The 72,089-nt window shown below is 35.8% G+C and overlaps 1 protein-coding gene across 1 annotated transcript; it reads right to left on the reverse strand.

The window, feature by feature from the left end:
* Positions 1-6,337: 6,337 nt before the first annotated feature.
* LURAP1L (leucine rich adaptor protein 1 like) lies at positions 6,338-56,664 on the reverse strand. Its single transcript, XM_081281113.1, has 2 exons — positions 55,654-56,664; positions 6,338-7,111 (listed from the first exon to the last, which is right to left on the reverse strand). The coding sequence occupies exons 1-2, from the start codon at positions 55,954-55,956 to the stop codon at positions 6,737-6,739; spliced, it is 678 nt and encodes a 225-aa protein (XP_081137239.1). The 5' UTR covers positions 55,957-56,664; the 3' UTR covers positions 6,338-6,736.
* Between the last annotated feature and the right edge of the window lie 15,425 nt (positions 56,665-72,089).

Raw genomic sequence — 72,089 nt, forward strand, 5'->3', positions numbered from 1 at the left:
AATTTCAAATGGAATTAATTATTTTTGTTTGTTGATTTTGCATTAAGACACCTTGAACCATTCACTATGCTGCAAGTGTGGATCAGTTTAGAAAGATTATTTGGTCACACTGTCCATCACATGGTAACTAGTCGCCCCCAAATGTCTTATTCTCTTTATTTGCCAAAAGAGATACCATTTCGCATGTTCTCTCAGTCTTTGCAGATTCAACATCAAAAGATATCAAAATTCTTTAAAACCTCAGGGTTTTGAGGGTCTGACATATTGTGCACAATCAACTCTGTATATATTTTATGATAGAAAGATATTGAGGTTGTTTGAGGGAATCCTTGCTATAATTTTTCCTAAAATCTTCAATTAAAATCTCAAAGAGAATGCTTTGAGGAAAAGGGCAAGTGAAAAGCTGGAATGTATCAGCTACAAAGGAGTTAGGGATCTTCTGACTCCTTTGTGCTAGGGAAAAATGCAGAGTTGATAGTTATACGTGTGTTTGATTTATAGGTGGATTTGGCTTATGTAAAAATAATGATAGTAAATTGCTCTGAGAACAATCTAAAAACATTAAGAATGCATACAGTTCCCTATTGGTACAAGATCTCTTATTAGTAAAGAATGAAATAACACAGGCTCTGACAATTCTCCCTCCCACATTAGATAAACAGGTCCTGCACATGATGTTAAGACTTGAAGGAATGCCAACTTTGGGCAATGTTTGGAATTTAACTAGCAGTCAAATACAGGTAAATGGGATTCCAGTACTGGCTCTGGTTTAACTCACCCAGGCCATGGCTTAAACATGCTACACAATGATAGGTGAGAATATTTGAGTGTTGGTTAGTGTTTAATGGACACAATCAACTAAAAATTTAAACAATCATAACTGGAATTATATAGAAATAGTGTAAGATTTATACCCTAGTTAATAAAATCCATGCTTGGAAATAGAATTTGTACCCTGCTGTGCTTTCCTCGGTTCATGGCCTCTTCTGGCCTCACAGACAGCAGTATAGCATTTGTTATGGTTTAGATAGGAGGTGTCTCCCGTAAGCTCATGTGTGAGACAATGAGAGAAACTTTTGAGGTGAAATAAAATGATTGGGTTATGAGATCCTTAATCTAGTCAGTGCATTCATTCATTTGAATGGAATAACTGGGTGGTAACTATGAGCAGGAGGAGGTAGGTCACTTAGGTTGTGCCTTATATACAAATTATAAACAACAACAACAACTATATATATATATATATATATATATATATATATATGTAATATTTTTGTGAGCAGAGCTCTTTCTGATTTCTGATCATCATATCCTGAGTTGCTTTCCTTTGTCACATCATTCTGCTTTGATGTTCTGCCTCACCTTGGGCCCAGAGCAATGGTGTCAGCCATCTATGGACTGAGACCTCTGAAACTGTGAGCAACAAATTAACTATTCCTCCTTTAAAATGGATCTTATCAAGTCTTTTGGAGACAGTGGCAGAAGAGCTAACTAGAACATTTTCAACACATCCCTCCCTCTCCCTCCCTCCCTCCATCCCCCCCCCCGTCTCTCTCTCTCTCTCTCTCTCTCTCTCTGACAGTCTTTCCTCTCAGTTATAATCCTCACTCAGATAAACCAGGGTCTTTATTCCAAAATCATTAATCACATCTTCAAAGTCCCTTTTGCCATGCAGGGTAATATATTCACAGGGTCACTGATTAGGACATGGGCAGCTCCAGAGTGGAAGTGAGGAACATATTCTTCCTACCAGAGAGACCCACTGAACAAATGAGCTCCTTGAAGATGGGATTTATATCTTCCTCATCTCTGCATCACCACAACCTGGCATAGTCAAATGTGCCTAGAAGATACTCAGCAAATGTTCCAAAATTGCTACAGTTAAAAAATATTTATCTGGTACCTACTGTGTGACAGATGTTATTCTAGGCGATAAGACATGTGGAAGTGAGCAGAATTAACTTATTTTGACATTGCATCCTAGTGTAGAAAAGCAAAGAGCACACACAATATACCATAATGACAGTAAGGGTTATGAGGAAAAGTAAACCATAGTAAAGAGCACAGGAGTGTCAGCTTATTATGGAAGAAGTCTTCTCAGGCAAGCTGCCATTTGACTGCAGATCACAAAGGACTGTGAATCAAGGTTTACCAACAAGGAGCAGAAGAACATTTCAGAAAGAAGAAATGAGAAGTACAAACATTCTGAGGTTGGAATAGGCATTTTGAGGAGGCTTTTTGTTTGTATTACTGGGGATTTTGCCTAGGGGCACTTGACCACTGAGTTATATCCCTAGGCTTTTTTATTTATTTACTGATTTTTTTTTTTTTTTTGAGACTGGTCTTAAAAGTTTCCCAGGCTGCCCTCAGTTTTGTGATCCTACTGCCTCAGCACCCTGAAATTACAAGCATGAACTGCCATACTGGACAGGATTTTGAGATTTTTAAGAAATAACAGGGATGCAAATGAGGCTTCACAAAAAAGAGAGAGGGATGATACCAGATGAGACCAGATAGGCACAAGGATGCCAGAGGGCCCAGGATTTCGTAGTCCACAGTAAAAAATTGGATTAGACTCCAAGAGAGATGGAAATCCATTACAGGCTTGAGATAGAGGCTGGCAAATAAGCACTGACAGTGATCAGGATGAAAGCAAAGAAACAAGATAGGGCTATTGCAGTAGTCCCAGGGAGATGTGTTAGAGTGACAGTAGAGGTTGTGGTGAGAATTTGTTGTAATCCCAATCTACATCTGAAGTGGAGAAAATAGTGTTGGATATTGTTTGAAGGAAAGAGAATAAGAGCGACTTTAAGGATTTGGGTTGTGTTATGGTTTTGGTATGTGATGTCCCTCAAAAGCTCATGTGTGAGACAATGCAAGAACATTCAGAGATAAATTGATTAGATTATTAAAATTGTAACCCAATAAGTGGATTAATCCACTGATATGGCTTAACGGGCTGGGTAACTGTAGATAGGTAAGGTGTGGCTACAGGAAGAAGGTCACTGGGGGTATGCCTTTGGGGTTTATATTTTGTTCTTGGTGAGTGGAGCGCGCTCTCTCTCTCTGTCTCTCTCTGTCTCTCTCTCTCTCTCTCTCTCTCTCTCTCTCTCTCTCTCTCCTTCCTGATTGCCATGTCCTGAGCTGCTGCTTCTTTTTTTTTTTTTTTAACCATGCAATTCCACCATGATGTTCTGCCTCATCTTGGGCCCAGAGCTATGGAGTGAGCTGAGCACAGACTGAATCTGAAACCATGAGCTAAAATAAACTTTTCCTTCTCTATGTTTTTCTTGTCTGGTATTTTGGTCACAGCAACGAAAGCTGAATAAAACAGGCTGAGAACTTGATGAGAGTAATCATCACTTAACAAAACTGGGTAAGATTTCTCACAGTTTTGGAAATGTTTAGAGTGAGGTGCTTATCAGATATCAAGTAGAGATGCTCTGAAGAAAGGTAGACATGGGAGACTGAAGAAGGGAGACTGGACACAAGATAAACATTCAGAAATCTCAGCATATAGACATCATTTAGAACTCTGTAATTAGGTGAATTCCTTGGTTTTGGGGAAACAGTTTTGGAAGAGTATTTAGCTCTGGAACACTCTTGCTTTATGGAGGTTGGGAAAATGAAGAAGAGAAACAGAAAAGGAATCTGTGAGCAAGCAAGCAGTGAGCAATGAGGGAATCCAAGAGGAAATGATGTCACTGGAAGCCAAGTGAAGACATTCTTCCAAAAAGACACCATCCAATGTGCCAAACTGCTGCTGAGATGTTAGTAAGATGAGGATCTTGTTTTGGCATCATGCAGGTGGTTTGATTGTGTTTTGATGTGTTGGGGAAGCAAATGCCTAAAATTCTTCATGGTGACCCAAGTGCCTTTATCATGTATCCAATAGCCCTTGCTGACTCTTCATTGCATTTCTAAACTTGACTAATACTTAAAAATTTGTACTTTGTAATTTGAGTCTGACTGGTAGGATAAACAGGAGGATTTTCTTGAAGTGAAGGCTTCTAAGGTGGTTGGTGATCTAGAGCTCCTTAATTTGCAAAATGCCAAAGAGAAATGTATTAGCTTTAAGTTGTCTGAATTCCTTACATTCAATTATTTTCATTGCAATAGGAGACTAACAAGTCCATAAAATAGATTAATGTAACTCAGGCACATTTTCTATGGAAAGACATAACTCATTGCAGGCAGAAGAGTTTGCACAACACCTTTGCTTTAACTTTTTATCTTGTTTCCTGATAGGGCTGACAGAGATGAAACATGAAGTGCTTCAGGTACAAGATTAGTTGTAGGGATTCTTGAGTTTTAAACTTCAGTTTCAATTTTAATTGAGGCACTTCTTTGCATTCATTGTCTTCAGACCAATTAATATGTTAGTAATTAATCTTGTTTATTACCATATTCTCCTCCTCTTAGTGAAATCAACTATGAAAACATTATTGGTATATACAATCAATATTTGCTATCTCTTGTGAAACAAGTTGGAATAAATATAAAGCATATAAATGTTAAAACTCTTACTATTAATAGGCCAAAAATTATTCTCAGATATTCTGCCAATGTCCATTATAGTTTTCTTAAAATATAATTTCTAACTGAAAACTATTCTATACATTTCTTCTACATAATCCTCATAATTTTTTAAAGTTTCTATTCTATACAAGGTCAATTTATAGAAGGTATGGACACATATCAGGGAAGCTGGTTGGAAAAGAAAAATATATTTTAAAAAATCTTCATACTGATTTCACAGTCTGAATCTATGATCTGAGCAGAAATTGTCTTTTACATACATAGCTTCTTGTAGGCAAATGTTGAGCCTTAAAGAGGTTAGAATTCGCTCTTTTTTCCTCTTGCATTGCTGTCTGCTCACTTTCCTCTTGTGAAGGATTTTTTTTTTTTTGCTGTGCTGTATACATATGGTTACACATTTCACTACCTTCTGTTTGAAATTCATTGGTCTTGGTTCTGAGGTTGTTTTTTCTGTTGGGTCACAATGTGTGCTCTTGAATTTTAATATGATAAACAATCTGTGCTAAAAACTTCTTGGTTTGATTCCAGATTAAAATCAAACAAATAACCAGCCAACCACCCTTTACTGAGTTGAAAATAAAAGTACACAGAGAGAAAGGATTATATTAGAAACCATTGTTGTGTGGCTCCCTCTCTGAGTCATCACTAGGTATAACACTGATTTGATACATGTGATTTCAAGAAAGAGCTTGGTAGATTCAGTATGGGAAAACATGGATACTATCAGAAAATAGTTTGCTACACTTTTCTATCATGGGTTTAAATTTGCTTTCTCACATTTATTATTTTAAGTCAATAAGCAAAGAGGTTATTGAGTATGAGTGATAGGAATACAACAGAGCCAAGTTCAAATTCTATTTTGGACATTTAGTGGAAGATTTAATGCAGTGACTCACATTCTCTGTGCCACAGTTTCCTTAAACTTATAATAGTGACAATCCTGACATTATGGGATTATAGTGATGAGGATTATACCTAAGAATTTATGGAAAAAACTAATGAAAAATATGTGCACTGATAAGTTTTAAATGTAAATTGAATAATATATGTCTTGGAAACAAATGATAAGTTTCCAGGTGTGCAATGAGTATAGAATAAAAGGAAACTTCTCATTTACAAGTGAGAAAACTTTTTTGATTCATATTGTAAATCATAACAAAGAACAGTTTGAAATTTTAATTAAATTGTCTCACTAGGAATCATCTAGATAAAAATTTGTAGAGGAGTAAAAATATCAAAATTAAAAATTTCACTCACTGCATAAGTTATAATATTTCCAGTATCATTTCAGAAAATTAAAAGACTATTTATCCTTCCCAGGATGAAAAGATACCATAAGTGGACTTCATAAGTGGATAAAGATGCTGATTTCCTATGATATCTGTTACCTGTGTGGCTGTCTATCTATCCATCTGTAGTTACACATATATGTTTAGACATCCCAGTAGAATTGCAAAGTGCTTATAAGAAAACGCCAACAAAATCTCAAATTTAAATGTAGTGCATATTTGCCTTTAATCACCATCATACCTGATCTCAATATTCCTCAAAATTTGAAGTACTAATACATATTGTCAGACAGATATGTCTAATATATGAGTTAAAATGACTGATGACAAAATCCTAATGTGTAGTATCAACAAAAGGGTGAAGTGATCAGGTTGCATACACTTGGGGGCTTTCCAATGATGGCATGTAAAAGTGTGCCATAATTGGCACCCTTGATTTTGTTCAAGGAGTTTGTGCAACCTAATCTACGAACAGTAATAGATCTCAGTATCTTTTGGAAGATAAAATCTTGAATCATTTAAGGACACAGCAACAAAATTAACAGTTTTCATACTTTGGTTTATTGTAAAATTTAGCAAAGTTTTCCTTGTAATCCCTGACCCCTTGCTCTGAAAACAAAAGCAAAAACATAATTATTGCTTATTCTTTTCCCCCTACTTTGTTTGTGCTACTCTAAAAGAAGGGAGGAAAATCATTTTAATAAATAAAAATAGAGATGTAACAGAGAAAAATAAATCAGTCTAGATGAGAAATATTAGGAGCAACAGAAATGTCATTAAGCAGTTTAAAAATAAGCTTCTTTTAAAAGGTTGTCTTATTTTACAAAATCACACCAAAAATATAGCAGCGGAGAAGAAGGATACATACAAGTTAATTGCACACCAGTCCCATGCAAAAAACTGGGTCATTAGCCAAAGCAGTAGTAGTCAGAATCCAATTTAGGAGGCTTGTGCAGGGCTTGTGAGTCCTCTATGATGGAGCCGTCACTGAACTGGTCCAAGTCTGAAGGGGTCTGATGGCCTGGGACATCATCAGCCAAAGTGTCCAGGTAGCTTCCCACAGAGATGCCATCTAGCCCATCACTGCCATCCTGCAGGCTGTTGTAGCTGCCGCGTAAGGAGGTGCTCTGGCTCTCCAACAGGCTGCACAGACTGCCACTGAGACTGCTGCCTCGGCTAGTGATGGTGGCTTTCTCCTCCATCATCCACTTGATGGACTCGATGCTCTCATTGATGAGGAGCAACTGGCGCATAAGTCTGACATCTGTGGCTCTGAGGTTAACCTATGTGGAAGAGGGAGACAGGAAAGACATGCCAGTTATTCTACATTCTTAACAGGAAGAGGGAGACAGGAAAGACATGCCAGTTATTCTACATTCTTAACAAACTCCAAATTCATGTGGATACTGTCTGCTACAGTCTACGATTTTAAATCCACAGAATGAAATACAAGTAAACTTGATCTCAGGATCTCTTTGGAAATTGCTGACCATCGGCAGGAGTCACAATCAAAGAACTCGCTTCCTGCCAGATGCATCAGAGTCCAAAAGGGTCCATAAAATTCCCTCTGCATCCCTGACCCTAACCAAGCTACCAGAAAATAGTATATTGAATGTGAAAGTCTCTGCTGAGAGATATATTCTCTCTTGTCAGGTTAATAGTTTATCCAAGTTTACATGGGAATGTATATCCACACTAAAGGGTAGGGAAAGGGGGAAGATATAGAAATTAATACATCTCATCAGCATGATGGGACTTGTACTTATTGAGTTATACCATGCTAGGCATCATTATAAAAAATTCAACGTTAATTAGCAAAATCTAATAACACTGTACAACAGCCTTATTATTTTTATTCTTATTTTACAGATGAAGAAATTGAAATCTACAAAAAAGGGTTAAGAGTACAGGAAAGGCTATACTCCTCATGATTACATTGGCACAAACAATATGGACTGTTACTCTTACTATTAACAAGAACCAAATTGACCTAGTATTCTCTGAATTGAAAAGGGTGCTGCTGCACTAGAATGACACAACTTACAAGATGAAGGCTACAAATATGTTTGGAGATCTAAGTATTTGTTTTAGATATGTCAGGGACACTCTAATCAAAATTGGGATATAAAAACGTCCTGGGACTCCCCTAAGAGCCATTTAAGTGTGTAGTCCTTTTGCCAATTCTAAGATATATCAGAGAAATCTGTTTCCACAGCCATAAAGCAGGATGTTTTCGTATGCCCCAGAATTTAATGAGAACCTTTTATAACATCAACTACGTAGTAGCTTAGGGAAGAGAACTCTCATGATTGCCCCTGTTCCTGTTGGAACTGGATAGAAATGGATCCTCTAAAGATCTGTGTGCCTGGTCTTGGTTGGCCACTAGAAGTTCCACTCATATTCATTATGGTTTGAACATGGATTTTTTGTTATTTTACTTGTGGTATTAGCCCAAAAGGCTGGGCCAGGCCAATTCTCTCTTTACAATCCAAGACTAACTCAGATTTGTGGGTTTCTAGAATTATCAAAGGCACTCATTCTTGAATGACTCAAGCCAGAAGAGAAAAAGGAGTTCATTGTATTCCAAGATGTGTATTCATATAAAAATATTTCCTGGTGAAGAGTTAATCCATAACTGAAGGTGAACTTTGGCTTCTATGAACATGACAAACAAACCTCAGTAGAGATGCAACTTACACTCATGTCTTCAATAGATGTAAGGTTACAGGTTTTAGAAACACAAAAGTGCAAGTAGAAATTCAAGATGAAAAAAGTACACATTAAGAAAAAAAATAAATTTGCTGGGATATGAAATTGACTAATGAATTCTTCATCTTCTCTGAGAAAAGCATCAAGAATAAATTGACTAGATAGAGTACAGGGAAATTTATTTCTCTCTGAAATGTTAATGAAGTGAAGGTTGTGAATTTAGTAAATCTTGATGTTCCTCTGTTTTTGATGGTGTCTCAATGACCTTGCAATAACTTTATGTTGGAGAAGGAGGTTTTGGCAGTCTTTATGCTCAGATTCACTCACATACTCCATGAGTCATTGTGACATCATTCAAGTTAGAAATATTACAAATATTTACAAATGACCAACAATGTGCCTGGGTACATTGAGAAGTGCAGAAAGATCAATATCAGTTAAACTCTTACAAAATCCTTTAGCAGGCATCTGTACTTGATGCACCTTACTGTGCCCATCGTAGGCATGGTGCAATATCAATCTGACCATTTCCAAATAGCTCCCCAAATGGACCAAAGCTGCATATACTCACATCTCCACCCTGTTCATGGAAGTGTTTCAGCCCAAGTTCTGCTTTGGGGATGTGCCCTGATCTTCTCCTCACTTAAAGTACTTCACTTTCACTCTTTCAAATTCTTCACGTTCTAGTTCAATTTCTTCTGTCAAGCACTCCTTGCTGACTCTAGCCTATCCTGCTGGCCCATTTTATCTCTATAGTCTGTTTGGTTTATAACTTAAAATGAGCTTTATTTTATACAATCTTATAGTGGTAATAATTACTGTTCCTTTTAGACTTTCCCCAAAGAAAGAAGCCATGTCTTACATGAAACTCTGTATCATTATTATTATTATTATTATTAGTAGTAGTAGTAGTAGTACTGGAGATTGAACTCAGGGGTACTTTAGTACTGAACTACATCCCCGGCCCTTTTTATATTTTTCATTTTGAGACACCATCTCGCTAAGTTGCTAAGGATCTTGTTAAGTTGCTGAGGATGGCCTCAAACTTGTGATCCTTTTCCTTAGTTCTAGAGTCACTGGGTTACAGGCGTGAGTTACCATGCCCAGCCTGAAACTATATCTAAGGTCTCTTCAAAGCACTGATTGATTTTTGAGAAATAGTCAAAATTTTAGCATCTGTGAGAGTTCATCTCTTAATATAGTCACAAATATATGTTCCCAGAAACCATGTCACTGTTGGGGTTAATATGTACTTAGAATAAATTTTCTGTCAGCAATTTTTGTTTTACTTACACAGTGGCTGCATCAAATACTTTTTAAAACTTTTATCGAGCAATACGAATAAAAGGGGAGTAAGGCTATGAAGCAACAAAAGCTTCCTTTGACCATGAAATGATCTATTTAAATAAGAAAATCTTTTGCTTCTGAAGGCAAAACATTCACAGGCCGTTGAACTATTGTTGGGGAAAAATATGACGAAAGTAGGTCGGTTAGAACGAGTTGATCTGGCTGATAATGATTATGGATTTAACTGTGTCTAACCCTGTGTCCTCTGAGAAGAGTAAACAGCTTCCCTGTGTGGGAGCGCTGGGTGTGCTGGTTCACACGCCTGGCTGCTGGTCTGGTATTGGAGCTCCAGGCTCAGAGTGCCCTGGCTCACACTCTGCATTCTCCAAGAACTAAGGTGTGGTTATGCTACTGATGAAAGCATGAGCAATCCACCAAAGAACTAAATCACAATGTTGCTTCTGTCTCCAGTAGCTGCCCCACGTTTCCTCAGTGTTACTCATTTCAGTCTTTAAGAAGTCTGGCCATCAATTAAGAACAGGGTAGCCTTGCCCTGGCAGCACAAATCCTGGTGGTTCTTTCAGCTGGGGTCTCATGACTTTACTCTGAGAATATTGAGAGTTGGAGCCCTCTTCAGGATCTGAGCTTAAATGCTACCTCGTTGGAGAACCTGTTCTCCTGATCAATCATGGTATCCGGTCCTCATGCCTATTTTTGTATTTCTGTAGGTCTTTTGTTTCCTTCATAATGTTTATGACTAATTAAAATCATCCTGCTTTTCATGTGTTTTTTCTCTGCCCACCCTCACAAACATGGAGGAGTTGTGGAATACTTGGTCCATCCTTCTTGTAACTCTGAGCCAAGATTGAAAGAGTGCCTGACACATAGTAGGTACTTTATCAGGATCTGTACAGCCACCAAACAACCAGCTTTGATCCAGATTGGAACAACTGAGGGGATCCTGGAGTTTTGCTGTGGGTCAGTGATATGTGACTGAAGAGGAAGGAAAGTGGTAATTCAGAAAGAACATTTCAATATTGAAGTGTTCCCAGTATATGGTTTTATTTCTATTCATTTCAAATTTTAGGCATTGAGTAATTGCAGTAAGATTCTTCCTTGCTAAAATTTACAGAATACAAGATAATTTTTCTAAAAGGAAGTGGACTTCAAGGTGTGAGTCACACTCCAAACATTATTCTGTTTGCTTAGAGGTGATAACTGAGCACAGCACAGGTGTTCTGTAAACATCTGGTGAAATGAATGGAACAAAGGGAACATGCAAACAGGGCATGTACTCCCCCCCAAAAAAGTATTTGGATTCCCCTCCCCATCTCTAGTCCTTACAGTTTCTGCAGAGTGGTTCTTCTTTATCCTAAGTTTCTCATGCTTTAAGATTGTGGAATAATAGCTGTTTGTATTTTAGGGAGAATTCTAAAACTTCATGTAATTTTTGGATAAGTGGTGAACTGAGTCTATGGTAGAATTTGAAATAAAAGATCTTGAAAAATCAAATATTCCTATTAGTAAACTTCTCTAGATCTGTTTTCTTTCAAATTACCATTTTTAATACTGACAGAATGCAAAGGTTATGGATTGGCATAATGAAATCCAAGAAAGAATGTGGTCAAACTTTCAACTAATCAAGGAGCTGCTATTAAGTTCACTTCTTTTGTGGTATTGTATGAGAAATGTGGTACAGGACTCCAGTTCACCTCTGATGTGATCTACCTGTGACCTTTGGGCAAAGTGGCTCAGGGTAGAGAAGTTCAGTTTCCTAACACATGAGGAAAAATCATGGTTTTATTCTGAGCTCCAATGAGCCACGGGGTTCAATAAAAGGTGGATGGTAAGGCAGTTCTATGAGCAAAGACAAATTTTTCCCAATTAAGACTGAATTCAACTCAGGAGTTCTCTTATATTACTGTCTGCATTTCATACTGAGGTTGCATTTCAGCTGTTATTTGATAAAAAGGCTCTGCAGATGAGATAATCCCAGGATTTCCACCCATTCTGACATCTGATTCTTGTTTTTTCCTGGGGCTGTTTAATTACTAAATTGTTTCAGCTACAAAAGTTATGTAGACTATAGAAGAGACAGAAAAATCAATTTTGCTGGTCAAAAGATTCAACAAAAGATGCTGCTGATAAAAACTCTGCTGATAAAACACCAGAAGTTTGAGCTCTTTTTTGCATTTTATCGACCTTATCAGAAATATGTGGTAATTTTAATAATAGTATGTGCTCTTACCATTTAGGCTTCAGTAAAAGTCATGTTTGTGTTCCAAGACAAACATGCATATCATGTTTAATATGTCCATAAATTAACTGAAGTGTACACATGAGCTGCTGAGTGAATCTTCCATAGAGGGATGGTTTTCATTCTATCTTGTCATATGGGAAGCTTGGATAGCACTTTGTAATCACAACTCTCCTAAAGTCCTCCCCCACTATTTTTATCCTTTATTTATGAATGTCAACTAAACAGATAAAAGCAAGACATCTCCCAGTTATGCATTCCTACTGTAAAATTCACAATATCCAGATATAAATCTCCAGTGTCCTGATAGTTATAACGTGAATTAAAAGGAAGAAAGGCTTTTTCTTTTTTTCAAGCCTATAATCAAGTTCATGAAGAAAAGAAAAAAGATCAGACTTGCCTTTTAAATGTAACACTCTAACCCTAGATTCTAACTGGGAGAAACAAATCAGCATTTTTCTCTGATTTGTTTTGGGGAAAGAGTTTAATTCTGGAAATGCTTCTTTTCTAACTTGTCTAATCACTGTTACTTTATATACATTTAAAACTTAAAGTATCTGTATTGCTTGAAGAGCTCTTGTAAAAAGGAGCCTGGAATATTTTTCCAACAGCTTATCTCAGTTTATTTGCAAGTTCCCTTGCATAAACTCCTCCTCTCCAAATCTGCTCCTTCTCCAAATTTACCACATTCTCAATTTGATGATCATAGAAGATTTTTGGCATACCCATTCTTAAAATTTCTGGCAACTTTATTAATGGTAATAATAATATAAATATTAATTTATAAAGTACTCCTCTAGCTGTTTTCTCAGAGGACTCACAAGGATATTATTATCTTTTTGCATTTCGAAAAGCCACTATACAACGTTCATTTCTACCGAATGCTTTTCATCTGGAATCTTCAGGAGAAAAGCCTGCAGCCATATAGAAGTAATGGCTGTTACTTCAGCATTTTCTTTCCCTTTCTCAGTTAGTTCAAAATTTACAGCAAAATTTCTTTCTAATTGGACCATGGAGGCTTCCGTTTTTATACGCGTCAGCTTGTCTTCTTCCATTTGTGTTGTTTATGGGTGGAACTGAACAATAACTAAAGCAGTTCATTCATTTCCAGAAACCATATAGAAGAGTAATTTCCCGAAAGGCTGAATTGCACACATAAAAACACTGTCATCAACACAGCTGACTGATGGATGTTGTTTTGATCACACAGAAAGCTCTATCTGATTTATTTGAAAAAGGGCATGTGTTTCCTCTGAATCTTAAGCATAAATGCCTGCCAGCATGCCTGCTCATGAGGCCTGTACAACTCCTCCTGGTAAGTCTTCCGGTTACTAAAGGAGCACACACAGATTTTCAGTCTTATTCCATCAGGTTCTAGATCAGTTTGATACCTACAGTCCTGTGATGTTGATTCTTTTTTCTATATTGTAATAAAGGAAAAGTTTTTTCCCTGAGTGCTTTTAAAATACATGTGCAAAGTTTAATTGTGACTAAGGCAACAGACTGCAAATCACCTGAACTGAGATTACTCAGAAGATTTAACAAAAACACGGACTCCCCAGAGAAGCTAATACACACAGAACCAGAGAAGTGTGTCTCTAGAAAATTATAATAAATATTCTGCATATTTATTTTTTCCAATTTAAAACTTAAAGTAGTATTTTCATATAGAAGACTAGGACATGGTAATGTGCTCCTCTGTGATCTGTAGCAGCCATGTTTACATTGTAAGGGAAGGATATAGAATGGTGTGCTGGTAATTAATTGTTCAATAACCAGCTCCCTAGGAAAAATATATACATGTATGCATACACACTTACATACTGTCTTAGTCAGCTTTCTGTCACTGTGACAAAGTACCTGATATAATCAACTTATACAGGGTAAAGATTTATTTTGGTTTGTGCTTTCAGAGGTTGTAATCCATGGTTGCTTGGCCTCAGTCACTCTGGGCCTGTGGTAATGTAGTACCTAATAGCAGGAGAGTGTGGCAGAGAAACTGTGTTCATTTCCAGGGCACTGAGATGCAAAGAGGAAGAGAAGAAGGAGTCAAGGTTTCAATATTCCCTTCAAGGGCCACTCCAATGACCTAACTTCCTATTGCTAGGCTCACCTCTTAAGGGGTCTACCACATCTCAACAGAATCACAGGCTGGGGACCAAATTTTTAACACATGGTCCTCTGATGAACATTTAAGTTCCAAATTAACCATATTTATAAGTGTAATGTAAATTGTGCCTATATAAAAGGTATATAGCATACTTTATAAAAATAATAAAACATAAAATAACTTTTTATTATGAATTTTACATAACCAATTAATTCTCAGGGTATGCTTTTGTTCATTCTTACTAAACCCTTCAGAGCATAACAACCTCTGATTGCAGTGCAAATAGGATTTCACAAATAGTGGTGGTCACAATTTAACTCTTTTTTCAATAATTTTTTAATCATTAAATCTGATATGTGATTTACTGTTAAGCTATTTCTCACATAGTGCAAATTATATCCATTAAACCTGTTTTAGCCTCAGGATTAATTATATCAGAACTTTACCAGTTCATCAATGATATGAGAAACTTCTATACTGAATTGGATAACAGTTTCTGACTTCCTGGAGAATATTTCATTCCCCTACAATTAGCAGATCAACAACTAGGGACATGCCATACTTTTCAAGTTTAATTTACTCTAATATTAACATTTTCTCCATCACCTTATTAAGCTTAGAATCAACACAATAAAACTCAAGTACTAATTTATATCTTTTATAATTTCTGGGGTCTAAAAACTTCTATCATGGCCAATCTCAAGGGTCCTGATGTGATGCTACGAAACATGGAATTGATGTTTCAAAAGATGCTTACTAGTATTTTCACTCTTTAGATATAACAGGTACTTTACAAAACCTCAAGAAAATAATAAATAGTAAAAAGTAGTAAAATAATTAGGAACCTATTAATATTGAGTATGTACTGCTTTTGTTTTGAATGTAACATTTATTCATAGATTTATACGTGTACCTTAAGTTTTAATAATGACTGTAATTAACAACTAGTTCAGAAAATTCCTAAAAATGTAATAAACAGCTCACACATCTTGTGATACATCAGAGATGTTCAATTTATCCCTTAGTGTTTTTATTTTTCTGTATATAATTAGAACCAGAATATAATTTTATTTCTTCAACTGAATATAATTTGAGGTAAATACAAAATACAGTAAAATTATTAATATCTTTTATAAAAAATGTCAAGTACTGAATACAGATTAAATTATTTCTGCATCATTGAGACATGAAATATATTGGGAAATTAAATAATCAAGTTACAAAATCTGAAAATCACTTAGATGAGCATTTACATTTTGTGTTAATTTTTGATGGATATATTTCTAAAATAATGCTGTACACTTCTTTATGTTTGTAAACAGAACCATGATCCAGATAGTATGGGGTACCATGGTAAATAATAAGCTTTATAATGCAGAGTTATTCAACAATGCGTTTAAGGGAAATAAGGTAGTAATACCCCATTTTAGATGGTGCATCTTCTGTTTCCATAATTTTTTGATGCTGTCACTAGATGTTTGGCATAGTTTTTAGGTCCCCTATTTCTTATTCTCCCAATTCTATTTTGAATCTGTTATTCATAGCCAAGTTGTGCTTCAGTATCCTTATATTTTTTTTTTCTATTTCCCGAGTAGGGGAGAACTAAATTGCAAGGACAATAGATCTTTGACTTATTAAAAAGTTACCAATAAGTAGGTAAAATTAAGTGAGGAAGCAAACTCTTCAACACAGCCCTGCTCTTAGAGCAGGAATCTCCTCTAATCTTTGTTGTGTAGACAAATCACCTAGAAATCTGGCTAAAATTTCTATTTAGTTCAATAGTTTCATCATTTCGTATTTCTAACAAGTTCCCAATAGATACTGATCAGATAAGCAGACTTTAAAAATCTCTTCATTATCCCCTCGCCTGGTATTTGTATCCTCACACAGTTCCTTGCCTTTGTGTGTAGACTGAGCCTACTGACTGTTTCCAAAGAACAGAATAGGGCAAAAGTCACAGGTTATTACTTATGAAACACATTACTAGATTGTGGCTTCTGTCTGGGGTACAACAGTATCTGGCTTTTTCTGACAGAAGCCATCCTCCATGCTGTGTACTGGCCCATGGTGAGATTCACATGGTAAAGAACTGGGATCACTGATCAACAACTAGCAAGGAAAAGGACCTGGCATCTGCCACTGAGCACATAAGTGATCATGAAGTGGATCCTCCCTGAATTGGGCTTTCAGGCACCAACTGACACTTTGATGGCAGTCTTGTGAAAGACCCTGAGCCAGGGACACAAGTTAATCTGTGCACAGACTTCTGACTCACAGAGACTAGGGAATAATACATATGTGATTTTGGAGTTGCTAATTTTGAGGCTACTTATTACACAGCATGAATAACTAATATACCAATGCTGATATTATACAGGACATATTTTAAATTTTGTGAAGGTTTGGAGATTTTTCTACTGGTGGATAATTTGGAATGGTGGATGCTAAACCACTGTGTCAATGGAGTTCTAGTCTTCTGATACATTACTTTGCAGTTTGAAAAAAAGTCATGAATAGAGTAAGTAGTTAAATATTTACAGACAGAAACAATGAGTGTTCAGGGAAGTCAAGGTTCATCAAAGCGGCCAGGGCATCTCCCATGGGACAACCTTCCTTCTCCCTTAGAGAAGTTGGTTTCTTACACTGAAGGGAAAATGACAGATGATATGCTTGGTAATTGGTGCCACAGGTAATGCTTTCAATGGATTTCATTTACAAAACTCCTTATAATGTGAGGGTCATAAAAAGTAGCAAATATACTGAGAAACTAAGTTATGCTTAGATATTAATATTCAGATACAACTTGAAGAGTTTAGAAGACACAAAGAGATGAACATACTGACAACTTTATCAAACTGGAATCTTGTTTTTCAGAATTCCCCTTTTAATTTGAAAATGTATTCTAACTTGGCCTTCACTTGAGCCAAAAGGAGAAGAGATTAGGATGGGGATAAGAGTTATAAGTACTGAGCTGTCTCTTATGAGCCAGATATTTTTTCATATATTAATTAATTTTCTTTGGAAAGATTTATCTGTAGCATAGTTCTTTTACCTAGAAAATAAAACTGAAAAATTGCCATTTTATTGTACTTTTTACTTGATAACAATAATTTGTGAATATTTGAAATGCTTTACTTCATAAAGCTGAGGGTCAATTTTCTTTTATTTTTCATATGATACCTAAACACTGACTAAATATTTTCATTTGGCAATCTTGGGTGGGACTCTCCAGATGGGAGAGTCTCTATCGCTGGGAGCAGTAATCTAACTCTGACTAGCTGGAATCAGAGATCAGAAGGACAGCCAATAAAAAAATAAAAATAAACTTTTATATTTCAATACTTAACACATTGACTTTCTAGTCTAGTGATTTAGTCAGTCTCACCTTTTAAAAATGGCTTTGAAAATACTAATAAAAGTATCTGCCATTAGTCAAATGCTTCCTAGTAACCATGTACTTAACTTGATGCCTTAAATATTAATTTATGTAATAAATTTAATGTCATCATCACAAAAAACTATGATAAAGCTGATTATTATTTTCATTGTTATTCTAGTCTGACATGTAAAGAACTTAGAAGTTGTTATGCCCATCTTCCCAAGGAGAAGAAAGCTGAACAAACTGGAAATTCAATAACTATTCTAAGGATAATCAGAGTATTGAGGTCACAGGACAAATCGTATGGCCCTAGAATACTGGTCAATACACAGAATCATAGTTTACTGGAAACAGAAGCCCAGAAGCAGAAGGTCAGCTAGAATCAATGTCAGTAGGAACTTTAAACTGCAATTGATGAATTGCTGGAGACTTTGTGTGGACATGTGAGTTAGAAACTCTAAGCGGGCAGTCTCAGGTAGACCTCCTCACTTGCATGAGTTTTACCTCTTGGAGCCATATCAAGTTCTTATTATCCACCCTGTTTCTGATAGAGGGAAGGAAGCTTTGAAATACACACTGACCACTCTCTTCTCCTTACCTAGGCCTGTCCTTAAGGGAAATCATTTTACCAGATCTTAACATAATGGGGGATGGTCACTAAAGCCTAGACAACCTATGAGAAGGAAATACCCACCTCAGCTCACTGGAAGACTGGACTTACCCATGGATTATAGAGTATTTGTCCTTCTTCTACATTCTACTACCATATCAGCAAGGCTACTGGGGAGTTACAGCGAAAGAGCTTCAGGCCCCTATTTAAAGCATATTCAAAAGAACCCAATAAAAATAGAGTAGACAGAAACAAGAATACCAGAGGAAAATTTACTCACTGACACCCACCTCCCAGCAATAGCAAACAATGAACAGAACCTAATGTCCCCACACATAAACACAAAACATCACACTAATGGCCTATCTCAGCCCCTTCTACATATTCTAAACCCTATCTCAATTATATTCAAACTGTATAAAATCAAATAAGGGGTGGGGGAAATCTTGAAAAAAGCCAGGAAGGAAACACCTTACAAGGAACAAGGATAAGCAATAAACTGGACATTTCTTCAGAAACCAAGTGAGCAAGGACAGTGCAGAGAAAAATATTTAAGTCCTGAAGGAACAAAGAATCAGTGAGAATTCTGTATGTAACATAACTATAACTCAAAGTAAAGGAGAAGATAAAAAAGATTCTGGAGATGGACACTGGTGGTAGCTGCACAGCAATAGGACTCTCCATAGTGCACTGGACTGAATACTTAAAAGTGATTAAAATAGATTTTGTTTATATATGTTTATATTATTAAAAATACTAAAGGATAAATAAAGCTTTTCTCAAACAAAAATTGAAGTAATCTGTTACCAGCAGATCTGAAGTGCTTCAGAGAGAAGGAAAATGTATAGACCAATTTAGATCTACATAAGGAATGCAGGAGTACTAGGGGAGGAATAAATGAATATAAAATACATTATTTTTCATATTTAAATGATCTAACAGGTAACAGTTCAAGGTAACAGTCACCACCTTCACAATTTATTTAGTGGTATCTTATATACAAGTGAAATGGATGACAGTGATTTTATAAGGAACTCAAAGGAAGAATCAGGAATATTCGAGAACAAGTACTGAACTACCATGATGTGGCATGATATTTGAAAGTACACAGATTGATTGAAAATGTATATTGAAAATTCCAGGGCAGCCACTAAATTTTTTTTGTTGTATTTTAAAAAAGAAGTACAATAGATACTCTAGGCAAAGAGAAATGGAGGAGCTGGGATTGTGGCTCAGCGATAGCGCTCACCTAGCACGAGCAGGACCTGGGTTCGATCCTCAGCACCACATAAAAATAAAGGCATTGTGTTGTGTCCATCTACATCTAAAAAAATAAATATTTTTTAAAAAAAGAGAAAATGGAATCTCATAAAATGCCCATTTTAAACCACAGAATTGTAAGACAAGGGAAAAGGGGGGAGGGGAGGAGAAGGAAAGAAAAAATAAGAATGAACAAAGGAAACTATTAGAAAACAGTTACATATATGATATATATTAGTTCAACTATACCAAATGTTACATTAAATGTGAACATTCCAAAAACAGCAATTAACAGATGGAGATTGAAAAAACAAACAAAACCTAACTACATTGTCTACAAGAAACATACTATAGATATAAAGACACAGTGATCCATCCTTATGCAGCTGAAGGAAAAGGGCAATCAGAGAAGTAATGTATCCTTGTTCAAGTTCTTGTACCCTTAAAGTGGCAAAGGTAGAACTGCAGTGAAGTTAATTTAGCTACATATTCTTAGTCTCTCCAGTTGCACAGCCTAGAAATGGTCTTTATATTCCCAGGCTGAGAGAAACAGCCAGCCTCTTCCAAACCTAATTGATAATCCCTCAGTTTAGCATAACCAGTTATCCTTTTCAACCTCAATTCTGGGCATTAGTTGTTCATAGAAGTAGGAAAATATGGTTGAATAGTGGCCAAAGGACTAATTGAGGAACTGAGAAAGGCTGTTAGTACTTATTGAGTACACTCATGATATTCTTCTGGATGCTGGTAGAACACAGAGACAACATTAACTGTCACTCCAACTAAAGAACTTTACAATGTAGAAATGGAAATCATAGTACCTTATTTTTTTTCTTCTAGGCCTCCAACAAAAATTTAAAAAATAAATATAAGTACAATCCATTTACACCCCAAATTTCCTTGAGAATATCTATAGACTTCTAAAAGCCTAACAACATAAAATTGTTTTAAAAACATATCCCACATTTGGAAATGAAGTGAAGTTTGAATGTCTCCCCAGCAATGCTGGAGCACACCCTCAGAGGCCCATCAAAGTCTTATTTAATTGTCTGTAGGGATATGCTTTTGTGTGATCTGCTGTTTACTATTGACTTTCCTGAGACTTATAAAGTTATAAGTTGTAGATTTGTGTATCAAAGAAAGATAAATGACTTTGGTCTAGTGAAAACAGATAATCTCAAAAGTTAGTTTTATTGTGCAGTGACATTTGACACCTTTGTCCCTAAATTAAGAAACTGATTTCATATGACTTTCCTGCAATAACATGCACCCTGTTCCTCTAATTCTCTTTTTAACCAGCTGTAACTCATTACTGGTTTTCTCATCAAATGAGCTCAATCTTTTTTTTCTTTTTTTTTTATTGTTAATTGGCCTTTATTATATTTATATATTTATATGTGGTGCTGAGAATTGAATCTAGTGCCTCACACTTGCTAGGCAGGCGCTCTACCACTGAGCTACAGCCCCAGCCCATGTTCTGTCTATATTTGAATAAGAGTCAGGTTTGTGACTTTACATTTTGGCATATTTGCAGGTTGCTCTTAATAAGCACAGTGTGATCATATACTAGATCTGGCTCAATAGGTTTACCTAAGAAGCTTCTGGAATGAATCATGAACTGCAATAGAAATTTACCTTTCTGACTCTTAGTTTCTTTTTTTGGTTCAGTGTTCTGGTTTGTTTGTTTTGTTGTTTCAGATCGTGCCTTATATTTTCTTTTGTTTAACTCATTGGCTAGGAAATGTCCATATTTACAACTAGGTAGTGGATTGCTATGCTGGTCTCAATTATATAGTCAAAAGATTCCCCATGTATAAAACATTATGTGTAAAACAGTCAATTCCAGGGACTAGTGGGTACTGAGAATTGAGGCCAGTAAAGGTCACATAATCTTTAAATTATTTCCCATTTGGGGTGACTGTAGTTAGCCATCTGGTTTCATGATGTGATCACTTGCTGTTTCATATTGGATGATGGAAATTTATCCTCTGTTATGAGAGAAGTAACAAGCTTATTTTCTGTTTCTCTATTGTTTGCCTGTGTGTCCATTTGTCTGCTCAAATCTATGAAGAAAATATTTTGTTTCCATTGAATAGGAAAATAACCCATTGAGACTGTTCTTTCTAGTGCCCTGTACCTGAGGTTACAGAATTGAAATTGTAAGTCCTGAGGTGATTGTGTGTTTAATAGAGAAAAACCTTTTACCACTAGTTAATGGGAACATTAAACATTTTTCAACTTCTAAAAAATTAATTACAATATATCTTAAGTAAAAGTAAACTTTTCTAGTTATAGAGGCTAATAAAAACTTGCAAAAATTTAATATTCCCCAAATTATGAGAAAATAAACTGAACTCTTTCTGTGAAGAAATGTTCTGTCTTTCTATGGGGAAAAATTCTACCAAAATAATGATAGCTCAGAGGCATTTTCATATAAGAATCAAAGTGACTATGTAGACACATATCAGTTTAATAATTTTAGTTTATACATAGTTAACTGTTATTCCTTGTTTTGTTGATATGGAGAATAAATACATGAGATAATATTTTGATATTTGGATTTATTTTTTAATTAGATACTAGTTAATCTTCAAAACATTTCTTAAACTGGTTTACTGTTGAGATTAAACTAATCTTTCTTCCATTTATTAAGTTAAATGTGAGTTAAGAAAATATGCAATTATATATTCTATTGAATTACAGTTCTGAATCGTTTTCATTCAACTGCAATTATGTTGCAGAACATACTATTATATATAATTATAAGATATTTATTAATTTTAGACCTTAAAGTGATAGTAAATCAAGTGACTAAATAAAAATCTATGAATACTGCATAATTCCTAAAGAAGAGAGAATATTGAAACATTGGTCACAAACTATGATAGAGACCTTTGCTTTTTATTTTAACAGATAATAGATAATAAAGAGGGTAGACTTTATCATCTATTAAAATAAAAATTAAAGTCATTTTAGTGAACATATTCATTTTGTCACCTACAAAGTTATAAAAGCTACATTGTTGGCTGTGAGGATCTGAAGTGCTGGTGTGTGACCTGCAGAAATCACTTTCCCATTTATCTCTGAAAGATTAGTATATTTGATTGCAAATCATGGCTTATGTGAATGGTTGAGACTGGGCAGGACTAAACATTGCAAAGAATTATAACTAAAATGTATTTTTGCTAATCAAAGAGGAGAGTGTTTTTTTCTCAGTTAAAAATGTTTGTTGGTTCCAAAATGTGAGAGAAGATAATAACAAGTTGAACTGATATGGAAAACTGAGTAATACACAAAAACAACACAAGAACCCCTAAAAGCCAAATACCCTACTTTATTTGCTTTATACTGTAATATTTATAAGTAATGATTCTGAAAAGAAGTGCTTAACCTGTAAAATGTTGGTAAATTTTCTCAGTTTTGATGAATTAGTTCAAAAGATAAATTTTAAAGGTACTTGCAAATATATTACTTCAAACATATTAATGCAAAATGAGAACTATTTTTCCCGATGTTCAAATGAAAAATTGTTATAATTTAATTTTGCTTTTAACAAGGAAAAGAAAGGTTATTATTCTATATAATCTGGCCAGGTTGCAGAGATTTCTTATCTAACTCACTAAATAATTTTCTGAGCTTTGTGCTGACTTTGGCAGGTCCTTGGTTGTTTAAAAAAAGGGGGAGGGGCTGTAGCTAATATAACTTTTCATTGTTTTTAGGCAAATATGATAGCATTATAGTCAAATACCTAAATGTACTCAGATAATATTTTTAACTTTGCCTTCCAAGGTAGGACCCTAAATTCATGGGAAAATTTTTTAATGTATTTGCATACAAATTATCTTTGAGTTATCCTCTAAGGCCCCTGGGCAATTGCCTTAGATTTAAGATTGCTAGATAGCAGCCATATAGTAATTAAGTCAATGAGTGGGTGAGCTTGTGTTCCAATAAAAGTATTTAGAAAACAAACAAGCTGGATCTAGGTAGAGAGTTGTCCAGGTCCTAGCCTTGTTGGTATTAAACATGAAAAAATAAAACAGACACAACTCCCTGATGAATTGAACTCAGTGTGCTTTCCCTAATGGGCTATTTTTTTTTTTTTGACCTCTGCTGCTCTATTTCTTCCTTTAACCACCCTTCCCATCCTGATATCTATTGCAGTGAGTTAAATAAATCTTTAGCATAACCTTGTTTTATATTTGTATGTCATGCTTTTAACCTGTTTTTGTAAATCATACTTCCACATAATCATAAAACAGAACTGCAGACAAATCTTAGAATGGACACAAATGGAGATGTGCTTAGTACAGTATAGACAAGGCAGCTGATACCAAGGACCTCAAAAAGGTGACCCTGCTGTGATAAACATCTATCCCAAGGTCTTTAGCTCCTCCTTAACCTTCATTTATTCTTTTCTTATATTTTATTCATTAAAAAAGTCACCCTGATTGCCTAAGACAAAGAAATATAGTGAATTTAATACTTCAAGGATGACTCAATAAGTTTTGTCTTTTCAGTGGGAACCACGGTGAATTCCATGAGCAAAGAATGAACTGACTATTTCTGATGAATTTGTGTCTCTGATTATCTGTATCTGAGAATACAAAGAAAACCAAACCAAAATGCTTCTCTTACTCAACAACCATGACAGAATACTTCTGTGACTGGATGTGTGGGATGGGACTTTCTCCATACACCAAGCAAGTACTCTGCAGTCGACATTGGCTCAGATGTCTAATTCAATTCAATTCTGATATTATCTTCCTAAAGATAGCATCAGATCCTGCAGGTTAAAGGCTCAGTCACACAAGACTGTCCCTGGCTTCTTATGCCAATCTCCGGAGTGTATTATTTGTACTTCTGAACAATAAGCTATAAATCAAGATTCTTCCTACCCACTCTTGGATTTTGATTGATTTGCTAGAGCAGCTCAAAGAATTTAGGAAAACACTTCACTTATATTTACCAGTTATTATAAAGAATATTGCAAAGGATACACTAAGAAGCACGTGGGAAGGGCAAGAACTTCCATACCCTCTCTGGGTGTGCCACCCTCCAGGAACCTCCACAGATCCAGCTATAAGAACATTCTTTCATCCCTGTTCTTTGTGGTTTTCATGGAGATCATTATTACATAAGGATGGCTGGCTACATCACTGACCAACTTTACCTTTACCCCTCAACCTTCCCCAAAGTTTCATACATGGATAAATTTATGTTAAGGGGAATTGTTATGATTTGTTTTAAAGATAGGGTATGCGTGTAGAAAAGAACATGTATAAACATACACACACACATATATATATATACATATACATGTATAAATTTTTATATGAATTTTTATGTGAATTTTAAATGTATATCTCAAAATATATGACCATTTATGGTTTATATATAAAGAGGTTTCTATTTAGGGGTAGTAGTAAAGATTGGACTAAATTTAGAAATAGGTTTAGGGTTAGAGTTAGGGTTTGAACATATATATCCATATATGAATAAATATATAAATAAATATAAATTTATATAAATTTATTTATACAAATATATAAATCCCTGGTCTCTAATCATGCAATGCTATTTTCATAGTGACCTGTCCCAAAACTGAAGCCACCTACAGGCTGCTAACTTCAGTCAACTCACTAGCACATAAAAAAGCATTTGCTACTTTGGAGATTCCAAATATTTTAGGAGTCTTATGCCAGTAAGCCAGAAAAAGTATGTTATTTTACAACATCGTACTGTGACTCAGAACACACTAGGTACTAAGTATCACAATGAGTCAGTGCCAATAATTTTCCTTAACTGTTTATATTTTATTTCTACAAATAACTTAATGTATCTCTGGCCCCTCAGAATATCAATGACTATATACCTCTATCTTGTCTTTTAGAAATTAAAGTGTTTAAACTTTCCTTTTGTATGTGGTTGTTCTGAACAATTATTATGTTTGTTTTACATTAAGTTGCACTCATTGAAATAGCCATGATTACAATATTATATTCTTTTTTTTCAACTTAATATTCTAGAATTTCACTCTAATGAATGCAGATAATTTTATCAGGCCATGTGAGAGATGGCTCCCCTTTGAATTCAGTGCAATTTGTCATGTTTATATCTACATTTGGCCATTTGCAGCAGAAATAATATGCAAATACATTTAAAACAGGAATGATAAATTTGTAATTTAATTACTACTGTGATACCTCATGACTCAACTACCCATTTATGGGATAGTTAAGTGGGAATGGCAAGGAAACCTAAACTTTGATGTTAGTTTTGTTTGTACCAGTAACTTAACCTGTGACTTATGATAAGTTTCCTAATTTTCTCATGCTTCCATTTTTCTGTCATATGAGAATATTGGAGATAATCTTTAAAATTATTTTGAGCTCTACAATGCCTTTTGTTTCTAATTCAGCACATTAGAAGTGAATAAATATTGTATAGTTTTCCAAAAAAAAAAAAAGTGCAGGTTCGTTCATGTGCCCCAAAGGTCATTGATGGAATGATCTCAGAGTTTGAATTCTGGAAGATAACTCGATTGGTAGAAAGGGTTTATACATGGGCAATGGTTTTTCTAGATAGAGAAATTTTCAAGATATAACAGACATATTGGTGACAACCCAAAACCAAGGAACAAAGAGGTGGTAAGCATGAAGTCCAAGCCAGTGACTCTATCCTACCGAATACTCCTAATTTCCAGTGTGGTACATGGGAGAGCAATACATGTATGCTGAATTAAGAAATGGATGAAAGAAGAGAAGGAACACACAGTGCACAGCAATGCAGCAGAGAGTAAGTACAGATGCCTTTTGGGAAAAGAGGTCATGTGTTGTGAGATGGGTGCAGGGGGTCCATACCAAGAAGGGTATTATAATTTCAGCTTCAAATTAAGAAAAAGAGCAAAGCCCCAGAGATGTCAAAGTTCATTTTGTGTTTATAAGTTTGCAAGTCAACCAAAGGGGCCAGAGATTTAGTATGGGGTGAGAAGTGAAGGTGGAAAGGTAATTTGGAGGCATGTCATGAAAGAGCTGAATGTTGAGCAAGGACAACAACCCTGGGAAATGCTGTGACAGTTCTTTGCATGGGAAACTTCACCCCTTTATCCTGAACAGAAGCTTTTGATCAGAGCTTTAACTCATTGCTATGTTTCAGGCTACTGACAGAACTGTCCTCAAAAAAGTTCTGGGGTGTTTTATTAGCATCATAGGCTCTTTTGTGTAGTTAAAAATATACTACTACAAGAGCAAAGAATAATAGAGAAAAAATAATTTAGTCGTAGAGGGAAATTAGCTAAGGGGTAAAGCTTAGATTGACACAGGCCACCTTTATTATCAAAGTCTCTTTCTGAAATGTTGTTAAATTTTCTAGTAGGAAAAAAGAGGTGGTAAGTATGTTGTTAAATTTTCTAGTAGGGAGTTTGTTTAAATTGTATTATTTCATCTCTTTGAATCCAGAGTGAGAGATTCACACTTAGAAGAAATTGGGCTGGAAATTAAAGAAAAAAAATTTTTAAAAAAGCTATTTTGTATATGTGAATCAAGGCTCTTTTCCATTTCTAATCAGAGGCAAAAATGAGGGCAAAATGCTTTTCAAGTATATGACACAGAAAGGCCCAGTGGGCCTGACTCCAAATTCTTATTCTGATCTCCCATTTCCTCCCCATAAACTCAGTCTTACTGTTCTTAAAATTCTCATGGTAAATATGTTCTTCCTTTTGGATTTTGAGCTGCTTTCCCTGTTTGGAGACATTCTGAAGTTTTTCTGAAGTCTGTTTATGTCCCCTCCTCCTTTTTTAAATGAACACAAGAGAAGTTTGTCACCTGATTTTCAAATGCAATAGAACTCATTGATTCCAGTTTTAATTGCTAAACATACTTTATGTTTTAAATTATTTTAACATGTTCTTAAATTGAGATTTCCTCTTTAAATCATAGCCTTATAGCAGTTTAATGAAATTGATCTAGGAAAAACTTTTTTAAAAAATGATAGATTATTTTAGAAACATGATTTCTGTTAGAAAAAAAATATAGACCAGAACTCCAATAAAAAAAAAAAAATTGTGGTACAGATTCATAAGATATACCACCAGTAACTGCTAATTCACAAATCCCTATGAACAAGTTTCTTAATATACTTCACCACATTTGAAATAATATTCTGATGCTATGTTACTTCAGAGAGATGCAGCTAGACTCAATTAGTTAGAGCTCATGGAGTGTTTGTATGTTTTTGGATGAGGGGGCTATAGGAATTGCATTATCATTATTATAATTAAGAGACAATATTTTCTATTTATGTAACTCACAGGAAAAAATACTTCTTTTTACAAAAGATGAGAATTTACATCTTTATCACTATGTAAAAACCCTAAATATTTTTAGTTGCTTTTACAACTTAGGAATCACAATTTATCTTTTGCCCAATAAAAATTAAAATAGGAGGTCAAAGTTTCTGTTTGAGCTTGGCAAGAGAGACTACCATTCACATTTTGGAAATGATATTACTAAATGATATTACTAAAATATCAAATATCCATATGATCTTGACAGATTATTGCCCAAGTGTGGGTTATACCATTTACAGAAAGAATTTACCAAAACAATTTTTCTAAATTTAATTTAAATAAGGAGTAATTAATCACCATCTCCCCTTTTGAATCAGTACATTTGGTCTTTAAATGTATACAGCATAATAAAATAGTATTCCAGAAATCTTGGTATCCTATTTAAAAATGTTTTGATCTCTAAAAACCAAGGTTAAAATGTTATTCTTCCACTAATTAGCTCTTTGATTTTTGTCAGTTGAATATGTTATTTAACATTTTCTTTACTAATATACAAAATGGTGCATATCATTTACTTGAGAGAATTGCATGAGATAATGTATGCATGTAGCATAGAAATGGGTCCTACAAGGCTGAATAAAATTTACCTATGTCTTTTACTTTTAAAATGCTATAACACAGGTTAAAGGGCACAAAGTTTAACATGAATAAGTCTAAAATCTAATGTACTTTACGAGGACTGTATATTTAAGATTGCGTGGTATGCCAAAAATTTGTTAAGAAGAGATTTTATGTACATTTATCACACACATACAAAACTTTTTAAAGGAAATCATATGAGATGATAGATATGTTAATTTCCAAGACTCCAGTAGCTATTTCTTTATGTATATCAGAACATCATGGTTGTACAATTGAAATGTGTATGATAAAAAATAGAATAGCATACATTTTTAAAATTCGATATTCGAAGGGATTGGAATTTAATGCAATTAATCAGGGCAGTTAAACTGACTGGCTTTTGTTTCCATTAAAAATCTGGTTGCTCTCTTGTTCAGAAATGTTATGTAGACATTCATGTTTTAGTGTAGAAAATTTGCCCAATACATGTTACTTAAGTAACTTTAATTTCAATTTTAAAAGAAAATGCTATTTAAATCTAAAACATCATCAATATTATATTGCTGTAAATAATTACATGTATACATAGAACAAGAAGATTGATAAATTCAAAAGTGATTACTACTATTCCACAATGAAAATATAACCTAAAGATAGAAATAAAACTGCAGATTTCTCATGGTAAAAGCAGCCATAGTTAATGATGGAGTTAGACTACCACATTTTATGAAACATATGCATACCCAAGATTGATGACTTGCCAAAATTGTATCATCACTTACTGCTAGAAATTGGACAAATACCTCACTCAACCTTCTGGTTCCAACTCACCAATATTTCCATAATACTAAAACAATTGATGATGTTTTTATTATAGGATGATCAGTGTGGTACTAACTTTTAATATTCCTTCAACACTTGCAGTTAACAATTTAGTACTAGATAAAAATTAAGATCTTTTCCAAGAAAGAAACAATGTACAATCAGGACCAAGTGGTGACCTGCATGAACATTCATCCATGATTCTACCCTATTATATTTGATATCATATTCACTTTGATGTAAATTCAGCGAGTTTTATAAGCAAGGATCCCTCCTCATGTTTTACTGATAAGAAAATGAAATCTTGAAGATTTCACAGTTATCTAGAAATTATAAACTTATTCAAAAACAGTGACTGGGAATACAAATCGTTTTTGATTTCTGTTCTTATCCTCTAATATTACTTACATCTGAAAATTACTGCTGCCAAATTAAATGGTTTGCAAATAGTGGTTCTAGCACTACAAATTAGCATATATTCAATGTTAATTCATCACTTCTAGCTTTGAAGGACCACAAATGAGGATGATAAAAGCAGATGTCTGGCATATGGCAACAGATGGATCACCACATTTCTGAAAAGCTACTGGGAATAGCCTGGTCCACTTTTCTCAATTCTCATCAAGAAAGGTGCAAAGGATGGCAAAGAAAATAATGTAGGCAATGAAGATTTAATTGGGTCCTAATTTTCCCACAGTTTTTAACTGTCCTATTAAAATATGGGACTTCCAGTTTGGAAGTATGGTTCATGTCACAGTATTTTCAATACCCAGGTAGAAAAATTCATAAACAAAGGCCAAAGCACTATAGGTAAAATTCCATAATATCACTGGCAAAATATGACTGCCGGTGGCAAGAATTATTGGAGCAGATGGTACATGATGAATTCATTAGGACATGTCTAGACACCAGGTTTCTAATACCAAGTTTTACTATTCTTGCTCATATGATGCCTTATCTGAATGCTGCACTGAAAATTTCACCTATGGAACATTTACAATTTTATATTATAATTACACATGCCTTTGATTATGAATTAGAAATAAGAATGATGCTTATGTTAAAATTTTGTCTCAATATATAAAAAACACTTCAGAGATATCTTCAGATATGATGCTGAATCACAGAACTAGAATCTAAATTCATGCTCATTTTTAAGGAATATTCCATAATCATTTGGAGGTTATATCATAAATATAACGCATAATCTCATAAGACAAAAATGAAATCAAGAAGTATATTCATGTGTCTATCAAACTAATAGCTGAATACTATTGGATATAACTGTCATATAATTAGCAACTCATTACTTGTTTATGAATTTTCTAAATAAGATTCTGTTGGGTTAATTTGATTTCTCTCTTGTAAGGCAAATATACAACTTACACAAATAAAACAATTAAAGAATTTGCTGAATTCAAATAAAACCCAAAACCTTTTCACAAATTATAATTTAAAAAGTCAAAGTCAACAAAAAAATCTCAAACTTTGGCGTAAACTTTCAATAGAATTTTAGACAATGTTATACTAATCAAAATCCTCCTGGATGAAGTTAAAATACTATAATCTGGGGCTGGGGATGTGGCTCAAGCGGTAGCGCGCTCGCCTGGCATGCATGCGGCCCGGGTTCGATCCTCAGCACCACATACCAACAAAGATGTTGTGTCTGCCGAGAACTAAAAAATAAATATTAAAAAATTCTCTCTCTCTCTCTCTCTCTCTCTCTCTCTCTCTCTCTCTCTCTCTCTCTCTCTCCTCTCTCACTCTTTCTTAAAAAAAAAAAAAAATACTATAATCTGTATTGTACCTAGACTCCTTGGAAAATAGTAAAACAGCCTATTTTTTCTTCTCCAGTGTATATCCTTGATTCAGGAATACAGTTTTTGCAAGCAACTAAAACTTGACATGAATTTCTCCTAACATTTTGTATGTCCTGCTTTTATAAAGTGGCCAGAATGTGATTCCCATTGCTACTCCTTACTAATAGCAGTAGCATCTTTCTAGGCTGACTTTGCAATTATCAGAGTTCAGTTCTCAGGGAGTAGGGTAAGGAGCAGCAGGAGGTATTACACTGTATTCTGGAAAACAAGTATTGTTCTCTTAAGTAAAGCCCTCCATGGGAAGAGTTCTGGTAGTCATGCATTTCAGAGGTAGTGGAGGTTTTTGTTGTTGAGTAGTAGGCTGTTTGGAATTTCTTCTTATTGTTTTTGTCTTGTAATCCCACATGGAAAATTTTAACTAACTCAAGTTGACTTTAATAGTGACAGTAAAGAACCCTAATAATAATAATAGCAATAGAATAATAAATAATAAATAACCTTTAATAAAACTTTAGTGCAAGACATTAGAACAAATACCTTACTTACTTTCACTTAATCTTAATAAAACCCCTAAATCATTCTCTTCAGACTATCACTCAGAGAGAGCTGCACTTCTTGGAAGGGATGGAACTGGGATTTAGGCCTCAATGTACCCAACTCTGAAGCCTGCATGCTCAACCTGCTTGCTTGCCCCCTACAAGAATTCAGAATTCATGCACTTTAAAAAAAAAATAACGAGAATAGTAGGTCTGACAAAAGAAATATAAATCACAAATTGGAAAATCATGTTGTAAAATTAGAAAAAAATCGCATTTATTCCTTGATCTAGGAATTATAATGAAAATAACCTGAAACATAGAATAGATATTCATCACAGCACAATAAAAGAAACAAGTTAAGCTTCCAATATTAAGAACATGCAGATATTAGAGAATACTTTTCAGATAACACAAATTGAATTTAGGAAAGTCACATAGGAAAAGTTTTATAATGCCATGTCAAACAGAGAAGCAGGATGTACACAGAATAGTATCTAAATTACAAATTGTAACTTCAACAATGCAAAAGAAAATTTTATAGGAAAAAAAAAACTCAAAGTAAATGTTGATGATAATGGCCTCTGGGCATTATAATCATGCTCCCCCCTTTAATATTTTATAACTTTCCCAAATATTTTAATCAGAAAAGATCTTTAATTCCAAAATAAATCAAACTATCATAAACATAGAGAATTATATAAATGTGACATTATGGATAAATGTCATTTTTTCATTTAGAATACTTCAATGGTAATAAAACTATGATTTATCGAGATCATAATATGAAATCATAAAACCTGTTTAATGTGGAAATTATATCCGATAGGAAAAAACAGACATTTTTTTTGAAATATTTATATCTTATACAAGATGAATGTTTTGACTCTTTCTATTCTTGTTCCAAAAATATTTTTGTCATTTTTTGTTTTACTGCATATTTTCATTCCTCAGTAGTCAACAGTGTGTTTTCTTGTTTATTACTAGTTCAAAAGTGAAACATCCTTTAAGGATCCTATAATATAAAACACATGGAAATTGTTTGGTTCTCAAGAACAAAGTTATAAGAAAAAAAAAATGAATAAGCATGCTATAGTAAACCAACTTTAATAAAATAAATTCCCTAAAATAAGGATGCAATTGGTCCTTATTGACTATTAAATCATCATGTTTGAACTTCTTAGCTTGGCATTTAGTATTCTCTACTAACTAATTACTTTGACTTTTTAATTTTTTTTCATTAATTCCAACACAACTACCCTACGTATCTCAGTCATTCTTAAGGTTTCCTAGACAATCCATGCCTATGCCTATCACTACCCCAGAATTTGCTAAAACTATCTAAGTAGCTTACCCTTCTCTTTAATCACTTCTACTGTTAATCTTATCTCTTATCACTTTCTCAAAGGGCTAACCTAGAAAATTAATGAGCCCATTTACTATTAATGTATTCCTCCAGTACTGAGCTCTATACTGTGTTAAATCCTAGAGATAAAATAAACTGGGTATGATTCTAGCTACCAAGGGATATAAAAAAGTAAAAATAAACAAATATATAACCAGAGTTAAATAAAAGGAAATCAGGGGTTTGATCTGAAGGATAATAAGGATACATAAAGCATGGGAGACAGTGGGATGGGAAAGGAAGAAAAATCTAGGCAAAAGGAACAGTAGCTACAAATGATGAGAGACAGAAGTACACAGGGCAAGTCTGAGCTGAGGCTCAGGTCAGCATGCAAAAGACTAGCTTTCTGGCATCGAGTTACTTAAATGATTAAGGATGAATTTATTGTTTACAAAATTACATTTTATGACAGATGATGGGATTGTGAGATTGGAATTTTCAATACCATGGAGGTTAAATTGCTTTAGTAGTAACCTCATGTCTTAATCTACCTGATTGATTTACAAGTACACTAAAATCCGTGTCTTCAACTTTATTTGTATTCGTTCTAGGGCTTATCAAAGGAGTGGGATATTGTTGATGCTTAAAAAATATGTCTTATATTCATTTGATGCCTATTATGGAAACATTTCTAGAAGCAGAGATGGTGAACCATGTCCAGGGTAGATATTTATACAGTTAAATGGTGTGCAGCTGAGAATTTCCATCTGTCCCTGAAGCCCAACAAGAAGTGAGGATTTAGAAATATGTATATTTGCTATAGATTTGCATCATCAGTGTTTAATTGAAATGGCTGGGGTAAAGTTAATTTCACATGGAAGGTCATAGAGATGGCAAATAGATTCCTGTTAGACTCATTCCCAAGTGTTATGAACCAAATTGACATTCTCGGCATATCCTAAAATCGCTTTGTTTGTTCTCAGAAGAGTCAGTGCACTTGAGTAGCTCCAAATTCTGTTTACAAAAGAGCACTGGGAAATTTTCATGTAGATGATAAGTTTTTTAAGTTATTTGATCTATTGACACAAAATCAGCTCAATGATGTTTAAAAAAAAAGTAATAGTACATTCCTCCTTAAGAATTGGGTGAAATCCAAATAGAATCAATTTGTCTTAAGACTGAATGCAAACAAAAATGAACCAACACTTATTGTTATGAAACTACTGAGCATACCTAGTAATGATGCCTGAATGTTTGGAATTAAAGCATAAATGGAAATCATTTCCTCTATTTATATTGGCTGCTCCATGACACCTGGAACAACCAGTTTGGGAAGTAGGAAAGCTGGCCTCATCTTTATCAACTGTGAGATCACTCAATCTCTGTGTCTCCATTTCCAGTTCAGCAACTTGAGCATTTGATTATCGCTCCTAAGAGACTTAATTAATGCTTAGTGGTTTTTAATATAAGAGTGTTACAGACCTTAATCGTCTCCAGGACTTGCTTATTAATACCAATGAAGCAAGATGGTTGAGCTATGATTATTTAAGAACAGCTAATACAGAAAGCTGCAACCATTTGTGGGTTCAGTCTTACTCTTTTTATTTATTTATTTTTATTCTTTGTAGCAATGTTATCTTTTTTTATTGGTTGTTCAAAACATTACATAGTTCTTGATATATCATATTTCACACTTTGATTCAAGTGGGTTATGAACTCCCATTTTTACCCCGTATACAGACTGCAGAGTCACATCAGTTACACTTCCACTGATTTACATATTGACATACTCATGTCTGTTGTATTCTGCTGCCTTTCCTATCCTCTACTATCCTCCCTCCCCTCCCCTCCCCTCCCTCTTCTCTCTCTACCCCCTCTACTGTAATTCATTTCTCCACCTTGTATTATTTTTCCCTTTCCCCTCACTTCCTCTTGTATGTAATTTTGTATAACCCTAAGGGTCTCCTTCCATTTCCAAGCAATTTCCCTTCTCTCTCCCTGTCCCTCCCACCTCTCATCCCTGTTTAATATTAGTCATCTTCTCATGCTCTTCTTCCCTACTCTGTTCTTAGTTACTCTCCTTATATCAAAGAAGACATTTGGCATTTGTTTTTTAGGGATTGGCTAGCTTCACTTAGCATAATCTGCTCTAATGCCATCCATTTCCCTCCAAATTCTATAATTTTGTCATTTTTTAATGCAGAGTAATACTCCATTGTGTATAAATGCCACATTTTTTTTATCCATTCGTCTATTGAAGGGCATCTAGGTTGCTTCCACAGTCTTGCTATTGTGAATTGTACTGCTATGAACATCCATGTAGCAGTGTCCCTGTAGCATGCTGTTTTTAGGTATTTAGGGAATAGACCCAGAAGGGGAATAGCTGGATCAAATGGTGGTTCCATTCCCAGCTTTCCAAGAAATCTCCATACTGCTTTCCAAATTGGTTGCACCAATTTGCAGTCCCACCAACAATGTACAAGTGTACTCTTTTCCCCACATCCTCGCCAGCACTTGTTGTTGTTTGACTTCAGAATGGCTGCCAATCTTACTGGAGTGAGATGATATCTCAGGGTGGTTTTGATTTGCATTTCTCTGACTGCTAGCGATGGTGAGCATTTTTTCATGTACTTGTTGATTGATTGTATGTCCTCCTCTGAGAAGTGTCTGTTTAGGTCCTTGGCCCATTTGTTGATTGGGTTATTTGTTATCTTATTGTATAATTTTTTGAGTTCTTTATATACTCTGGATATTAGGGCTCTATCTGAAGTGTGAGGAGTAAAGATTTGTTCCCATGATGTAGGCTCCCTATTTACCTCTCTTATTGTTTCTTTTGCTGAGAAAAAACTTTTTAGTTTGAGCAAGTCCCATTTGTTGATTCTAGATATTAATTCTTGTGCTATGGGTGTCCTATTGAGGAATTTGGAGCCCGACCCCACAGTATGTAGGTCGTAGCCAACTTTTTCTTCTATCAGATGCCTTGTCTCTGATTTGATATCAAGCTCCTTGATCCATTTTGAGTTAACTTTTTTTTTTATAATTTTTTTTTTTTTAAGAGAGAGTGATAGAGGGAGAGAGAGAGACAGAGAGAATTTTTCAATATTTATTTTTTAGTTCTCGGCGGACACAACATCTTTGTTGGTATGTGGTGCTGAGGATCGAACCCGGGCCGCACGCATACCAGGCGAGCGCGCTACCGCTTGAGCCACATCCCCAGCCCCAATTTTGAGTTAACTTTTGTGCATGGCGAGAGAAAGGGATTCAGTTTCATTTTGTTGCATATGGATTTCCAGTTTTCCCAGCATCATTTGTTGAAGATGCTATCCTTCCTCCATTGCATGCTTTTAGCCTCTTTATCAAATATAAGAAAGTTGTAGTTTTGTGGGTTGGTTTCTGTGTCCTCTATTCTGTACCATTGGTCCACCTGCCTGTTTTGGTACCAATACCATGCTGTTTTTGTTACTATTGCTCTGTAGTATAGTTTGAAGTCTGGTATCTCTATATCACCTGATTCACACTTCCTGCTTAGCATTGTTTTTGCTATTCTGGGTCTTTTATTTTTCCATATGAATTTCATGATTGCTTTCTCTATTTCTACAAGAAATGCCGTTGGGATTTTGATTGGCATTGCATTAAACCTATAGAGAACTTTTGGTAATATCGCCATTTTGATGATGTTAGTTCTGCCTATCCATGAACAGGGTATATTTTTCCATCTTCTAAGATCTTCTTCAATTTCTCTCTTTAGGGTTCTGTAGTTTTCATTGTATAAGTCTTTCACCTCTTTTGTTAGGTTGATTCCCAAGTATTTTATTATTTTTGAGGATATTGTGAATGGAGTGGTTGTCCTCATTTCCATTTCAGAGGGTTTGTCGCTGATATACAGGAATGCCTTTGATTTATGCGTGTTGATTTTATATCCTGCCACTTTGCTGAATTCATTTATTAGCTCTAATAGTTTCTTTGTAGACCCTTTTGGGTCTGCTAGGTATAGAATCATGTCATCTGCAAATAGTGATAATTTAAGTTCTTCTTTTCCTATTTTTATGCCTTTAATTTCTTTCGTCTGTCTAATTGCTCTAGCCAGTATTTCGAGAACTATGTTGAACAGAAGTGGTGAGAGAGGGCATCCCTGTCTTGTTCCAGATTTTAGAGGGAATGCCTTCAATTTTTCTCCATTCAGAATGATGCTAGCCTGGGGTTTAGCGTAGATTGCTTTTACAATGTTGAGGCATGTTCCTGTTATCCCTATTTTTTCAAGAGTTTTGAACAAAAAGGGATGCTGTACTTTGTCGAATGCTTTTTCCACATCTATCGAGATGATCATATGGTTCTTATTTTTAAGTCTATTGATGTGGTGGATAACATTTATTGATTTCCGTATATTGAACCAGCCTTGCATCCCAGGGATGAATCCTACTTGATCATGGTGTACAATTTTTTTGATATGATTTTGTATTCGATTCGCCAGAATTTTATTTAGGATTTTTGCGTCTAGGTTCATTAGAGATATAGGTCTGTAGTTTTCTTTCTTTTAAGTGTCTTTGTCTGGTTTAGGAATCAGGGTGATGTTGGCCTCGTAGAATGAATTTGGAAGTTCTCCCTCTTTTTCTATTTCCTGAAATAGCTTGAAAAGTATTGGTATTAGTTCCTCTTTAAAGGTTTTGTAAAACTCTGCTGTATACCCATCCGGTCCTGGGCTTTTCTTAGTTGGTAATCTTTTGATGGTTTCTTCTATTTCCTCAATTGATATTGGTCTGTTTAGGTTGTCTATATCCTCCTGTCTCAATCTGGGCAGATCATATGACTTAAGAAATTTATCGATGCCTTCACTATCTTCTATTTTATTGGAGTATAAGGATTCAAAATAATTTCTGATTATCTTCTGTATTTCTGAAGTGTCTGTTGTGATATTGCCTTTTTCATCCTGTATGCTAGTAATTTGAGCTCTCTCTCTTCTTCTCTTCATTAGCATGGCTAAGGGTCTGTCGATCTTATTTATTTTTTCAAAGAACCAACTTTTAGTTTTATCAATTTTTTCAATTGTTTCTTTTGTTTCGATTTCATTAATTTCAGCTCTGATTTTAATTATTTCTTGCCTTCTACTTCTTTTGCTGTTATTTTGCTCTTCTTTTTCTAGGATTTTGAGATGAAGTATGAGATCATTTATTTGTTGTTTTTTTCTTTTTTTCAGGAATGAACTCCATGCAATGAATTTTCCTCTTAGAACTGCTTTCAATGTGTCCCATAGATTCCGATATGTTGTGTCTGTGTTTTCATTTATCTCTAAGAATTTTTTAATTTCCTCCTTAATGTCTTCTATATCCCATTGATCATTCAGTAACCTATTGTTCATTCTCCAAGTGATGCATGATTTTTCCTTCCTTCTTTTATCGTTGATTTTCAGTTTCGTTCCATTATGGTCAGATAAGATGCATGGTATTATCTCTACTCCTTTATATTGTCTAAGAGTTGCCCTGTGACATAATATATGATCTATTTTTGTAAAGGATCCATGTGCTGCTGAGAAGAAAGTGTAACTGCTTGATGTTGGGTCGTATATTCTATATATGTCAATTAAGTCTAGGTTGTTAATTGTGTTATTGAGTTCTATAGTTTCCTTATTCAACTTTTGTTTGGAAGATCTGTCCAGTGGTGAGAGAGGTGTGTTGAAGTCTCCCATGATTATTGTATGGTGGTCTATTAGACTCTTGAACTTGAGAAGAGTTTGTTTGATGAACATAGCTGCACCATTGTTTGGGGCATATATATTTATGATTGTTATGTCTTGTTGGTGTATGGTTCCCTTGAGCAGTATGTAGTGTCCCTCTTTATCCCTTTTGATTAACTTTGGCTTGAAATCTATTTTATTTGATATGAGTATGGACACCCCTGCTTGTTTCCGAAGTCCATATGAGTGATATGATTTTTCCCAACCTTTCACCTTCAGTCTATGTATGTCTTTTCCTATCAAATGCGTCTCCTGTAGGCAGCATATTGTTGGGTCATGTTTTGTGATCCATTCTACTAGCCTGTGTCTCTTTATTGGTGAGTTTAAGCCATTAACATTTAGGGTTATTATTGAGATATGGGTTATCCTTCCAGCCATATTTGTTTATTTATGTTACTGAATATGGTTTGTTTTCCTCTTTGATTATTTTCCCCCCTTTACTGTCCTTCCTCCCACTATTGGTTTTCATTGTTATTTTCCATTTCCTCTTCCTGTAATGTTTTGCTGAGGATTTTTTGGAGAGATGGTTTTCTAGCTGCAAATTCTTTTAACTTTTGTTTATTGTGGAAGGTTTTAATTTCATCTTCCATCTTGAAGCTCAATTTTGCTGGATACACAATTCTTGGTTGGAACCCATTTTCTTTCAGTGTTTGAAATATGTTATTCCAGGATCTTCTAGCTTTCAAAGTCTGTGTTGAGAGATCAGCTGTTATCCTGATTGGTTTACCCCTAAATGTAATCTGCTTCCTTTCTCTTGTAGCTTTTAAAATTCTCTCCTTATTCTGTATGTTGGGCATCTTCATTATAATGTGTCTAGGTGTGGATCTCTTATGATTATGCATATTCGGTGTCCTGTAGGCTTCTAGGATTTGGGATTCTTTCTCCTTCTTCAAGTCTGGGACGTTTTCTCGAATTATTTCATTGAATAGATTTCTCATTCCTTTGGTTTGGAGCTCTGTGCCTTCCTGTATCCCAATGACTCTTAAGTTTGGTCTTTTAATGTTATCCCATATTTCTTGGATGTTCTGCTCATGGTTTCTTAACAGTCTTGCTGAGCTGTCTATGTTCTTTTCAAGTTGAAATACTTTGTCTTCATTGTCTGATGTTCTATCTTCTAGGTGTTCTGCTCTGCTGGTAGTATTCTCAATTGAGTTTTTAAGTTGGTTTATTGCTTCCTGCCTTTCTAGGATTTCTGTTTGTTTGTTTTTTATAACCTCTATCTCCCTGTATAGTTGATCTTTTGCTTCCTGGATTTGTTTATGTATTTCATTGTTGAAGAGATCTTTCATTGTCTGATTTTGCTGTCTAATGTCTTCCTTGAGACTCCAGATCATCTGAAGCATGTATCTCCTGAATTCTTTATCTGACATTCCATCTGCTGCAGATATTACCTCTTCTAATGTTGAGTTGACCTGCATTGCTTGTGGTCCTTTCTTTCCTTGTCTCTTCATACTGTTCGAGTTTCTTTCTGCTTACTGAGACTGTTGTGTTGTTGAATTTTCTCCCTATATATTTGTATTACTCTTGTATAGTTGCAAAGTCTCCCGCACAGGCGCAGGCAGGGGCTCTGCTCCTCCTTCAATTGGGGCACTGTGCCTACCACATTGGTAGGCCGCTGGGCCTGTTCTGCTGGTTGGTAGCAGGTGCGCCTACCTTGCAGGTGCGTGGGGCGACTCTGCCACTCCCAGATTGCTGAGCCTGACCTGCTGGTGGGTTGCAGGTCCGGTTACCTTGCAGGCGCGGGGGGAGGGCGCACACCTATTTGTATTTAGACAGTTACACGAAATGGAGGACGTAATGCTTGGGATGAAAGTTGGGGGGAAGGGGAAGGTAGGTGCTCTTGAAAAGAAAGAAGGAGAGGGAGATAGATAGCATAGAGGAGAATGGAAAGAGCAGTAAAACTTGGAATGGGAGAGAGAGAGGGAAAAGGGAGAGAAAAAATTAAAATGAAATAGGAAATAAAATTAGGTCTTAGAGATCCATTGTCTTCTTTTCCCGTAGGCAAAGCTGTGCCCTCCGGGCTGAATTTTGCCCTCAATGTGTCAACAGCAATCCCTGTAAGGCGGTTCCTGGAAGTCTCTCAATCCTGTTGGTCTAGAGCCGTTTCACTTCTACGGCCCTTCCTCCCCTTCCTCCTGCCAGCCAGCCAGGTCCTGCTCACCGGAGGCAGTTCCCCAAGGATTTGGTTACACTTTCAGCCCCACCGAGTGCTCTATTTCCCTAACTACTGAGCACTCTCGCTGTCATTCATCTAAGCCCCAGTGCTGTGGAGTTGTGGTCTGGGAGTCAATTGTTTAATTTTTCCGGACCCCTTTGGTGGGCACACCTTCGGAATCTGGCAGCTAAGACCATTGGTGTCGCTGCTGGTGGTAATAGGAGTTGGGGGTCGAGGATCCCCTCTAATTCCCTCAGCCCCTACAGTCACAACCACACTGCTGGCGGTAGGAGGAGTTGGGGGTCTGGAGTGTCCTCTGTTTCCCTCCGCCCGTACCGTCACACCCTCTCAGTTTGCGGTTGGGGGATTTGGGGGTGGGGAGTCTTCTTTGCTTCCCTCTGCCCCTACAGTCACGCCCTCGTCACTGGCAGTAGGGGGAGTTGGGGGTCGAGAGTCCTTTGGCCCTTATGGTCACGCCCACGGAGAGATTTTGAAGTTTCCCCGTTGTTTGTATCTGGTGTGGGTGGGAGTCACACACCTGCTAAAGTAGATTCCGCTGGGAAAGAATCTCTTTGGCCGAACTTTGGTGACTTCCCCTCTCTGCTATGGCAGGCCCCTGGCTCCTTGCCGGAGTGTCCGAAGGGAGGGGTGGAAGTGGCTTGTCTCTGGTCTGACACAATCTCTGGTTTTAGTTCCCAGTTCGCTATTTCGTAAAGGCTTGGTTAGATTCCCTTCACGTTGTCTGGGGGGGGGGGGAGCTGTTCGCCGGGTGGGCGGGGCTGTTAGTAGAGCCGGGAGGGCACGGGCTGTCTGCTGGGCCAGGCGGGGACACTTCTTGCTGCGCCGGGCCGCCGGGGGCTGCCTGTAGAGCCGGGCAGCTGCGGCCGCGTGGCAAAGATCCGGGCGGGCGGGGTGGCCGTTCGCTGAGCGAGAGCGGGGCCTCCCGGGACGGCGGGATGGCGGGTGCCGTCTGCGGGTTCGGGCGAGCCGCACCGCTCTGGGCCTCCGGCCGCTTGCAGAAGTGGCTGGTGGCTGCGGGACTGGACCTCTGCGCCCGCGTGGCCGGCCAAGATCCACTTGTCTGGGACAAACTGACACTTCTAATAAACCTACCAATTCCCAGCAGGTCCCCTCTTAATGGAATTTTGCTAGAAGTTCCTCAGTAGGTAGACTGCCGCTGTTCCAATGGGTCTTTCTGATCCCGTTAATGTGGAGACATTGGAATCGCTGCTTCCTCGCTGGCGGCCATGTTGGATCCCTCAGTCTTACTCTTGATTTATTGACTATCATGGCCATATTCTGAACTCATTTTATTAATTAAATAAATAAAAATGGTTTGTTTGGTCACCACCCTTCAATGCACATTCATTTTCTATGTCTGGTTCTAGGAAAAGCTGTTATTCACTGAAGAGATTTCTTTGTACTATAACTACAAAGAATACCCTAGGCAGTAGGTTTCTCACTTTAATGGAGTACACAATAGTCATTAAATCTTCTCAGATTTTTTGATCTCAGCATGTCTGAATCCACATAAAATTTTAACTTCAGTAAAGGGGAAATAGCCAATTGCTTCATTGAACAAATTTCCCAACTTCCATGAAACTATTCTCCTTATAATTCTACTTATAAATGTATATTATAGCATTATTGGAAAGGAGAACAATGAAAAAACCATGGCCACTGAGTAAACAAACAAGTCCAAAATGCCTAGTAGGAAATACAGGGTATACATCCAACTCTACAACAAAAAGATATACTGTTCAGAATCAATTTGACTAAATGATAAACTACATTGCATCAATATCAACAGTTAAGAGTCCTTTTTTATATTAAGCACAGTGGTGAATAATCAAGATGTTATTTCCCTATGGTGCATATTGGTAGATATAGCAATAATTTTATAATATCCCAGGCTGCTAAAGGATGATAATTGAAGGAAGGGGAATAAAACAGTGGGGGAAATTTCAAGATCCTCTTCTAAGTTCTTAAGTTTGATCCCTATTAAGAAAACATGTACTAAGGGTTACTAAGTATAAATTTAGTATCTGCAAAAATATTCCTTGTCATTTTCTAATTCATTTTGTCCCATTGGCAAAAGCACACATATAAGGATCATAAATCTCTTACTTATTCTGACTTTCCTTTCGCATATTTATTCCATCATTTTCAAACTAATTTTTAGAAGTGTCCAAATAAGGAATAATTGGAACAAGCACTGCATTGCAATGCAAACACAAAGGCAAGTTCTAAAAATGAAATGGTAAACTCAAAGTTAAGAAGCAGAAATATAAAAGTTAAAAATTTTATTTCATTTCTTGTGGTTGTCAGGATCACAGTTCCTGGCAAACATGAATTGTAACCAGGTTAGAGAAAAATTAAGTGAGTAGTTTTTAAGAACTCTTAAAATTTCTTTAAAATCCAATATATAGATTTTATTGTTAAATACAATCACCAAGTAATTTGTTTGAGTTTAAAAAATAAATTTGATATAACTAGGCAATAGTGATGGCAATTGCCAATTGATTCGTTCATTCCCTGACCAACCGACTACTATACAGAATACTATATCAGGCAAAAGTCTGTTATTAAGCCACCTATATAGGGCTAACACTTGATTTTATCAAGTTTATGCTGTAAACATTGTAGTGAAATGAATGCTGTATTCACTGCATGATTAGTGTAATCTTATGACTTCAGGACAGAGAAAAGAAGATATAAATCCAAGTGCTTACACGATGCAAAATAATGACTCACAGGAGAAATCTTTTTGAGATAAAAATGTCAACAAATTCTTACTTTTTTTCTGTGTTGTTCTCTTTCTTTCATCTTCATCTAATAAAGTGGATTCTCAGAATATTTGCTCTGCTTAAATATTACAAAGCAATAGTGATTCATCTAGTATTTGGATTATATTTGCTGAATACCATGTATCAAACAAAATAGTTTAGTTATTATTTCTTACTTTCATATAAATCAGAAGCTCCAAATGAGAAGTTGACTTGATGAGGACATCGTTTCTGACATTAAGCCAGGAAGAAGGTGCATAATTGAGGACATGTGTTTCTCATTACCCCTACTATGCTTCAGGTGGACTTGTGTTATCTAACTGAATACTGGCCACAGGTGGCTGCCAAATGACCACTGGTAGTGCTCTGTTGAAAAACATTCTCAGAATAGGTCTGAACTCAGTAGGAAAAAGTGATGTAAGTCATTAGTTGTGATATTGTGTAATAATGTACGTAAAAGGGAAGAAAGATAGCATTTTTGTGTGACCCATAATTATTCTTTTTGGGGGGGCAGGGAAATGGTTACTGAGGTATCTAGAGGCAAAGTGATATCATGTCTTCAATTTTTAAGAAAGTTGAAGAATGTTTAAGAAAGTGTGTGTGTGTGTGTGTGTGTGTGTGTGTAGAAAGATAGAGGGAGAACACAAGAAAGGTAAATGTAAAACCTAGGGAAATGTGGGTAAGGGTCATATAATGATTTTTGGGTCCAATTTTTGCAACTTTTTTGTAAAGAGTAAAATTCTTCCAACCCAAACTATTTTTAAAATCCCTGCCACAGATTTGAAATTTCTCCAGTGCATGATGCAATTAAGAAAGACTGAGATTAAAAGCAGGAAAATCTCATGTAGAGGAGTTTCTTGGAAGGTGGTAAGACTGGTACCTTTGGGAAAGTGAGTATTTAAAAAGTTCTTGTAGAGACAAAAAAAAAAAAATTATACATATCCAGAAGCAAACACATACAGATACAGCCAATAGTTTAGTTGCAACACTAGAATATTTGATAGACATTTTTAATCTTTGTAATCTGGTCCCAAATTCAAACACACACACACACACACACACACAGACACACACACTCACACACACTCATACACACTCAATGCATACACAAAAATGGATTAATTAAATGAAACTCCTACCAATTTTAGAATCTATAATGAATGAAAACTCAAGAAATAGTCTTCCTCATTTTACTCTTTCAGCTTATCCATCTGGACATTGCTTATATGATGTTTACCAAAAGTTTGCTGACTGCTTCAAACACCTCAGATAGAACTGGTCCACCACACACTACACTTTGTAAATTCCTAACCTTAACTGAGAGTTATGATAGGGACAGAGAATTCACACCCTCATGCTACCCAGCTAACTAACTTAGACTGTAAAATTGAATGATTATTTTCAGGTAAAATCATATAGACTATGCCATATATCAATATTTATAGTACTAGAAATATGGTTCTTTTTAAAATTCTTTCTTTTTGCCTTGAAACCTCAAAAATCTCATCCTAGAGTAGGAAAAGAAGGTGGAAAAACCTAATGTGTGCATAATTTTTGTGCACTTATGGGTGAATAAAAACAACTACCTTTCACTTCCATACTCTGCAACACTGCTAGGAGCAATGGTCCCTGAGATTGGCTCTATCTGATGTTAGAGTAGATTCCGTAACCAAGAGGAAATTCTCCTGCACCATTTCAAAGTAGACAGAACAGTTATTTTGTTTTAAAATTCAATCATCACAATAACAGACAGCAGAAAGATGTATGAGTCTTTCTTTCATCAAGAAACTAAGTTCCAAGTGACTGGGCTTGGCTGGTGGGAGGCAAAGGAGGCTTTGGGTTCTTTGTTCTGCTCCAAAAAAGGAAATATTACTAGTGCACTCCAAACCAAAAATGGGAAGCAGAATTAAGATGGACTTTAATTCACACATTATATAAGTATTTAATTCCTAACTAAATATCCAGGTGTTAAGCAAGTACAAGGGTTGGTTAGTCACAGCTTCTGCCCTCGAGGTGATTATACTGTGGGAGGAAAAGATAGCAATATTAATAACCAAGTTAGAATATATAACCAAAAACTTGACACAAGAAGAAAGGGATAAATGAAGCCATACTTTTAGAATCTCTCAGGCTGTCACTCTGTGGAAATCTTTAGCCCCAGAGACTTATAAAAATCTGAAAAAAACAATAATGTGCTTTAACAGCAAAAGAATTTTTGTCAGTGCATAGCATTTAGCTAGCCACCAACTCATTAAGTTTAATGGTGTGGCTAAAATCACCAATCTATATAATATAATTAAGCTATGCTAGGTGGATCCTTGTGCATTATTTCTTAGTAATATGATTTTATCATTACATTTTAAAATGGTAAAACACCACAGTGTGGTTTCAGATTCTTGTCCATGATTTCTGTAAAATCCTCAAAAGGGGCTTTTTCTGAGGTATTATTGATTTCTAGTCATTTATTGATCTTGGTTAAGTTCTAATTTCCTCTCTAAAAACCTATTTGAACATTTATTTAATATTTTCTATTTAATTATTTCTGACACGAAACATAAGGCATTCATAAATTCCTATGAAGAGACTGTAGAATGGTTTGTAAATATCTGAGCTGACTTTTCAACTTCTTTGCCTTCAAATGGTGGACCTTCCATTACTTGTTTTAACCAGTATGCCAGAATAACTAAAATCCGGAACCATTGATTGATTATTAAACAATTTACAGAAAGAATGGAAGTGACTTATTCTTACTTTGGTACTAATCACTTGAGGTGCTACTTCTGTGGAGGGATGTTACATACCAAATTTATTAACTCAGATATATGTGCTGCAAAATAATATATACATATCAATAATCTATTCAAAGTCATAGCACGCTAAGTTGTGATTTGAAGCAAAGTATGTGTGTATTATATGTAATAAAAATAAAAGAATAGCAATTATCTGTTGAACATAGAAAAATAGTTGAATCAAGAGTTTCTAACAGTCTCGATTTACAAACTCTATATAAGTACATATATATAATTCTATGGCTGTAATTATAACTGAAGGTCCAAACCATGATTGCATATGTTTATAAGAATTCATAAAGAATTATTTTTTTTTTTAAAGAGAGAGTGAGAGAGGAGAGAGAGTGAGAGAGAGAATTTTTAATATTTATCCTTTAGTTCTCGGCGGACACAACATCTTTGTTGGTATGTGGTGCTGAGGATCGAACCCGGGCCGCACGCATGCCAGGCGAGCGCGCCACCGCTTGAGCCACATCCCCAGCCCCATAAAGAATTATTTAGTAATCATCTGTAGGGAACAGATATTGAAAAAGGGGATGTAGGAAGCTCACTTTCCACTTAAGATCCTTCTATACTGTTTATGTTTTAACAACAGTATATATCATTTTAATAATAATTTTAAAATTTTATAAAGTTAAGAAAAAAACCTAGAAACACAGTTAACTTTGCACTTAGAAAAAGCTAAGAGCAGCTATTTATGATTAAATTCTCAGCCAGGGAATTCCAGGTGGTTCTCTCAATAGAGCAACTTTGAAAACTCAATTTTATTACCTGGAGGGACCAACTTCCCCTCAGTTTTGTTCTTAAGCTTGCTTTGGTTGGCAAAGAACAAGTTGACATAGACAAGTTCAGGTATACGTCTTTTGCCCAAAACATCACAAAAAAAGTTAACATAATAGTTTTCCCTGGTAATCCCTGAGTCATACCAGATGTATCTCAACTGTTTTGTTGGATACTGGTGTGAAAACCTTGTTCATGAGTTTACTGAGGTGGGCATTAATATAACAACAATTTCATTCTGCTCACCAATTATATGGAAAATGAGAAGACTTAATTCTATCTCACTTCAGTTGTCCTAAGTTATAATACCCAAAGAAAAAAATATAGAATTTTAATTACAATGACATATTAATCATTATTAATTCATATAAAAGCAAGCTATATTATCCAGTATTTATTTCAAATGTATATGTCAAGTATTTCTTGAAAACTAAAAATTAAAAGCAATGTGCAGTTGACAGTAAAGGGTATATGCTAGTGAGTGTAATGTTTCCCTAGATCTGAGAAATGACAGAATCAATTATCCTCTGAAAATCTAAAATCAATTCATCAAAGATCAAGAATGAAGTCACCCTTTAAAGATGGTTCAATATGACCAAGTCCTGATTGATGGAATTAACCTTTTGAAGGAAAAACATGTAGAATATTATTTGTTTCTCCAGTTGTAGAATCAACTTTCTGATGATATCTGACATCTAGGAATATAATTTGTCTTGTTATCATGTGCCTCCCAAAGTCTGAACAATCTAAAATCCTGTTGAACCATGAAGACTAAAGGCACACTATATTCCTGGGTGGCCATTCTGTCCTCTTCATGTGATAGATATTACCTTGTGCCATGTTAGCATTTATTCCAATTTTTAGAGTTTTTATAAGTACTCCTTTTTATCAGTAGAAAACCTAATAAGATTATATTAAAATACTACATGATTGAAAAAATGTACATTCCGATTTGAAAGTTATTTTTCCCCTCTGTGGATGGATGAAAGAATGAAGTATTCTGTTTAAGTTTTTTATGACTTCTATGGAAAAAATCTACTTTATAATATAAATTTTAAATGTTTGGACAGTCTCTTGTTATAACAGCGAAATAATTACATTTTCAGGTTTTATAAGAGACATGACAGAATATGATAAAAACTGAATAGCCAAACACTTCTTAAGCACTACCAAGAATCATTTTATAATACTTCATACCACTTAGTGCTTATTTCATAAATACGCGAGAAATGATAATGAAATGACATAATACATGCAAATTATTTAGAATACAACTGTCTTACTGTAATCATAAATAATATAGACAATATAAAATATCAAGTAAGGAAAATAAAATAGAAACACACCAACATCATTTAAGTGCATTTGTGTATGTATATATGTATATATGTATATAGATACACACACACACACACACACTCACACAGGGGTGGGGGGTAAATACAAAAAAAAATCTGAGAGGATTCACGTCAAACTGTCAGCAGCAGTTTCCTTTGGAATACAGAGTAAGATGGGAAGCATAATATCAGGTGAATGGGGGCTTGTTCTGCTTTTTACCATACATGTCTGTATTTCTGTAAGTTTTACCATGAGAAATCACATATTTTAAAAGAAGGAAATAAACTTTTTAAAAATAATGCCAAGAGATCCGGTGTTGTAGATATGGAATAAAATTATTATAAAAATGTTCCTTCAGAATAGATGGTACACTACATGGTATGTGAATATAGTATAATTTGGAAACAATTTGGATCCAGTATGTAACCAGACCCATGATAGTCTTTGTTTGAATGAAGGCTGGGAGTCAATCATGGATCCTTCTTTTATGCTGACTTTGTCAAGTTACTTAACCTGTTTGAATCATAGTGTCCTTATTGGTAAAATGAATATTAGAAAATGCTATAAAAATAAACATCCCAACACAGTTTAGCCCCTTTTTTAAAAGAAAAAAAAATCCTTAGGTTTTATTTTGACATCTAAGACTGGGACTTTTAAAATGCCTGTCTGAAAATATAATCTTCTTTTTCCTTGTGAATTCTATAAATGGAGTTTACTTTGAGCACAGTTTGAATCAATGTGTTTCACCCATACATCTAGTAAGGCACAACAGAGTGCTGGTCAACGAATACCATCTCTACCAGTGGAAAGCTCCTGGAACTCCTAAGTCCTGAGCACTATTGAGCTCTAATTTTGAGCTCTGAGCATGGTACTGGTCAGCACAGGAAATTCTTCATTAGTGGCTCTTGTGAAATATTTATGGAAATTTTAGTGATACTGGTAAAAGGGAAAGGGAATGATTGCTGGGAACCAACTAGCTTTTGTCATCTAAATCTTGAGAGTTCACAGTCAGGGACTTTATTTAGTATTCGTCCCTCCTGGGAGGGCTTATACTAAGTGACATACATTATAACATGTTAATTGTTTTGCGACTCCAGAAAAAGAGCAGATACATACATTTGATTCTGAGTGTCAATGTGAGTCCCGAGATATTCTAAAACAGAAAGCTGAAAAGTGATAAGATAGTATGGGCTTGGTTAAAAGCTCAGATCTCGCAACAGGGACACTGCTACATCGATGTTCATAGCAGCACAATTCATGATAGCAAGATTGTGGAACCAACCTAGAAGCCCTTCAATAGATGAATGGATTAAAAAATGTGGCATTTATACACAATGGAGTATTACTCTGCATTAAGAAATGACAAAATCATAGAATTTGGAGGGAAATGGATGGCATTAGAGCAGCTTATGCTAAGTGAAGCTAGCCAATCCTTAAAAAACAAATGCCAAATGTCTTCTTTGATATAAGGGGAGTAACCAAGGACAGGGTAGAGACGAAGAGCTGGAGAAGAAGATTAACATTTAACAGGGATGATAGGCGGGAGGGAAAGGGAGAGTCAAGGGAAATTGCATGGAATTGGAAGGTGAGCCTCAGGGTTATACACAATTACATATAAGAGGAAAGGAGGAGTAGGAGAGAAATTATATAAGTGTAAGAAACGATTTACAGTAGAGGGGGTGGAGAGAGAGAAGGCGAGGGGAGGGGAGGGGAGGGGAGGGGGGATAGTGGAGAATGGGATAGACAGCAGAATACATCAGTCACTAGAAAGGCAATTTGTAAATCAATGGAAATGTAACTGATGTGACACAGCAATCTGTATACGGGGTAAAGGTGGGAGTTCATAATCCACTTGAATCATTCTGTGAAATATGGTATATTAAGAACTATGTAATGTTTTGAACAACCAACAATAAAAAAAAAAAAAAAAGCTCAGATCTCAACCACAACCTGGCTCATTCACTTACTATTTTAAGCATTAATTTCGATAAAGTTCAAGGTTCATCTATTAAATTGTTGTGAACATTACATCTAGTTAAAAGAGTATTACAAGGGTTCAAAAGGATAATACACACACAATGGTAAGCTAACAAGAGTTTTAAGGTTTCAACACGATGATACCTACGAAGTGTTTAGCTAATAGAATGTCACAAACACTCTTGTCCTGTCCCTCTTGAACAGGGTAGTATGGCTTTGGCTGTGTTACCTGAAGAGAAGATAGTGTTTTTTTTTTTTTCTTTCAGAAAATGTTTTTCATGTGTGCATCAACCATTCCAACATACATTCCTAGATACAGGACAGAACTGTGGCTTTTTCAAAGTTCAATGTTTCTGAGTTATATATAAGTCCTCTAAAATATGACTGGGTTTCTAATAAAGTGACATTACTGCATTTGTTTGCTCTGCTATTAATCTGATCCACTGACTAAGGAAGTATGTTTAAACAGATGTATTTATTCCATTAAGTATATTAACATTCTGTAGGCAAAATGGCAGAAGAAGCCACTGTCAGGAATCAGCTTCCTCATTTCTGTGATGTCTTTATCATTAATATGAAGCCCTTACTTTGCATAGTTACTATTGCTTTTAATTCTTGCACAAGACACTTTTCCTGTAAAATATCTCCTCAGTTATATCTGTTTTTCTTAACACTTATATCTGATGTCTGCTTTGGCTTCAGGCACCTGCTGACATGTTGGTTTGTAACTTTTCTCTGGTTAAATTATATTCCCATGTTATCATTTTGGTATCTTGGGAACTCGTCAAGGAAGATAACTTCCACTTTCCAGCTTCTGCCTCAGGGTATCTAAAGGATAAAAATCGTGTAGACTACCTTGAAGTGTGCCCAAAGCAATGTGAAGTTAATTTAATAAAAAAAAGTTTTAGGGAGTTTAAAAAGTATTTTCATTTTTTTATTATAAAAATTACCAAGATATTTAAAACAAGAGGGGAAACATCAATAAGAGAAAGTGTCAATAAAACCAAAATATAAATATACAATTTTCAAGAATTTTAACATTTATCTTTATACTTTTAGAATTTGTGTACTTTTCTGTATATATGTGTGTTTTTATCTTGTTCTGAGTATTGCTTAGGGAAATATATTAAAACAGGTGAGTTATCAGGTGAAGAATTTGACTACTTTAATAGTAAGAAAGGATAAGTAACTAGTTAGAGATTTCTTATTCATCACTATTATTCAACTACTGTACAAATATTGCCCCAAATAAGGAGATCAGGACACAGTATGTTCTATCCAATTTTCATAATGACACTGTACTATCTTAACATTGGTAAACCATCTGTACATAATACAGAACTGACTAGAATCCAGAATGAGGCATCAATAGGTAAATTTTTCTGAATAGTCATTGTCTAGGAAGACAAACTTGGCAGAGTACATTAAACCCCTTCTGATTTTAATTTTCTATATTTTAGTGATTGCCTTCATGATTGTATTCATTTCAAACTTCCTCTAGAGTAAATTGATGAAAATAACTTTCACTCTCAAACTAGAAGTATGATATAGGCATACTGAAATAGCACTGAAACCTTTTGAATATCTTGTAAAAGAAGATATAATATAAAATTTATTATGACACACTGAAAGAGATTTTGATAGCGAGTACTTACATTTATTGGAAAAAGATTTGGGTATTGTGAGATTTTAAAAACAGTAATATTTAATAAACAATATTAAATTCCATTCTTAAGAAGATTTTTCAAAATAAGTATTTGCATATTCAATGGAATGAAAACTCCAAATGTAGGACTTCACCGGTTTGTTCTACATCCCCAGGTCAGAGGCAGGCTTGACACACAGTAGGAGCTTAGTAACTACTATTGACAATTGAATGAATCCAAATATAAAACAAACCCTGCCACACATTCTGAGGGCTTGTTTTGGTGAATCCCTTTGCACTTCATTAGATTTTGAGATTTTACAGATTTATAAGGGCCATACTTTATTTTGAAGAGAAATAACTGGAATACATTCTGACATGGGGAAAAATCATAGTACAAAGTCAGATGATATGAGTTCAAGTTCTGGTTCTGTTCTCTTATTAGCTATGTGACCTTGGCCTGCTTTCACAACCATTCTCTAGAACACAGTGATCTCCTTCAAAAAATGTGGATGAAATACCTCCTCTTTCCCATTTCCTTATGCTCAAATGATACGACAGACAAAAAAGGTGAACTGCACAGTAGTGAACAAATATTATTCAGACTTTGTGTAAGTGGCCCAAACGTATTTTCAATTTCATAATAAATTTTCTATGTATATCTCTGCCTTTGTTTACTGTATTGTCAAAATCCCTTATCTCTAAATTAACTAAAAACACTTTGCATTGGGAATATTTGTTCCCGCCCAAAAGCATCCTGGAAGTTACCTTGAATTGGCCTACTGGATCATATATATGGCTGCAAATTTCCTTTTCCATTGTTTTTCATCCAACACCTTCTATTACTTATCACACTCTTTGTGTTGTCAATAAGTGGTTCAGCATTAAGAAGTTTGGCCATTAAGAATAGTTTCTCATCCCTCTTCAAACTCTTTGTCAACTCGTTTGCTTTATAATTCATCTCATAGATTTTTAACAATAGTGACTGTAACATTTTACACAAGAATTAGAGAAATTATCCATAAAAACATAAAAGGAGGTGAGAGAGATAATGATGAAATCATGTGTATATAAAGAACCTTAAGTGTTGTGACTAACTACCTGCAAGTGTATGCAGTACTATGTCATTGGTATGCACATCCATTCTTATAGGCAAAGAAGAAAGTCTTCATTCCTGGGCATCTCTGGGAAGGTTTGCACATAGCTGAAGTGTTTTTTTTTTTTTTTTTTTGTTTTTGGAAAGAGTTCCAAGGGCAGGCCCAACGCCTAATAATTCCACACCATCCAGAAGAAAAATGTGTCAACAAGTCAATAGAATGAGAATAAGATATAAAGTCACACATAATACTGAGGAAGTTAACATAGTGTCCACTGAATAGCAAAGAAAAGAACATAGACATGAGTAAGAGTTTGTAGCCCAACTCTAGATCTTTAACTTCTCTACTGGGGGATGCTAGGAGGAGACAGGCAGAATTGCAGAACTACATCTGTTCAGCATCTATAATAACACTTCCAACTTTTTTGTAAAAATTGATGTTTTACAATTGTGCTAAAGCTGAGATATTTAGATATTTAGCATCCACCGGTGCTAAATGGATGGAATGGTCTCTTTGGCAAGGAAATATAACTTTTCCAGTCGCCTCTTTCTAAACTCACATAGTCTTGGAAATTTGCTAAATGAAGAACTATTAAGAATATTATCACAAAAGCATCTGCTTTGGCAAGAATTCTTCTAAGTCTACAGAAAATGAAGCTTCACATACAAAATATAATGAATGGTAAACTAAGCAATCTGTTACTGTGTCTATTTGCTTTTTTAAAAAATTATTAATATACCATATTATACATGCCAGATCTGGTTTGAGGAAATAGATTTTATCTACTTTGAAATTTTCATTAAGAAAAATATGTCTAGAAGATATCCTTAGTCAAAAATAATAATATTTTTGCCTTTATCCTATGTAATTCTTCAACATACTTGCTTTGGCATACTACAATAATAAATAATACATGAGAGTCCTTAATAGACATGCTCCTTGATATTTTCATTTTGCATTTTCAGCATGCAGTTAATTATCAGGATATAGTAAATTTTTAATAAATACTGAATGACCAAAATGTACAACTTGTGTATGTGTGTGTATTTAGGCAATGAACCATAAATATCATAATAAATTCCCTTGTAGTGCATGGCATATAGATATATAGTACATATATTCACATGTAAATGTAAGTATAAATAAATGTACATATATTCACACGGATATTCATTTTCAACATGTTGAACATTCCAAGTGAAGATAATGGATACTTGAGACCTTAAAAACTAAAGTTTTTAAGTTGGCCAGCCTTAAAGATCTAGTGAGAGGTTTTTAGAGAGACGTTTTAGTGCTCTAGTAGGTCATGACCTTTGAAGACTGACTTTTTGCACTAACATATTTGCCAAGATTACTTTATGCTTGGAATTTAATACTTCCTGGGGTTTTCTACTGCAGAAAGAAGAGCTAGGAAACTTTTTAAATGCAAATCGCCCAAAGACCAGGTCATTTTTGTCGGAAATCCTTCTCACCATCCCCTGGATGACAGAGGCCCACTGTTGAAACCTTTGTCCTCTGCAAGCTGGTAGAAAATGATGTTGATTCTTGGTCATTTCCTTCAGAGGATTTAGCAAGAGAATTTCCTTCAATCAGTTCATCACTGTGAAAATAAACTGAGGTATAGAGACTCGCCCAAGGCTCAAAGCAAGTAAATAAATGTTTTAGTTTAAGTGCATCCGGAATAACAAGCATTCTTAGACCTTGTACTTGTCCCATTGTCCTATTCTTAGGCCAACGTTTGCAAACAGCAGAGAAAACAATTGCAGATTGCGGGTTGAGGGAGAAGGGTTGGAGATGGTCATTAGCAAATCCCTGGGCCTGGTGATCACCTGCTTTCCTGGATCAAAACAGTGAAACAATCTATTCATAAGCACATCAAGGACGAGTGGGCCACTGTTTAAAGAGCCAGCTGTGCAGAATATGCTCCACAGTGGCCTTGAAACAGCTGCAGCTGCATTAAGGAGGGAGGGGGTGGGGGTAGAGGCGGAGCCATAGTGGTGGAAGAGTAAGCTATAAGGAAGGTTGCAAGGACCCTGCCACGCCACCCCTCGGCAAGCTAGGAAGCATTTTTGCAGTAAGTGCATTGGACTGAGCCACTTTTGAACCTATCCGAAAGTGTAAAAGCACATTGTAGGCCCCAGATGGATGCAGTGACTGGAAACCTTCTGTTGGCTGGTGCTCAGGAAGCTGAGCTGGCAGCTACATAGTCAGAACTGGGCGTATTGAATTGGCGCTATCAGAAAGTACACAGAGTAGAGCAGACTCTGCTGTTGTAGCAAAGCATGACAGAGCAAAGTCCGTGGTAAACAAGCTTCCCAGTAGCAGCCTCCGGACGCACGCCCCCTGCGTGCTTCTAAACCCCGCACTTCCCACGCTCACGGTACCGTGCTCCGCAGCCCTTGATGGCCTCTCTCTGGCCCCATTCTCTGATCACCTATCTTTCCACCCGGGCCCGCACCCCGGCGGCTGGAGCATCGCACTCACCATCTCTTGCCTGAGGAGGTGAAGCTTGGTTTCCAGCCTTTCCAGGGCGCTGGAGTGGCTACGTCGTGGGGAGCCAGAGGTTGGGGAGGACGAAGAGGAGGATGTTAAGGAGGGAGGGAAGCTGCAGCAGCTGCTGCTGCTACTGCAGCAACCGCCGCCGCCGCTGCAGCTCCCCCCGCAGGGGTCTCTGTCCCTTTCCCCGGGAACCGGCTCCCCGCGGAGCGAGCGCACTAGGCTCTCGGGTACTTTGCGTCCCAGCTTTAGCTCGATGTCTCTGAGGTCTGGCAGCGGGCCCTCTTCCATGACTTCTCGAGAAGGGTGATAATGGTGATAAAAGACAGCGGGTGAGAGCCAGCCACGGCCTCAAAGCCTGCCACAAGATCAGTGAACTCCTCTCGGCGCCCGGGTCTCTATTCTCCACGGACCGAGGGCACGGCCCGCTCCATGACCGCCAAGGCAGTGCTAACCCTGAAATCCGCACTGGACGCGGCGGGTCGCAGCCGCAGTTCCCTGGTTTGCGACTCCTCCGACACTTCCTAAGGTTATGGAGATCGCCTCATTCTCTTCCTTTCTGGCCACCCTTCTGCAGAGTTGAGTTAATTGATATTGCAGAAAGGGAGGAAAAGCAGGTACTAGAGACCAAAAGAAATGAGAAGGAAACGAAATCTGTTTTAGCGTTATGGGGAAAAAAATTCACATTATGAAACTGTCCGTTCGCATCCCTGCGCCGTTCACCGAGTGCCCATCTGGCCCCACGCGACACAAAATAATGATGTGGCCACGCTCCTGGATCGTTTCATTTTCCAGCCATATGTCTCCTAGCTTTCGGGATATCCTGGATTGTCAGAAATAATCTCTGGTCATTGAAAGAGGAAGTCAATCGGTCGTTTCTTTCCGCAGCTTGAACGCTTTAAAGAGGAGATAGTTGGTTTAGCAGGACTTTGACGACTCCCTGGATGCTGCAGAAATGCCCTCTTCTCATTTAGGGTGTTTGATCCAAGTCATTGTGTTCCTCTGAGCCTCGAAACTTTAAACTCCACTGGCAGGTGGACCAAACTAGGGCCAACCCTTGTACCGTATATCGCAGACTAGAAGAGCAACAAATTTTCTCAACCTCTCTGGTAGGAGCAGAGCTTCAACATTTTCTGCTGTACTTGGGAGAAACCACATTAGAGAATTGGGTATTCAGTTTTCCCAGCCAAATCTTCTGATAGCTACAACTTTTAAAATAATTTTTGAATATTAGAAGCAGAATAACTTTGGTGTTACTTTCCATTCCCAACTTCCTAAAATCAAACATTATTTAACTTTAGAAGCCTTTCCTAATCATTTTACACTAATCAGAAAAATGAAGAGATTTAACCAAAAGTTCAAATAAAAATGTACAATCCAAAATAATTTTCTTACTACAATTACCGGATATCACCACAACTGAAGTGAAAAATTAAATATCCAGAATAATTCCATGATAGCAGTGAAATTTTTAAGGGGAAGCTGTTGCTGAGGTACTTTTATTATAATTATGGAAGAAAAACATATTGAGCTTAGCTAGCGAAAAAGTTGTCTTCTGTAATTTTTCAACCACTTGGGGGAAACTCCAATTGCACCAAATTTAAAGATACTTCTATTAAGTAAATTATTATAAACAAAATAGGATTGATTCCACATTGGGTTTGTGACAATGATCTTCAAGTAGAAGATACTATTTTCAATCTATTAAAATGCAAATTTGGTTTCTTTTTTATTGAAATATTCCAAAGTTTAGGCCCCTCTATTTCTGGGACAAGTGTTTGTGTTCTTGGTTCCTCTAGCCCTCCATTTCTAGAGATGTTACACTGATGTAACATCTAGAGATGTCACACTCAGATATTACACTGGTAAGAACATTGGAAGATGCATCCCTGGGTTTGGTTTTAATCACAGTCTTCGTTTAGGAAACCTTCTAAAGAGAGAAAACAGGGTTCCTGAATGATAAGGTCATGGCAGGGGGAGAGTTGCTGAATTCTCTTGTCAATACACCAGAAATTTGTATGTTATTTTTTTCTCTTAAAAAGAAATGAAGGAAATAGTTGTAAGTTAGGTGATTCATTTCAAAGTTAGAACCACCATTTATGGAATCAAAGGAGAAAAAGACTAAATATCAACTCACTGATAAAACTACATGTTTTGTCCTATATTTGGAAAACCACAAGTTCATAGCATAAGAATTGCAGTGTGACATGTAATTATGGAGGGCTTACATTTCAGTCAAGAACAGGTTTTTTTTTTCTTAATTATAAACCCTTATGAAATTTGACATAAGGAATATTACAGATATAATATCTAGCTTAAACTTAGTCAATAAAACTTTTTTTGTTAGATCATCATTGATCTAAAATAATGACTACCTCTTTTGCTATGAGTCATAGACACTACAATGAATATTTGATGCTAAAGATTACTCAAAAATGTAAGATTTTTTTTCTTCCTTTTCAAGTAAGTGAACAGAAAAAACTCCAAATAGTAAAAGTGTGGTATATATGTAAATTAACATTTTGTTCTAATGAAATATAGAAGCAGCATAAACTTAAAATCTTAGTTATGTTAAGCATTTAAAAGTTTCTGTTTAATGCTTTATTATATTTTAATTCAAAATAGAGATATTTTGAATGCTAGTTTAGCTAATTTTTAGAATATATTAGAATCACAGAACTTTCACTAGGCCTATAATTCATTTGAGTTAACTCTGTCATATAGTTTAATCTGAGGACATTTCTTACCCAAAATATTTGAAAACAAGATCTTTTTACCTTTTGGTCTTGAACAGATTTTTTTGTTTTGTTTTGTTTTTGTTAGTTTGTTTTCTGGATTCAGCCATGAGAAAATGTGTGACAGTCTATACCAGTGGTAGCTGACCTGCTATGTTAATTACACACCTTGGTTTGAAAAACTAGTTGGCAAGATCCTGTAGCAATGGGTCCAGGATGCGGACTTGGTTAGGAATGAGGTCAGCGACAAGTGAAAAAGGGAACATAGGAAGAACAGGTAAAGTAGAGAGGAAAACCTCTTAAGCCCTCTTAGCAGCACTCCCTAGTTATTTCTACCTGTCATACACCACATCTATTGCTATCTATCCATATCTATCTGCAACACACCAAACCCAGGGTGTTTCCCTAGGCCTAATATATTTAAAAGCAAAATGATAAAATTAGCCATTGTACATTGTATTTGTGATACATTTAATATTTTATTGTATGTTTCCTTTTGAGACTGCCTTAAGTATGAGCTAGATTTGCCTATTTTCTTATTTAAAATGCAATAGCTATGTAAAAATGAATGGTAAACTATGGCGAACTTTAGGAGACTGTTTATTATCCAGTTGGATTGTGTTCACAGAGAAGGAAAGGGAGCCTCTTCCTTATTTTGTATGTATATATATATAACCCAATGGTTAATTAAATAGTGATATTGTTGGACTCAGATGACACGTTTTGAAAGAATGCCTCAGTCACAACAGACTGAGGTGATGTATGCTTCACACATTCCACACTTGGAACACTTCCGGGTATGAGACACAGGACTTACAGCAAAAGTAGACTCAGTGAGACTTGGTGTAGGGTGGGTAACACCACTCCCTAATCTGCTGCTGGCTTTGTGGAGAAAGGCCTTCCCCTTCTCTCTGGCACTGGTTGAAAGTCTGAAGCATTCCCAACTATTGCTGGCACAGAGTTTGAGGACAAAGGCAGTCTCTAACCTGAGATTCCACTCCTCACAGTGAAGAAGAATATTAAGCAGCCAACTGCCTCGAATTACCCTTAAGAATCTTAGGAAGTAACCATTTAATGGATATTCCATTCTTAAATCTTTAACAGAGCAGAACTGCTGTTCCTATAAATATTATTGTTCAGCTTATAGGTGTCACAAGGAAAATGTCATAGCAAAGGGTAAGAATGTTGACTTTACCCTTATATGGTGGAATTGCATATAAGCCAGCACTACTGTGGTTTTATCTGCCATGTTTATGAAGTCATCTGATTTACCTATGATTTTGTAGCTGCTTGGGTCTGTTTTACTTAGTGATATCATCTAGTTTATCACCAGTTTGAACAAATTGTACATATTTACACCACATCTATTGCTATCTACCCATATCTATCTATCTATCTATCTATCTATTTATCTATCTATCTTTTGTACATCCAAACTATCTCTGTTTAAGAAGCACAAAGCCTTTACATAGTGCTTTAATTGAAATCTAATTAATATTTATAATCAGAGCTAACTACTTCCCTGAGAGATTTAGTAGACAGTACTAAAAGTAGGTCACCAGCATCTAAGTCTCCCTTATCCCCTTTTCACAATCCCTGTCAAATCTCTTGGCCATCATTATTTGTAATAGAGTGCATCATTTGCTTTGTCTTATTTTCCAGAGCTCTGAATTCCTACTGAAAAGTTCAACGTAAAACCCAGAAAGAGATCTCTTCTGTTATCTTGGCCCGGTCCTTTGTAGCCAACCCAGCTTGGTAAGAGAATGGACTTTATTGTTTATTTCAGTGCCATCTGGGTAAATGTTTGCAACTAGCTTCCTGAAAATACAAAAACAATTGATTTGTAGCTTTGACAATTTTTATCATGGAAATATTTATACCATGACTGACATGGAGCTGCCAATGTGAACTGGGAAAAGATGGGCAGTAGTATAGCATTACATAGTGCTTTCACCACACAGATAAAATGGATGTAAATAAACTAATACTAATAAATTATTGATGTAAATAAATATGCTCAAGAACATAGAGTAGTGAAATATAGTCAAATAATTAGAAAGCAGTGATGAATTTTGATAATTTATTACCTTTTACTTTACCTAATTTAAAGCTTGTACAATGTAATTTTAAAAATCATGGTTCTGAGTAGCATGTAACAGTTATTTCCTGCAAACTAATTTGGACTGGATCCCACACACCCCTGTTCCATAAAGTCATTGGAGGATGGTTATTCATTAAGACTAAGAAAAGAAATAAAAACTGAAAGCCAGAAAAAGTAGTGCAGTTTTAAATCCGGGGGTCGAGCAAATCCAAACTTGGGGAAAGGAGTCCTAAATTCAGAGGGCGGGAAGATTAGGAGACTCGTGAAATTGTGTGTGTTAGTTTCCTATGGTTGCCATAAAAAAGTACCACAAACTGAATAGCTTAAACCAATAGTAATTTATTGTGTTATAGTTCCAAAGAACAGAAATCGAAAATCAAGGTGTTGGCAGTCCCTTTTCACCTTCAAAGCCTCTAGGAGAGGTTCCTTCCTTGCATCTTCCAGCTTCTGATAAGCCAAGGCATTCCCTGTCTTGTGAGAGAGTAACTCCAATCACTGCATCTGTCTTCACAAGGCTCTATTCCCTCTGCACCTACATTCAAATTTGTGTCTTCTTATTAGGATGCCATATTGAATTATGGGCCCACGCTATTCTAGTAGGTTTTAACATAGCAAGTTTTAATTACAATGACATCATCCCCAAATAAGATAACATTCTGAGGTACCATAAGGTTAGGACTTCAAATCTTTATGAGGGACACATTTCAACCCATTACATTATGAAATAATACTGGGTCTTGGAGGTATGCTTTGCACACAAGGCTGTAAATAATGCAGAAGAACTAAAATCTTCCCTTTCCCTGATCATTTTCCAAATGGGAGACATACAGAGATAAACTAGAAAGCTTAAAACTACAGGGTAGGATGGATGCAAACTTTTTTCTAATCGAGAAAATGTATTAAAAATGACAAACTATGGGGCTGGGGATGTGGCTCAAGTGGTAGCGCGCTCGCCTGGCATGCGTGCAGCCCGGGTTCGATCCTCAGCACCACATACCAACAAAGATGTTGTGTCCGCCGAGAACTAAACTAAAATAAATAAATAAATTCTCTCTCTCTCTCTCTCTCTCTCTCTCTCTCTCTCTCTCTCTCTCTCCCTCTTTCCTCTCTCTTAAAAAAAATGACAAACTAGGGCTGAGGTGTAGCTTAGCATGTGTGAGATCTTGGGTTCAATCCCCAGTACTACAAAAACAAGAGAATAAAAATGACAGACTAGTTTACTTTATTATTTACAATCATCATATTAGCTTTATTTGTTTTTGAAAGTATGCTTTTTAAGCTAGAAAACTAATTACAGATATACCCTTATTTTGTAATCCAGTACCATCGTTGCAGACATAATTTATACAATCCCTTTTGATATCCTTCACCAAATACATTGGTAATGTCTAAAATTGAATTTGAGTTGAGCTTCTGCAATACATAGTATAACCATTCAAATAAGCATAAAAATACCAAAGAAATATTGTATTTTATGTCCTTAGAGCCTATCCTATGCATTTAATTTCCAAAAGACTTGACAGATTTTTAGTACAGTATTGATTTTTTAAGATACAATATGGAAGCTGAGTGATTGGAATTGTAACCCCATTGAGGGCAGAGAAGAGCAATGTTGAACACTCCCAAGAGGATGGTGTCTAAAAAATCTAGAGAGAACTATATTTCACTACACATTTGGTCTATGAATGTGGCACATGCCATAGAGTTTACCGCCCAATGTCCTGTCTTCATGATCAATGCCCATTTCCAGCAATGTCTTATGAATATCTCATTCCTGGCTATGGTTTTACGTTCTGGCTTCTCTTTATCTCAGTGATGTAGGATTAAAAAGACAGGTAACCGATTTTCAGAAGTCCTGGGAGGAGGAAAATGAGGAATGAAAGTTTTTATGAAGTTTTCCATTTTAAGTGAACACAGTGATTCAATGTAAAGACACATGTGAATTAACTGACAATATTTTGGAGTTAAAATTTGAGAACTCTCTGTATTAGAATTGCAGGTCCTACCATTAGCACTGAGGAGCATATTCTAAAGTTGAAAAGTAGCCTTCTTAAGCTATTAGTTAGCCTTGCTGTGTGTTGAGTACATGTATGTGTATGCTTCTGATATTCTTTCAGAAGGAGGTGTGATTCAATTAGAATACTTTTATGACAATAATGGAACATATTGAGTATATGTATCTAATATAAATGAAAAGTACTATAGGTATATACTCAAAATATCCAGACAGATAGTTACTGATCATTATATCCATTTGATGAAACAGCAAGTTTTTTTTTTTTTTTTTTTTTTTTTTTTTGGTACTGGGGATTGAATCCAGGGATGCTTAACCACTAAGCTGCTCCACAGCCCTTTTGATTTTTTATTTTGAGACGGGTCTCACTAAATTTCTCTAGGCCTTGCTAAGCTGCTGAGGCTGGCTTTGAACTTGTGATCCTTCTGCCTTAGCCTCCCAAGCTGTTGGGATTATAGGAGTGCATCACTATGCCCAGCTCAAGAACATTTTTAAAGTAGGAAAACACTTTAAATAAGATAAGCAAAAATCACTGATTAAAAAAAACACTGGAGGAACTGAAACAGTGCTACAAAGGAAGTACTATGTACTGAGCACTATTTTATTAGATTCCTACATGTTTCTGTATCTTTTAATCTTCATAACAACCCAGAAAAACAAGTATTATTAGCCCTCCTCTGATAAATTTGAAGCTCCAAGAGGTAAAATCACTCACCCAGCATTACACTGGCATCAAGTAAGGAAGGTAGGATTTGTCCCAAATTATTTTATTTCCAAACGCATGTTGCTTTTATTACATAAAGAGGGTAATAGGACAGATTCTACTGTTGAAAATTATATGAATATTTCTCTCTTTTTTTTCCTCTCTCTCTGTCTTTCATGGTGTTGAGGATTAAAACCAGGGCTTGTGCATGCTAGGCAAGCACTCTACCACTGAATTACACTTTCAACCCTGAAGATAGGTTTTTTTGAGAAGTCAAAATCATGTTATTATGTTTTTTACCATTTTACAGAATTCATTTGCCAAGCAAGGTAGTGCTCCAAAATATAACAGATGGGGGGAAAAGAAAAAGCAAGAAGGTGGTGAAAGCATTCATGGAAGACCCATTTTAAGTAAATCATTAAGGGATTTTCAAATGTTCTACAAAGCTATTCCCATTCTCCACCTTTGATTTCATGAGCTAAGAGACCCTCATCTAGTACTGGGCCCATATTTCAGACTGAGTCATCCGCTTGGTAGTGCTCAGATCTGAAAAGAAGTGGAAATTAATTATTTGTTTCACAAGGTGCTGGTTCTAAAGGAAATGTGTAGGTGGGGGAGCAAAGCATTCATGAAAGGGTGCTGTATGAAAGTTTGTGCATAATTAGGGCAGGGTAGAAGAATTTGTGACCTTTTGGCCAGGAAGAATGTTCCTCGCCAGTTTGATGTGGCAAATGCCAAGGGCATGGCAAATTCATAGAGGGATCCAAGGCACTCTGCCATTCTTGAAGATGAAAGGCTGCTGCAAGTGCAGCCCTCACTCCCTTTGTCTCTGTATAATCTTCTTGTACCCAAGCCATGTATGATAGCAGATTTTGTGGACTGAGCCCCAGTTTTGTAATAACCTTTGGCTTTGGTAGTTCAGACACTTCAAAGTTTAAGAACATGCTAATAGCTATTTAAATTTCCCCAGGGCCTATCAGAAAGCACTTTATTTTGGTTTGGGCTGGTAAGTCAATAGTGGTATTTAAGGGGTCAATTCAGAAGATAATGATCAAAACAATTTGAGGTGCTACTGTAGCATTGGTATGGTCTTAAAAAAAAGAGGGAGAGAAGGAAGATGTGAGCATCTTCAGTGGAATGATTTTGGTTCTTCTGTGGGAACTGTAGTAGTAAACTATTGTAGTTAGAGCCCAGAGTTTATTCATTTCTTTAGCATGCTATCAACTTATAAACTCCAGACAGATTCAACAAGCATTTGGGTCAGAGACTCATTAAAAGAATAGTTTAGTTGATATATAACCTGGCATTACATCATTCTGAATTGTGTATGAATAGGGATTTAAAAAAAAAGATTTGCTAGTTTGCTGGAATGTAGCCTCTATTTTATAGAACTTAAAGTTTCCTGGTGTAATATAAAACCCTTGCTTTGTATTATAGCACCATTCCTAATTATGTAAGGGAACTTTGGATAAAATAGTATATAAAGGCCAAACCATATTTGACTAACAAAGTTTGCATCACATATTATTTAAACATCCATTTTTTGAATAGTGATAGATGTATGAAAACAGAAGATGCAGAAAGGAATCAGATGAAGTCATCTTTCACACTTTCATTTAATTCCCACAAGTCCAATACCAAAGATCCATCCTGCCTTTTCCTCCTATTTCCAATGAGTTTTCCATTAAAAATTGTTTCCAGTTTCATTCACAATTGCATTTTATTTTATTCTGCTCCTGTTATGAGAATGAAGCAATAATATATAAAAATTTAAAGCTGTAAGTACTAAAATGTTAGGAATCCTTCCCCTGTTCTCTTTGGCTGTGGATCTTTTAGACTTTTTCTTTATTTAATTACTTCAACCAGAAATCAGTGGTGTCTTCATAGTGATTAAAGTAGATTTAACATTGTTTTCTTTTAAAAACATTGGCTGGTATTTATTATTTACTCTGTACCTCATCATATTTTCACAACAACCACAGAAGGTAGGTCCCCTTATTGTTCCCATGTTACAAGTAGTGGCTTGGCTAACTTCAACAAAGATAAACACCCCTGTGCATGAATACAGAGTTCATGTGCTTTTTTATTATTGAACACTTTCTTTCCTTACTTAGTCAACATCCCCAGGGATCTAGTCCCTTCCTTTTACCCGGTTCCAGGACTTTGTGGATCTATCGTAACTAGGACTGCCTTAGATTTTTGTCACTCAGCACTACTTCCTGTACCTTCTACATACTCAGGGTCTGTGTTCACGTGTTTGCTGAACTCTGTAGAACAAATTTGTGAACTGGATAGAGAATGCCTTGGTCTTCTTTTAAGTTCAGGAGAACAGAGGTTTTTGGTTGATAGAAGAAACCTCAGCCAATCCTAGGAAATAAGTTTTGTGCTATCCACAGTTTTGCTATCTTTTTTTTTTTTTTTTTTTCCTCATGGTGCTAGAGATCAAATCCGGGACCCATACTCTACCACTGAGTTATACCTCCAACCATATTGCATTTCTTTGAAAGAGAATCTGAGATTTGTGCTTTATAACTTACATAAGATTTGATAGTTTCCAAAAATTCTGATAATCATCTTGTTTTATACTTATAATATGGTATTATAGCAGTAATTGATGTTCTTTTTTAATGCTTTAAGAAACATGAACATGAGATGTTCAAAACATGAACCAGAGATGTTAGGTGATTTAATGACAATAATAATTTACTATAGTAAGTACCCCATGCTCTGCAATAAACTGGCCATCTTGTTGATTTTGTCTATGATGGGAAGTCCTTTCTACTACCTCATGCTACATCTCGTTTTCTGGTTCTTTATTCTTTCTATTCCTTTAATGTTAAAAATTCAAAGTATGGCTCCCTGTGAATTACCAACGACTGTAAAATCATGTCCAAAATTAATTTTTTCACTTTCCTCAAAACAACATACTTCCTTAATTTATGGCACCAGCATTTCTGAGCTCAACCTCCCTCGCCATTTAGAGTTCTGAGAATATTTGTTGTCTCTCTCATTTACCTTTGTATTCAATAAAACACCAAATCTTGATGATATTTTTCTTTATAAAACAATTTCTATTTTATTGACCATATTTTGTAGGTTAAGTTCATCATCCCAGGATTACAGTTGAATCTTAGTTGATTTTTTTCTTAAAAGTCTTCTTTCTCATCTATTTTACAAGATGCCATTCCAAAGTAGTTTTCCTAAAAATACTTTTAATTGTCTTCAGAATCTGTAATAGTTCCACTGCCTCTAGCCTCAAGTCTAAAAGATTCCTTCTGACTTTCACAGTCCTTCAAAGCATGAACATAATGCCCTATGGCATCTTAAAGTCGGTTTCTCATTACACTTAGAATGGTCTACACAGTGTCACACTCACACACTGCCAATATCAAAAACTCTTTCTTGCTCATAATGTCCCTCTTGCTTAGAATTTCTGCTTTTTCTCATATTCCAGTTCATTCCTCAAACCCAGATTCAGCTGGGTGCAGTGACGCATGCCTGCAATCCCAGTAACTCAGGAGACTGAGAAAGATCTAAAGTTCAAGGCCAGCCCCATCAACTCATGGAGGCCCTAAGCAGTTTAGTGAGACTCTGTCTCAAAATAAAAAAATACAATAAAAATAAAAGGGCTGGGGATATAGCTCAGTGGTAAAATGCCTCTGGGTTAAACTTCCAGTACCAAAGAAGTAAAAGAAATATAACCAAAATCCCAATTCATTCTTCCCTCTCATGATTTCTCCCTCCCTCTCTACTGTCCTTCTTCTGCTTAACATTGCCCTATCTGCTATGTATCATGTATCTTGCCAGAACAAAAAAACAAGAGATAAAAACATGAAAAAAGACGTAATTATTTTGCTTTAGGAATGCATAAATGAATTTAGTGTACCTGCAACACACAACCTCATAGGAGTGTGGTCCTTGAGGTTGCTTCATTCTGTGAGTTCACACTTCACTTTTTTGATAATTGAAGGAAAATGTAAGTAGGACATCCACTCTGCAAAACAAAGCATCTGGCTTTGAAGATCTAAGAAGGAATAATATATGGTTCCTGATCAAGAGACTTATGATCTTGTTGAGAAAGTAGGCTATATATTTAAAAATTTAAAAATTCAAAGATATATATGCTAATTGAGCAAGATGTGGCTCAGATAGAAAGTGATCAAGGGAGGAAGCTGTAAACTAGAAAAATCCAGAGATGACTTCGCAGAGTAAATGCAGTTAATTATTCATTGGGAAAGATATAGCTACCAATAATAGTAGGTGGGGGAAAATGTTTCATATAATTGAATTCTATATTGTCTTCTAGTGCATTTTATTTCTTTATGTCTGTAAATTTTGTCTAACTTCCTGGTATTCTCCTCCATTGTGACTCACAGGTCATATGCTTGGTTTTTTTTTTCTTTTTTTTTTAAAGAGAGAGAGAGAGAGAGAGAGAGAGAGAGAGAGAGGGAGGGAGGGAGGGAGGGAGGGATTTTTAAGTATTTATTTATTTATTTATTTTTAGTTTTTGGCAGACACAACATCACTTGTTTGTATGTGGTGCTGAGGATCGAACCCGGGCCACACATATGTCAGGCTAGCGCGCTACCGCTTGAGCCACATCCCCAGCCCCAAATATGCTTTTTTTTTTTTTTAATCACTTACAGCATCTAGAACTGACCTTGGCAGTAAAGGTCTATCAGTTGGTTGTGTGTTTGCACTACACTTACAGGCAATAATATTTTGAACTTAAGTATAACCCTATTGAGTTACTTATGTTTTTTAAACTCACCCAAGTTGTACAATATTAATTTTACAGTTGGGAAAACCAGTATATAAATAGATTAAATAATCTTTCAAGGATTTTTAGTAAATTTAGACTTCTCCTGTTTTATGATACTTACACCTTCCCACCTTCCATTAAGATTCCTTGAAGATGTCTCTGAGAGATTAGTATTTGCTTTTTAAATGCAATTATCCACCTTCAAAAGCATTCACTGACTTTTTCTTTACCTTCAAATATTAGATTTGGTGGAGGCTTCTGGCAATAGCACTATTCCAAATGATACTATTTGTCCTCATTAAATATTTCTTAGGCAAAGTTGTTCACGAAACATCATTTTCTGAATCCTGAATGCAGGAAGGCTTAGAGAGACTTGAAGGGGAAGAACCAAATTGGATTTCAAAGCACCTGTGCTCTAATCTAGGCTCTCCTTTGACTTTGGAACAAGTTGTTTAAGCTTTCTGAATCCAATTCTCACCATCTATACTACAAAGATAATTATACCTGTGTTAGAAGTTTGCTTGGAGGGTTAAATTAATTTTGCCCACATCCTTGTATACGATAAGTAATCTGTTCTTTCATTTTAATTTTTTTTTCTATGAATGGAAAGATGATAGCACATACAACTTGACTGTTCCCATATGAAATGTGAAATTCTTTAGCAATTAATTTTTAAAAGGATGGCCAGCACAGGCTTACTATTTCTGTTTTTCCATAGCCCAAAGCACAAGTGTGAAGGCCTTCTAGATTCTTTCTGCCTGAGGTTTGTGAAGTGGCTCAGTCCTGCATATTATTCGTTTGCTGTGAACTTATTTTCAAATGAGTAGAACTTCTTTAAGTGGCCAAGGCACACATTTTGAGGCCCTCAGCACTGCTAACATGATATAAGGTAGCAAAGCAAACACTTTAAATTAAGGACAGCTGCCAAAGGTTCCCAGAAACCAAGGCATGGACTCGGTTGTCATAGTAATCCAGTCATTATTTGTGTTTTGTTTGATTTCAGTCACAAAAAGCACCATTACTATGCTATGGATTTCCATTTGTCTCCCCTCTCTTTCTGAGAGAGAGAGAGAGAGAGAGAGAGAGAGAGAGAGAGAGAGAGAGAATACATGTGTAAAATACAGAGAATGGATGTGTAAGATAGAATGGGATGACAATATGTTAAGTATTATATTTCTGCATTTGGGACACATGACATCCTAGAGATTCTATCCCATCTTGCTTGCACAAGACAGGGAAGGTTAACAAAAGAGGATTAAACAGGAAGGTTTTCCACTATCACATTTTTTTCACATTGGTATTGTTTCAGATCAAATAGAGAGTATTTGAGAGGCCAAATAGAGGATATGAGGGTGAACAAAAAGACTAACTTGTGCCTGGGAAAACAGGTGTATATATATTATTATTGTTTTTGTCTCTGTCTCTCGTTGCTATAGATTTCAGCACTTCATACTAACAGTAATTACACTTAATATTCATTTATTTACTATAATAATACTTCTTGAGTGACCTAAATAGGAATAAATAGAAGGGTGACATCCAGGTATCTTTCCAATAAAAAGATTGTTAATTTCTGAAGAAATAGAAGATATGAAGAGGTATGTAAAATAAGTCTCCTATTTACCTATACTCTGAAGAAAAAGCTGGCATGGAGAAGTTATTCTCCATTTGCTTCCAAAATTTGGGTTAGATAATATCATCTATTTAGGGCTGGAAAAAGTATCACAATAGATATTTATAGAATCTTTAATGTGACATAAATCTGAACTTGTTGATAAGATCAAACATGCTTTTAGCTTTGATGTCTAGATTGGTGAGCACACTTGAAGATTTTAATGACACATTTTAATGACATTTTAGCCATGAAGCTGTTGTCTATATGATTATTCCTGATTTTTGATTACTAGGTGCAAGTAACTTTGCATATCTAACTTCAGTTATTCATTGAACTATTATTATCCCATTCAGCAGATGTGGACAGCACATACCAGAGAGAAAGTAGCTTGCCCAAGGTCACCTAGAATCCACCCAGTTCTGCTTAAAGAAAATCTTTCAAGTATGACACCCATATTTCCCCCAATTCCTGGTTCATTGGTAGGTCATTTTAGGTTAAAGATTAGGACTGATTATATAGACTTACTTATATATTTCTCCTGCTTATGTACATGTAGTATCTCCAGAGATAAGACTATGATCTACAGACCTCAGAGAAGAAAAATCAAAACAAAACCACCAACACTTTGTGTGTGTGTGTGTGTGTGTGTGTGTGTGTGTGTAAGACAGAGAGAGAGAGAAATGGGGGGATATATCCTCTGCTAAACTTTGTAATAGGAACAAAGGAAAAGTAAAGCAGTTAAAAAAACAGTGTTTTTAACCAAAGAAGTTTAGAGTAAATGAAGAATTTAGTGCCTAACTCAATGAAGATGGTTGGGATTTATGAGGTGAATGAATCTACCATGTACTCCTCACAGGAACAAAGAAAAAAATCAGCAAGATATTTCAGGGCCTGTTCCAATAAGGATCAAAATTTATTTATTTTATGAAAAAAATTATATGCTACACTTATATTCCTAAATTTGGGGATTTATAAAAGCCTCAGAATATATCCTTCCCAATAGACAAGAGTCCACTAAAATGTTTTCCAAAATATGCTATGGGGGATACAGGTTCACAATGTTAACACAGCATTCAGTGAAAAGGAGAGTTCAGTAGTCCAGTCAATTTGGGCAAAGTTTTGCCACAAAAAAAAAGTTAAATTTCTTTACTGTAGTATAACTCAAAGCTTTTTATATGGTCAAGTCATTTTGAATCTCTAAGAGGGGATGGTTTACAGATTTTTCTACATTCAGTTGGCCATGGAATTCTTTTTTTTTCCTAGAAGCTTTTATGAGATTATTTTTCTACATAAAACACTTTGTGAAATCCTTTTGTATTTTATGTATTTGATTGTATTAACTATTTGTGGGTAAAAATGTATATTTTTATATCTCTGTACTTGTTGGACTACACTGTGGCTGCTGAGTAGAAAATGTTTTGGGAATCATTATAAATTACCATTATATTATCACTGAGCAAGTGTTTGATGAGTTTAATATGCTTACTTTCCTAGGTAAGTCAGAGATGATTTTTTTTTTTTTTTTGGTATAAGGGATTGAACCCAGGGCTGATCAACCACTGAACCACATCCCTAACCCCTTTTATTTTTTGAGACAGGGTCTCGATAAGTTGTTTATGGATTCTCTAGGTTGATGAGGCTGGCTTTGAACTTGCAATCCTCCTGTCTCAGTCTCCCAAGCCTCTGGGATGGGTGTGTGCCATCATGCATGGCAATAAGAGATGCAGTTTAAGAAAATAATTTTCTGTCACTCGTTTCTTTGTTTGGTTTTACAAGTATTTTTAAGCTAAGAATATTATGGACAGTGAGCCATATAAATTATCTTTCTCAAACAATTTGAAATCCCCCCACCCCAAACCAAAGAAAAATAAATAATTCTCACCTTGGATCCTTTGCATTAGCAGAAGAGGTAGATTATCTATGCTCAGGGTGCCTCTGCTTCATATTAGCCCCTCTTCTCATGTGTTGGCCTGTTAGAAAATTCAAAATCAGGACTCATTCTTTAAGATAAGGCAGTAATCTGGCAAGCTTATTGTAAGATGCAAATGTTACCTGATGAGTACAAAAGTTTAGGCAAGTTTTCTAAGGACTTCAGAGCAGAATTGAAATCAAAGTAAAGAACATGATGTTTACTGTGGTGTTTTGCTAGTTTGGTTGTTTTAAAGAAAATAATGAGCAAGGAAGTTGGCAGCATTGGCAAAAGTGAGTTTGAAAGGCCAGGTTAGGGATGCCACCATGGCAAGAGAACATTGAAAAGGGGTCAAGTTCCAGGAACACATGATCTGAAGACTTTAGGACTTCCAGAAAAGAAACCAAAGGACTAGGAAAGGAGCCTTTCAAAAGCCACTTGGACATTTGGAGCAGGAAAATACATGAGGTCCCTGTACCTGTGCTCATGCTTCCTTCCTATGTGGTCTCTGGGCAGGAAGTCCTGGGTACTCTTCAGATCTCTGGTGACACAGAATTTATTCTAGGGACCATGCATTAAAACAAA

The sequence above is a fragment of the Spermophilus citellus genome, assembly GCF_964194105.1.
Source record: "Spermophilus citellus genome assembly, chromosome: 2".
NCBI lineage: Eukaryota > Metazoa > Chordata > Mammalia > Rodentia > Sciuridae > Spermophilus > Spermophilus citellus.

Coding starts and splice junctions, on each gene's coding strand:
- LURAP1L (XM_081281113.1), bottom strand. CDS start 55,956: ATGGAAGAGGGCCCGCTGCCAGACCTCAGAGACATCGAGCTAAAGCTG. Junction 7,112..55,653: donor ACCTCCTCAGGCAAGAGATG/GTGAGTGCGATG, acceptor TCTTCCACATAG/GTTAACCTCAGAGCCACAGA.